General features: G+C 47.4%; 2 protein-coding genes across 2 annotated transcripts; one reads left to right on the forward strand and one right to left on the reverse strand.

The window, feature by feature from the left end:
• Positions 1 to 212: 212 nt before the first annotated feature.
• On the forward strand, positions 213 to 35,731 carry APMAP (adipocyte plasma membrane associated protein). The gene is made up of 9 exons (XM_004616170.2): positions 213 to 366; positions 6,248 to 6,364; positions 11,084 to 11,199; positions 22,613 to 22,705; positions 24,819 to 24,935; positions 26,125 to 26,299; positions 27,024 to 27,158; positions 27,449 to 27,641; positions 34,757 to 35,731. The coding sequence occupies exons 1-9, from the start codon at positions 275 to 277 to the stop codon at positions 34,964 to 34,966; spliced, it is 1,248 nt and encodes a 415-aa protein (XP_004616227.2). The 5' UTR covers positions 213 to 274; the 3' UTR covers positions 34,967 to 35,731.
• Positions 35,732 to 39,900: 4,169 nt separating this feature from the next.
• On the reverse strand, positions 39,901 to 48,407 carry CST7 (cystatin F). Its single transcript, XM_055129167.1, has 4 exons — positions 48,191 to 48,407; positions 42,515 to 42,687; positions 41,207 to 41,323; positions 39,901 to 40,466 (listed from the first exon to the last, which is right to left on the reverse strand). Exons 1-4 carry the CDS (start codon positions 48,255 to 48,257, stop codon positions 40,359 to 40,361), a joined length of 465 nt encoding a protein of 154 aa, XP_054985142.1. The 5' UTR covers positions 48,258 to 48,407; the 3' UTR covers positions 39,901 to 40,358.
• Between the last annotated feature and the right edge of the window lie 8,464 nt (positions 48,408 to 56,871).

The raw sequence follows: 56,871 nt of genomic DNA on the forward strand, positions 1-56,871 counted from the left end.
CTCACGCCACGAGCTAGGGCGAAAGGAAAGTGCCTGACGTCACTTTCGCACGCCACCGAGAAGGAGGCGGGGCTGTGCTTCCCGCGGCTTCCCGGAGCGCAGGCTCCGCCCACTCCTGGAAAAAATAGGCTACGTCACTTCTGTGCGCGGACAAAGCTGCGCGTGCTCCTCCCACTCTCCCCAGGAGCAGGGCCGGAAGGAATGGGTCTGACGTCACTTATGCGCGCGGCCGAGGAGGGGGCGGGGCCGCGCGGGTTCTGTGCACACTCGCGCCATGAGCGAGGCGGACGGGCTGCGGCAGCGCCGGCCTCTGCGGCCGCAGGTGGTCACGGACGATGGGCCAGCCCCGGAGACTGAGGAGGGCAGGTAGGCCGGCGTCTGGCCTCGCCTCCGGCCGCGGCTCGGCGGAGAGGCGAGCGCAGGCGGCCGTGCGCGGCCCGGCCCGCCGAGGGGACTGGGCACTCAGGGACCGTGAGAGGCACTGTCCGGGGCTGGCCTGGGAGTCTCTAACACACGCTGAAGCGTCATTTTCCTGACGCCATGAGTACATGTCATAAAGTATATCGAGATTGGAGGAGATGTTTGCTTTTGAGCTATGCAATATAAAGATAAAGCGTGAGGCTGGAGCGACCGCGTGGCGGGTAGGCTTTGCCTTGAACGGCGGGCGACCCGGGTTCGATTCCCAGCATCCCATAAGGTCCCCCGAGCACCACCAAGGGTAGTTCCTGAGTGCATGAGCCAGGAGTAACCCCAGAGCATCGCTGGGTGTGACCCAAAAAGAAAGAAAATTAAAAGGAAAAAGCGTTCTGGCGCCCTAACGATAGAACAGCACCCAGGACAGGGCGTTTGCCTTGCACCCACCCACCCAGGACCAATCCCCAGCACCACCTCCAGGCCTCACCAGGCGATGCCTGCTTGCAGAGCCGGGAGTACACGCCCAGCACGGATGGGGGTGCTGGAGAAATGGTCCCGGGGTTCAAGCACTAGGGTCCATCCTGGCACTCCTGGGAGCGGACAGCATCGCCAAAATAAGAACCAGCACCACCCAGCTCTGTAAATCCAGTGTCCTTAGTGACGCCACAGTGAGATCTGAATGGCCCTGGGCAAGAAGGACAGAGTCAGTTTGCATTATTTTTAGTTTCTCTGGGAAGAATTTTTGAATGTTCCAAAATCCTTTATTGTGGCTGGTCTCTTCATTTTGCCTTTCACATTGTGACTGGCATTAAATATATTTTTCTGACTTCCCTGTTGTTGAACTCTGTTCTGATATTCCCACTTGCCCTTTTTTCCTCTTGATTCCTTTTTTTAATATCTCTACTGGCCTCTTCAGAATGAGTTTTTGTGACCCAAATGCATGTCTTCTTACAGAGTTCTTAATCTGTAGTTCTTATTTTTCTCATTTGATCCACCTAAATTGTCTTCTTCACGATCTTTGAGTATTATCTTTTGGAGGGGAGACTTGGGGCCACACCTAGTGGTGCTGGGATACCAGCAGTCAAGCATGAGCCCTGGCCACAGCCTCATGTTAAGCAAGTACCTGAGCCTTGGCACTATCTCTGGCCTCAGATACTGTCTTCTTGATTGTTGTTTTACGGTCTGGTCTTTAATTGAGTTTTCACTCCAAGGAGAGAGAGGATGATCGAGGTTAAACATGGAATCTTGAAGAAAGTTGAAGTGACAACTCTAGAGTAAATTGTAGATGTGCTAAGCAAAATAAAGCCTTGAAAGGTAGTTGTTAGACCAGAATTTGTACAGTGAATTTGAAGGAAAGGGACTCCAGCAGATATTGGGATGGTCTCCTGACTCAGTTTGCAAGGCATTGTTCCCATTGGAAGGTTATTATTGAGTTCTCTGAGTGGTTTCAAGTTACAGGGAAATAGGATGAACATGAGGAATAAAACTGGGAATGTTGGAAACAACGCCAGTGACTGAGAATAGATGACTGGATAAAGAATGCTAAGGTACATCTACACAGTGCAATACTACGAAGCTGTTAGAAAGAATGGGGTCATGAAATTTACTTATAAAAGAATGGATGTGAAGAGTATCATGCTGAGTGAAAGGAGGCTGAAGGAGAGGGGCAGGTATAGAAGGACTGCACTCAGATATATATATATATGTGTGTGTGCATATATATATGTATATATATATTATATATATATGGGACTAATATCCAAGACCAGAATAAACAGGGACTAGGAGGACTGGGCAATAGTTGGAAGCTTGCCGCAAAAGTGTGTGTGGGGTGAAAGGCAGTTAGGATTGAGAAGGGGTCAGCGTGACAATACTAGTTGAAAATGATAATTTTGGACAGGAACTGAGTGTAGTAAGTAGGTAAAGGGATATACCTGATAACCTTTCTGTATCTGTATTGCAAACCATAAGGCCCAAAAGGTGAGAGAGAGAGAATGTGTGCTGAAATCCAGTCATGAACAACTTTGTAAATGTATTATCACTGTCATTCAATTTTTTAAAAGAAACTGGGAATATAGTGATTAAGAAGAAAAATTTGGAAATAAGATTTCAGCCAAACCTCTTAGATATCTCTGAGCTGTAACAGAAAATTTGGTTGTTAAATTCTTTTATTTGTTGTGAGCATCGATGAGCTAAGCACTTCATTGTACCAGTACAGGCTTATTATTATTTGGTATCAATTTCCCGAGATGAAAATGTATTAATAGAATTATTGTGGTATTGAAACTATTTCTCCTCTTTGAGAACAGCATACTTATGTCTGGGAAGAGAGAGAAATTGAATTCCTGGGGCAGTTCCCAGTTTTTTGAGAAGATCCATGTTGTTGGTCCAGTGGGCAGGGTATTTGCCTCGCATACAGCCAGCCTGGGTTTTGGCCCTCAGCACTGCAGTAGTTGCCCAGCCCTGCCAGGAGTGATCCCTGAGCACAAAGCCAGGAGTAAGCACTAAGCACATCTGTGTGGTCCCCAAACCAAAGGAAATAATAATAAGTGAGTGGGAACTGACTGTAATTTAAAATTCATTTCCTGCTGCATAAGGAGTTTGGGGGTCAGGGTATTGCATTTAAGAGCTTTATTGGGAAACGATCAGGGTTGCGTGTGGAAGAATTTCATGACGGGAGAGGGGAAAGGTGGGCAGGCTCTTGCTTTCCGTGGTGAGTTGGGTCAGCTTCGGACAGCAGTGCTGAGCACATGGCCCATCTTCCAGTGGGTAAGGGCTGTCTGGTGAGGTTCCATAGAGTGTGCAAATCAGCCCCTGAGGCTCTGAAAATACACTTGCTAGCAAAAAACAATGCTAGTTATTTTTTGAGCCATCTTTACTCCTGGTGGTACTCATCTCACTCCTGGCTCTGTGCTTAGGGATCACTCCAGGCAGCATGCAGGGGACTATATGCAATTGTGGCAGTTGAACTGGGTTTGCAAGGATAGTGAACATAACATTCCATACATCCCACTGTCTTTCCCTTGTTTGTGCTATTTTAAAAAATAATTGCATATAGGGGCCAGAGCTGTGTTACAGCGGGTAGGGCACTTCCCTTGCACATGACTGACCTGATTTATCCTCAGCACCTCATATGGTTTCCTGAATACTGCCAGGAGTAATCCCTGAGTGCAGAACCAGGAGTAAATCCTGACCAGAGCTAGTGTGGCCCCAACCTTCCCCCCCCACCACCAAAAAAAAAAAATTGACATTGGTGAGCTTCCTGAGTTAAGGAGTCTTACTCAACCTGCAGTGAAGAAATAAGGGCCATTATTGAGAAACCATCCCTGGTTCATTTATATAACACTTCCTTTTAAGCACTCAGCAGTCTTTAGATCATTGCAATAAAGTCTATTGAACTGTACTGCTTAAGGAGTTTGTTTAAGCCACTATTTCTATATTTGGGCGGGTGGGGGGGATGTCACACGCGACGATGCATAGGGATCATTCCTGCACTCAGGAATCATCCCTGGCAGTGCTCAGGGGACCATATGGGATGCCGGGAATGGAACCCAGGTCAGCTGCGTGCAAGGCAAACGCCCTACCCACTGTGCTGTCACTCCAGCCCCAAGCCACTGTTTCTAAAACATGACCTCAGAATGAAACAGGAGAGGCTGAATGATTAGCACCCTGGGGTGTATTGATGGGCTTCTTTTGTGGTGTCCAGCTGCATGTCAGGAGCACCTGGGGGCATGGAGGAAGGGCTTTCCAGGTCCACTCTGTGCATATCAGAACCTACAGGTCTTGTTTAAAGCAAGAAATTCTAGGCTGTGGTTGCCTTTGTGAGTTCTACACTTGGCTCACACCAACCCTTCTCTCACTTTGGGTGGCTGGTGACTGTAAGACACGTTAGCCAGTCATTCAGTAGGAATGTGGAGCTCAGGTTGTCTTCCCTTCCAAACCTAGCAGGAAGCATTGTTGCTTTTGATTCTGGCTGGACCTTTGTTTTGGAAATCATTGAGCCTTTGACCAGTATATCAAGGTGCAGCTATGATGCCATAAACTCTGAGTAAGCTTTCTAAATCATGATTTCAAAAATGTTGAGCAAGGGCTAAGGACAGCCTCTCCTTGCAGGAAGCCCAGGTTTGATTCCCGGCACAACTGGGAATGCCTCTGAACAACAGAACTTGGAGTAGCTCCAGCTGCTCCAGCCCACTACCGAAAGTATTCTACAGTGAAGGAGCTCCTAGTTTCCTTTTTAATTGAGATACACAGTTACTTGGGCTTCCCGGGGCACAGAGGGTTACATAGTTACACACGGCAGAGCCTGACAGGCTACCCTTGGTGTATTCTATATGCCAAAAACAGTAACAAGTCTCAAAAGTAGAGACGTTACTGGTGCCAGCTAGAGCAAATTGATGAGCAACGGAATGACAGTGACAGTGACACAGTTACAAAGTTGTTCATGATTGGGTTTCAGTACTACAGTATTCCCACAGTTCCAAGCTCGTCCCTTCACCGCCCCTTCACCTGTATGTATTTCCCAGCACCAGTGTCCCCAGTTTCCCTCCTGCACCCCTTTCCTCCACCTGATACCTGATCCTATGGCAAACACTTATCTCTCTCTGTCTCTGTCTGTCTGTCTCTCTCTGTCTGTCTGTCTGTCTGTCTGTCTGTCTGTCTGTCTCTCTCTCTCTCTCTCTCTCTCTCTCTCTCTCTCTCTCTCTCTCTCTCTCTCTCTCTCTCCCTTTTGGGCATTAAGGGTTTTTTGTTTTGCAATATAGGTAATAAAAAGGTTTTCCTGTGTATCCCTTTACCTCCTATCAGCGCTCAGCTCTTGTGCAGAGTGACCCATTCCAGCTCTCATTGTCACTCCGTGTCCTAACAGAGGGGCTCCTATTCTGGAGAGTGATATGGGGGCTTGTTAGGCAGAAGTAAAGTCCAGGATCTTGTAGCTATTCCAAAGTAGAGCCAGAGTCATATCTGATATCTAGCTCAGTCTTTCACTTTGTCATTTTAAAATACCCAGATGTGGGGCACTTAATGGGTTCTAACAGATGAGTCTGACCCATTGAGGTTTGTTTCATAGAGAATCTTGCTAGTTGTGGAGAGGGTGAAAGGCATATGGGCTGGCAAGCTTGTGTGTCCACACCCTTGCAGAAGATTGCACAATGCAGTTTCCCCTAGGCACCTCTCCTCTCCCCTGGTGGGGAGAGTGGTTGCATCAGCCTGTTGAGGACAGGCACTTAACCCCTCTGGACCGTGTGGAGGATCAGTGTGATGTGCTTTCTGCTGCACCAGTCCCAGCCACGCGTCTCCCTCAGGGCTTGCCCTTGTCTGTGAGATTTGCTTTTCGAAGAACCGAAGACTTAAAGTCTTCTCCCTTACAGTGCTGGACAGTCACTTGTTTATTTTCCATGTTGAAAGACTTCAGGCCACTTAAAGACAATTAACTCAAGTTAAGGAGCCTCTGGAATGGCATTTATGTGCAACATTTTCATTTAAAACATCTCATTGTTAGTTGGGAGCGTGGGGCGGGGGGCACATCCAGAAGTGCTCAGGACTTATTCCTGGCTCTGTGCTCGGGGAGAACTAGTAAATGCTGAGTGAACACCACTGACCCCTCCAGAGGTAAAGTACGGTCTGATCCCATTTTCGGGAACTGCCACACACAGCAGGGTGATGAGGAGGGCAGAGCTAAGGCATGTTTGCTGACTTTAGCAACAGAATCAGTTGAATCACAGGCTACAAAAGTTGGCTTTCTAGAGGGTGTGGGAACCCTGCGTGTGCAAACGGGCTTCAAGACCAGCCATCTGAGCCTCCTGACCACTGTGATGTCTTTGGGTTTTGGCAGCTCTTTTAGTGGCCGAGTTTTCCGAGTGACCTTCTTGATGTTGGCGGCTTCTCTCACGGTTCCTGTGCTCGGAGCCATGGTACTGCTGGACTCTCCCATAGACCCACAACCTCTCAGGTGAGCTGCCCGGCAATCTGTTTGTGTACCCGGGGCAGGGGTGGGGGGCATTGCCTGCAAGATGGAAGAACCCAACTTGCCTAATCTAAAAGGAGCCAGAGAGATAGTATCGTAGGCTAAGGCTCTTGCCTTGCATGCGGATGACCTGGGTTTGATCCCTGAGCACCTCTGAGAGTGATTCTTGATTGTAGAACCTGGAGTCTGTCTTGCATTATGGGGGGTGGCCCCCAAACCAAGTAAATATATATGTGGTAACTTCTTATAAGAACTAGAAATCATCTTTCTTTGGTGCCTGCATTTTATGTTGAATTAACTGACATAGAATGTATCCATGATACTGTTTGTTGTTTTTTCAAACACAAAACTCTACTGAAAAACAAAAAAACTTTTGAATAACACAAATGAGGAAAGCATAGGTATCAGAAGTACAGAAGCAAGTGAATTCATTTGAGGTAGCAAAAGTATAGTCATCCAATTTCCCAAGCTGTGCAATTAAGTTTTTTTTTTTATGTGGGGCCTTTTTTCTTTCCGATAAGTGCTTGCATTGCTTTTGCTGTGTCTGGCAATTCTGGTAGGTAATATCTGCATTCTCATTTTTTTCTAGGCATTGTTTGAGTTCTTGTATGATTTCCTCTGCAACCCACTGGTTGTTCAGTCCTGAGCTGTCTAATTTTAAGCTGTTTGATTTAAATTCTCCATTTCTGTTTGTGATTAACTACTATTTTCAGTGCATTGTGGTCCTAGAAGATAGTTAATAACAATTGTTTTTTTTTTCCCTCTGTGTGATTCCATTCAGAGATTTTTCTTTTTTAATTGCAATTTGAGTTCTGGGTTTTCATGGGAAAGGGAGAGAGATGATCAGCTCAGCTTGCTTGGAGAGCGAAGGGTGTTGTAGCCAATTACAGTGTCTATACTCTTGATTTTTATGGAGATATGTTTTATGACTCAGCATGTGGTCTGTCTTGGGACATTTGTCTCATGTTCACTGGGGAAGAATGTGTATTTGGCTTTGGGAAAATGGAAAGCAGAAGCTCTTGTCTGATTTCACCCCTTTCAACACATAGAAGGAGTGACTCAGCTACCCAACTAGCAACTGCCATTGATCTTTCTAGATGAGCTGTTTGCCAAAACAGGAGCATGAATTGTGTCCACAGCTGGTGATAAAAACCTAGGCTTGAAACATTCTGAGAGAGGAGGGAACCAGACAGCTGATGACAAAGGAGTTTCTGAACTAGAAAGGGAGGGATAGAGTTTCAGTGATTAAAGATGTCAGTAAAAGTGAACTTGTGTACAGAAAGAGAGGTGAAGAGTATCACTACCTCGGCTCATTGTGTGTACTTCTGACCAAAAACTAAAGGAAGTGGTGCAAGAAGATTCTGAAGTTGTACAGAGAAGTCCTGGGTTTGGGAGCAGATGAACCAGATGTGAAAAGTAGAGAGGAGAAAGCCAGTGGGCTGTGCTGGACAAAGACTTTGCTTTGCCTATTCCTGACACCTTGCTGAGGTCTAGCCTGGAATGTCAGAACTGAGTGAGCATCAAGTAGGGAAGTTTTCCTCCCCACAAATCTCCATAAACTTACTTGAATTTTAATTGTGTACTTCCGTTTGCACTTAAGTCCTTGAGCACCCATAGTGGGTTGTCCTTATTTTTATATATTATGTTTGAGTTTTACAGTTTACCCTGGTAGTAAAATAAATAATTCTTTAGATGGCATGGGAACAGCTTTCAGCTACTGGAAGAATTTCTTTTTGTTTTTGTTTTTGTTTTCCGTTTTGTGTGTGTGTGTGTCACACCCAGTAGTATACAGAGTTTGCTCCTGGCACTTCACTCAGGGATCACTCCTGGCATGGCTTGGGGACCATATGGAATGCTCCAAATTGAACCTGGTTGGCTGCATGCAAGGCAGGTGCTTTGTCTGCTGTACTGTCTGTCTCTCAGGCCCATGGAACAATTCTTATTTCTGTTGGTCTTTAAAACAAAAGCAATAAACCCTCTTCCCAAGAACACTATTGTTTTCTTTTATTTTAAAATTTGTTAATATGGACATAATTTCTTTAAAGAATGATTAGAAACATCCCTATTCTATGAGCAATAATTTTATTTAGTTTCTTTGTTGTTTTGAGCCCTACCTGGCAAACATTCAGGGGTTATTCCTGGCTTTCTGCTCAGGAGTTAGCCCTGAATAAGCAAGGGGAACCCTGTATGGTGCCAAGTATCAAAACGGGAGAAGTTGGCCACGTGCAAGGCAAGGGATTGACACCTGTGTGGTCTCTGGCCTATGAAGAATAATATTTTTGTACTTTTATGGGTGGAGACCAGGTTTACAGAGAGAGTGGGGTATGGATTAAAAGATGCTGGTGTGTCTTGACCCCATGTCCTAGTGCCAGACATGATGGCACATTTACAGCCAAAATCCACAAAGTGCGCAAAGGCAGTTCTAGTTGTCAGTGCCAGGGATTGAACCCTGATGCACACACTTTTTCAGTGAGCCACATTCCTGGCAACACGAATATATGTCAGCATATCAAGGTGACTTGGGAAGGAAGCTTGCAGTGGTCCTGAGCTGGGAGCACGCCCCTGATTGTGGGGGGAGATAGGATACAGCCAGCAGCTGACCTTAAGCAGGAGTTGGCAGCAGTAAGAGCAGCTCCCTGCCTTCTCACGTGTCCCCAGGTCAGACCAGCCATCCGGTGCTGAGTCAGTTCCCGGGACTGCTCTGTGGAAGCCTGTTGCCTTGCTGATGTGGTGGGTTCCTGGCCCATTTTGCCCATCCTTTTTGTTTGCCTGTTTGGGTTTTCTTCTTGTTTTCCTGTTGAGATTATAATTCAGGTGTTTTGTGAGCAGGGACACCACTATGGATGAGGTGGATTTTAAGAGTATTTCCAGAGGCTTCTTGGGGGTTGGAAATAGAGCCTTTCTGTGGACCTGGAGGAGGGGTGATTAAAAATCACACATGACCTCTTGTCTCTTGGGTGAGTGTCAGTATGCACCTACCACAGGAGGCATGAACTTCCAAGACCAGAATGGGAACCAGGTTTGTCCAGCATATTATTCCGGGTTATTTTCTCCAAGAACGTGCTGTCTTGTTCTACAGCCTTGGAAATAAAACTCCTTTCAGAAATATCAAGAGACAGAGTCTCATTGTCCTTCTCTCCCAGAAGGGAGCATACATGATGCATGCCATAACCATGTCACCCAACTCCACATCAGGCTCTTCCAATTGGGGTGCCCCCTGGAGGTGGAGAGTGAGACCCCCTCCCTGCCCCAAGGGTCCCAGCCAGGCAACTGAAACCCTCCAGAACTCCAACACTGCCATGTTCACAGCTGCTTTCCACATGCTTAGGCTGAGCCTTAGCTATCTATGAGTGAACCTATTCCTGGACCACACAACATCTCAGACCTCACACCACCCATACTCCAGTAGTACTGCACCACATTTGATGGGGCTTAAAGTAGAAAGCAACCAGTCTTAGAGGGAAGTATATTTTTTAACAGATACAAATATGTGTGTGTGTGTGTGTGTGTGTGTGTGTGTATATGCACACAAGGCTCAACCTTTAACAACATGTTAGTCATCTCTTATAGAAGGGCTTAATGGCCTCCGGGTGAAATACAACAAACAATCTTCACACTGTTTTCTCTAAGGAAACTTTTTTGAAGCATTTTCAGTGGTTTTTCATAACAAACAATACAAAATAAATTATTTTGGTTCTGCTTTGGGGCAGGGGTTGGGGTTTGGGATGGAAACATCCAAAATATGGTGGTGGCAAGGTGTAATGTTGGTGGGATTAGTGTTCGAATATTAAATGTAATCAAATATTATGAAATACTTCATAAAATTTTTTTAAAAAATTAAAAACCAAAAAATACCAAGAGTATTTTTATTTATTTATTTATTTATTTAGGGGTCACACCTGGTGGTGCACAGGGGTTACTTCTGGCTCATGCACTCAGGAATTACTCCTGGCCGTGCTCAGGGGACCATATGGGATGCTGGGAATCGAACCCGGGTCGACCGCATGCAAGGCAAATGCCTTACCTGCTGTACTATCACTCCAACCCCCCAAGAGTATTTTTTTCTTTTATTTATTTATTTATTTATTTTGCTTTTTGGGTCACACCCAGAGATGCTCAGGGGTTACTCCTGGCTCTGCACTCAGGAATTACTCCTGGCAGTGCTTGGGGGACCATATGGGATGCCGGGGATTGAACCCGGGTCGGCCGTGTGCAAGGCAGACGCCCTACCCTCTGTGCTATTGCTCCGGCCCCAAGAGTATTTTTTTCTAAAGCAGATGGAAAGCTCTAATTAGGAGGTGAAGGAGGGGAGTCTAACTCCTGGAACGTGGTGCCATGTCCTATAAGTAGGTGCCAGCGTAGAGCAGTGCCAAGTAGGATAGAGGGGAAGTGCTCTAGTGGCTGGAATCGTCTCTGCTCTCCACCACCCTCTGCTTTGGTCCTTCCACATGACACACTAAGAAACTAGTGGAAGACAAGGGGGGGAGAGAATTGGCGAGATACTTATTTTCAGTTGTACTTTGTCCTATTACTTCTTGGTAGCCTAGAATAGTTTTTTCCATGACGTTTGTTACTGGTAACAACGGACACAATAAGAACTTGCCTTTTTTTAATCCAAGTTGGAGGAATAACGCATGTGCTAGGTCCTTTGTAAACACGGTATTCAAATATTTTTAGAGACAAATCTCTCTAATTATTTTACAGCTTCAAAGAGCCCCCTCCCTTGGTTGGTGTACTGCAGCCAAATACAAAGTTACGACAGGCGGAAAGGCTATTTGAAAATCAACTTGTTGGACCAGAATCTATAGCAAATATTGGGGGTAAGTAAGTCTCTGGAACTGCAGGGTCTGAGTGGATGGCCTTCGGGGCTAGAGGGAGGTCATCTAAGGAAGCCGTACTGAGACTTCACGCCTCTGGCTTGGGAGGCCCTGGCCTCTGGGCCTCAGTATGCTTGTCCGGTAGACACCACTCACTTAGTGTCCCTGGCCAAGTCTCATCTCTTTACTCTGCTCTGAGTGTTGGATCCATTAAATGGGAGGAAAATGTCATTCGTTTTTCAGACTTAGGTATATAGGGCTTGATTGGGTCTTGTGTCTGAGCTCTGATTAGATTTGGTGTTTAAAATGAATATTAGAACTCTCAGTATTTCCACTGACTTGGTTTTTAATTCACTTTGGTGGATCTAAAACCACCTGCCTCGACTTGATAAAAACATAAGCAAGAAAACCAGTTTCTGTTCCTTGAGCCCTAGAGGTCTGGAGCACGGTGTTTCCTGTGACTGGGAAGGAATGTAGCCTTGGGAGCCAGAAGACGCAGTGAGTGTGTGTGACTCTGAGTGGCTGGCTTGACCTGCGTATGTTGTTCTCATGCCTGGTGCCTGTTCCCCGAGTGGGAGGCCCACGTGTGCCGGGTGTGCTCTTGGCCTCCATGCAGCGCCCCAGCTCAGTCCCCACCTCTGCTTTGGACCTGGCTTTTGACAGCAGGCTCAGCTCTTAGAGCCATCACTTTGACTTGCCAAGTCAGAGCTGTTTCAGAGAGGTGCTTCATGGGTTTGTTTGTTTTTTTTTCAGAGAGATATTGGGGTCTGCTTTGTGTTCCTGGTGAAAAATATTGCATCCAAATTGGAAAAACAAGGCAGTAAAGTGAACTTTGGGAATGTCTCAGGAGGAATGATTTTCTTGTCACTTTCCTCTCCACCTAGATGTCTTAGGCTGAAAGGATGTGGCTTTTCTCTTGTGGACAGCTCTGATTAGGCAGAGTGATTTGGTTTGTTGGTTTGATTTTGTTAGCTTTAAACTTTTTTATAATCTTATTTACCTCCTTACCTTCTTTCTTTTTAGATAGACTTGGTTCTATTATATTTAGTCATTTATCTGTTTTGTCTATTTATCTATTCGGTATCTTTATATACGTGGATAAAATGATCTAATGCTTAACTTTTTTCCTTCTGACTTGATTTTGATTCATTTTGTTCATTTTTGTTGATAAGGACTTTTTTTTTGCTTTTGCTTTGTCTTTGGGCCCCACTTGGCTGCTTCAGTCTTGGTACTCAGGAAATGCTCCTGAAAGAGCTTAGGGAAGCATATGTTGTGCTACCCAGCACAGCACGGCACCATCTTTCTGATTCCTTTAGGATATTTTATACAATAGTATTCCATTGGATAAGAAACCTTATTTTGTTTGCTTAATCAAATGGTAACTCAGTCTTTATGGGGGTAGGGGTGGGGAGGTAGGGTCACATCTGACTGTGCTCAGGACATATCTGTAGCTCTGTGCTCAGAGGTAATTCCTGGAGGTGGTTGGCGGACCATCTGAGGTGCTGGGGATTGAACCTATTGGCTGCATGCAAGACAAGTGCCTTAGCCACTGCACCTCTTTCCAGCTCTGTCTTAAGCTTAAGGAAGCTCCATAGTATTTTCCAGAAAAGATATACTGTGGACTTTCCCCACCACCAGTTCACGTGAGTTTCTTTTTTTCTGCACCCTCTCCTGCACTTGTTCTGGCTGTTCTTACCATTCTCATAGGAGTCAGATTGGTGTTTAACATGATGGCCTTAATTTGTATTGTTTTGATGTTCAGTTAAGATGAACATTTTCTAATATGCCTATTATATTTATGTGTGTGTATCTTATACACATAAATATAATATTTATGTTCTTCTCCCTCTTGAAGAACCTGGCAAGCTACCAAGAGTTTCCTGCTCGCACAGGAGAGAGCCTGGCAAGCTCCCTGTGGCGTATTCATATGCCAAAAGCAGTAACAATGATGGGTCTCATTCCCCTGACCCTGAAGAGCTTCTTATGCAGCACCATTGGGAAGGACGAGTAAAGAGAGGCTGCTAAAATCACAGGGCTGGGACGAATTGAGATGTTACTGGACCCACTCAAGCAGATCGACAATCAATGGGATGACAGTGATACAGTGATATAATCTGCCCTTCTGAAAGTGTTCAGATATTAGATCCCCATTTTTGAAAACATTTTGTTGTTGTCAAGTTGTAAGTAAAAAATAAAAATGCATATAATGTATTTTTTCCTCTACAAAAGCTTTTGTATGTAATGTGGTTTCGGTTATTTACCTTTACTTTTTTTTTAATGTTATTGAATCACCGTGAGATAGTTATAAGCTTTCATGTTTGGGTTACAATCACACAATGATCAAACACCCATCCCTCCACCAGTGCACATTCCCCACCACCACCCCGGTATATCCCCCTTTCCCACCCTCCCCCTGCCTCCATGGCAGACAATATTCCCCATACTCTCTCTCTACTTTTGCATTATGGCTTGCAACACAGACACTGAGAGGTCATCATGTTTGGTCCATTATCTACTTTCGGCACGCATCTCGCATCCGGACTTATTCCTCCAGCCATTATTTTCTTAGTGATCCCTTCTCTATTTCATCTGCCTTCTCCCCTCCGCTCATGAAGCAGGCTTCCAGCTATGGGGCAGTCCTCCTGGCCCTTGCATCTACTGTCCTTGGATGTCAGCCTCATGTGATGTTATTCTATACTCCACAAATGAGTGCAGTCCCTCTATGTCTGTCCCTCTCTTTCTGACTCATTTCACTTAGCATGCCTATCCATTTATAAGCAAATTTCATGACTTCATCTCTAACAGCTGCGTAGTATTCCATTGTGTAGATGTACCAGTTTCTTTAACCAGTCATCTGTTCTAGGGCACTCGGGTTGTTTTTATATTTTGGCTATTGTGAACAGTGCTGCAATGAACATATAGTATTTACCTTTACTTTCATTTCCCCTTGCTATTGGGGTCAAGTCCCCAAAGATACCACTAATGTTAATGTCATGAAGCATTTCATCTTCGTTATCCTTTATGTAATTTATGGTTTTTCGTTTTATGTAAAGTTTTTTATTTTGAATTAATTTTTTAACGTTTTTTTATTTTTTATTGAATCACCATGTGGAAAGTTACTAAGCATTCAGGCTTAAGTCTCAGTTATACAATGGTCGAACATCCATCACTTCACCAGTGCACATATTCCACCACCAAGAACCCCGGTATACCTCTCCTCCCACCCACCCTCCCGCTGATAATTTTCACTTTGCTTTCTCTTTACTTTGATTACATTTAATATTTCCACAAAAACCCTCACTATTGTTGTTGTTTGGAATGTTCCCCCCCCAAAAAAAATCAGACCTGCTGAAAGGAAGCATTTGATAATTTGTTTTCCATTGCTGAGAATGAAGAGATATGAGGTTTTGGATTTCTGTATTTTAGTAACTAAGTCCAGGGAGATTTCTGCCAGAAAGTGCATCATTGCAAGCTCATACCTCTCTTTAGTGGTCCTTATAAGATGTCGGTCGCCACGCCTTTCCACCCCCCCCTGCCCCCCCCCCCGCCCCCAGGAAGGAAAAAGCGGAGAGAGAAAAACCTTTTCCCTCCTGGGGCGGCATAGACCATGGCTTAGTTCACAGTCTAGAGACATTTCTGCAAGAAGCTGCTGGTACCAAAGGTAGTTTAGCTGGCCTCTAGAATCATGGTCATCCAGCAACGGAGAGGCCGCACATGTGCGGCCACCCGGGTCACATCTCAGTGGAGAGCTTAAATTAATTTTTTTTTTTTTTTTTTGCTTTTTGGGTCACACCCAGCGATGCTCAGGGGTTACTCCTGGCTTTGCACTCAGGAATTACTCCTGGCAGTGCTTGGGGGACCATATGGGATGCCGGGGATCGAACCCGGGTCAGCCGCGTGCAAGGCAAACGCCCTACCCGCTGTGCTATCGCTCCGGCCCCAACTTAAATTAATTTTTAATGTGGTGTTCTTTAGGAGTCCAGCTTCATTATTTTGCTGTGTCTCTCCAGCTTTCGTCAGTGTATTTGTGGAGGATTCTCTTTCTCTATTGTACGTCTAAGATCTCTTCCCATTGAAAGCCATGAAGCAGTTTTTTTGTCCTGGCCTTTGCATTGTGTTTCACTATTTTTATTCTACATTAAACCATATTTTTCTAATCGAGACGAATCAGTTCTAATCACTGTTACTTTGCATTATAGTTTGGAGTCGGATAATATAGTTCCTCCATTGTTCATTTCCTTTTCAGGGTTGCTGTAGCTGTTTGAGGCTCCATCTAAGCTTTAATACCTGTTTTCTTTTTCCTTAATAAAGTTGAAATTTGATTGGGATTGCATTGAATCTGCTTACTGCTTTTGTTTAAATGGATATTCTGGTCATATTCATTACCTCTGTTCATGTACGCAGTTCTATCTCTCTGAATCTCTTTTTAGATAGAAAAATGTCCACCGTTTCTTTGTTGCTGTCATGATCAGGGGTTGCAAACACTTGGCTGCAGTGCTTATACACCTTACTTGGGAGCTCAGTTGCAGCTGGGTTTGGTGCAGGGGAGAACGCTTTGTGGTAGTACACCTGGCAGTGCCATGGGGCCACATTTGAGATGTGGGGCCGTGCCAGGCTGGGTCCTGCAGAGCAGCCTTCTCTCTTAAAGTCGCAGAGTTACCGGGGCTGGAGTGATAGCACAGCAGGTAGGGCGTTTGCCTTGCATACGGCCAACCCAGGTTTAAATCCCAGCATTCCATATGCTCCCCTGAGCACCGCCAGGAGTAATTCCTGAGTGTAGAACCAGGAGTAACCCCTGTGCATCGCCGGATGTGACCCAAAAAGAAAAAAAAAATTGCAGAGTTACCATCTAAGTCTTTCACCATCTCTGGGTAATCTATCCCTAGGTATTCAGTTGTTTTGGATGAAATATAAATGGGTTTTCATCCCTAATTCCCTTTTCTTACTCATTATTTGAAAATAGAACACAAATTTTTGCATATTGAATTTGTAACTAGCTACTTTTGTGCTACTGTTTTTCTATTACCTTTTTTTTAAGGCTAAAGTTTATTGCACAGGTAAAGTAGATGCGTCTGAGTCCCGCCACGGATTTCTAGACCTCTCCTTTACCCGTGAATAATGTCACTGGTCCTGTCCCTTGAACGACCTCCCTGCTTCATCTCATGCCTTCCATTGATGGCACCAGATCCTGTCCCTGGTCACTCTCTCTGTCCCCATGTATACTTTCGTCAGTCTCCAGCCATAGACTCTGTGTGTGTGTGTGTGTGTGTGTGTGTGTGTGTGTGTGTGTGTGTGTGTGTGTGTGTGTTATATCCCACAAATGCAAGCAGTCAGTAGTCATTCTTTATCTGACCCTTTCCTTCTGACTCATTTCACTCAGCATGATGCTCTCCATGTTCATCCATTTATAGGCAAATTTCATGACTTCATTTTCCCTAGCAGCCGTATAGTATTCCATTGTGTAGATACACCTTAGTTTCTTTATCCAGTCATCTATTCTCAGGCACTCGGTTGTTTACATAATCTAGCTATTGTGAATAGTGCTGCAATGAACATAGAAATATAGATGGCAATTCTGCTGGGTTTTTTTTTTGTGCCCCCAGCATATATTCCCAGAAGTGGTATTGCTTGGTCAAATGGGAGCTCGATTTCTAGTAATTTGATTAAATTTTTTCCATTTTTTGCATGTAGTTATCAAGTTTTCCCAGCACCACTTGTTAAAGAGGATTTCCGTGCTCCACTTCACATATCTTGCTCCATTATCAAAGAGTCAGTGGCCATATTTGAGAGTCTGTGTCAGGGTATTCAACTCTGTTCCATTGGTCTGCCATCTGTCTTTTTTCCACTACAGTGCTGTTTTAATTACTGCCACTTTGTAGTACAGTTTGAAGTAAGGGAAGGTGATAACCTCCCATCTTCTTTTTTCCAAGAATTACTTTAGCTATTCATGGGAGTTTATTTTTCCATATGAATTTCAAGAGTGTTTCATCTATTTCTTTGAAAAATGTGATGGATATCCTTATAGGAACCGCATTTACTCTGTATAATGCTTTGGGGAGTATTGCCATTTTGACAATGTTAATCCTCCCAGTCCATGAGCAGGGGATGTGTCTCCATTTCCTTGTGAACTCTTTTATTTCTTGATGTAGTGTTTTGAAGTTTTCTTTGTATAGGTTCTTCACCTCTTTAGTAAAGCTGATTCTGAGATACTTTATTTTCTGAGGCAGTATGGTGAATGGGATTTTTAAAAATATCTCTTTTTTATTTTTCATTATTTGTACATAGGAAAGCCATAGACTTTGGGGCATTGATTTTGTAGTCTGCCACTATACAAACTATTGTTTCTAGGAGCATTTTAATAGTTGTAGAGGTCTCTGAGTATGGTATCCTTCTGTCCCTGGAATGAGTCTTACTTGGTCATGATGTATGATCTTTTTGATGAGTTTTTGTATTCTTTTTACTAGTATTTTGTTGAGGACTTTTGGATCTGTGCTCATCAGGGATATCGGCCTATAATTCTCTCCCTTTTTGGTGATGTCTGCCTGCTTTGGGTATCAGGGTGATGTGTGTCTCATCAAAACTGTTTGGAAGTGTTTCTGTTACTTCAGTTTTCTGGAAAGCTGGAAAAGGATTGGGAGTAGTTCCTCTTTAAAGGTAGGGAAGAATTCTCTAGTGAGCCCGTCTGGGCCAGGGCTTTTATTTTAGAGGAATTTTTTTTTTCATAATGCAAATTTATTTTATTTTTTTGTTATTTATTTTATTGAATCACCATGTGGAAAGGTACAAAGTTCTCAGGCTTATGTCTCAGTTATACAATACTCAAACACCCATCCCTTCACCAGTGCCCATATTCCACCACCAAAAACTCCAGTATACCTCCCACCCCCTGCCCCCCTACCCCCACCTGCGTAACTGATAAGTTTCACTTCATTTTCTCTTTACCTTGATTACATTCCATATTTCAACACAAAACTCACTATTGTTGTTGGAGTTTCTCCCACAAAAAAGACAGCCCTACTGCCAAGGAAGCATTTGATAATTAGTTTCCATTGCTGGGAATGAAGAGATACGAAGTCCCACTGTTCCAAGTACATAACTTTTCTTTTCTCCTTCCCGCGCCCCCAAGTTTGTGCCTGCTTAATAGTCCTCGTAATATGGCGGACGCCACACCGCTTCTCCCTGAAAAGGGAAAAAAAATAAGAAGGATATTTCCCCTCCTTGGCCAGCGTGGGGCTATGGCTTAGTTCACAGTCTAGAGACATGGCTGCAAGCAGTTTCTGGGACCAAAAGTAGTCTAGTTGGCCTCTGGATCCCGGTCGATCAGCAGCAAAGTGGCCACACAAAAGTGTGGCCACCCGGGTCGAATCTCTGTGGAGCACGCTCCGGTATCAGCCCCGGCCCGAGACTGCCCAAGTGTCCCGCTGTTCCAAGTACATAATTTTTTTTTCCTTTTTTTTCTTCTTCTCGCGCCACCAAATTCGTACCTGCTTAGTAGACCTCATAATATGGTGGACGCCACGCTGCTTCTTCCCGGAAAGGGAAAAAAACCGAGAAAGAAGGATATTTCTTCTCCTCAGCCAGCGTGGGGCTATGGCTTAGTTCACAGTCTAGAGACATGGCTGCTGCTTTGATTACCTTCAATATTTCAACAAAAAATCTATTATTGTTTGGAGCTTCCCCTCAAAGTCAGACCTACTCAAAAGGAACCATTTCACATTGCTGACAATTAAGAGATATTGAGTCTGTCTCTATTAAGAGATATTAAGGCTGTCAGGGCTGCGCGGTTTTGGATTTCTGTATAAAGTCCAGGGAAAATTCTGCCAGAAGTTGCATCACTGCAAGCTTTTACTTCCCTTTTGTGGTGCTCATAAGATGGAAAAGCCTGGAGAGAGAAACCCTTCTCCCCTGGTGCTACATGGGGCAGTGGCTCAGTTCACAGTCTAGAGGCATTTCTGGGAGCTGCTGGTGTCCACAGTAGTTCAGTTGGCCTCCGGGATCGTGCTCGTGCAGCAGTGGAAAGGCCACACACATGTGGCCGCTGTGCTTAATTCTCGGCGGAGGGTGGGGCCAGTACACCCCGGCCCCCGGGATCTCATGTGTGTCCCGCAGTAGTCGGCTGGTACCTCCATTTTGTGCTCAAAAGCGGTGATCGCCATGCTGTGCCCGGAAAGGAAGGGTTGAGAGAGAGAAACCCTCCCCCCCTGGCGCCGCATGGGGCAGTGGCTCAGTTCACAGTCTGGAGGCATTTCTGCGAGCTGCTCATGTCCAAAGTAGTTCAGTTGGCCTTGGAGGAGATTTTTGATTGCCGTTTCAGTTTCCTCACTAGTGATAGGTTTGTTCATGTATTCCATATTTTTTTTCCCCCTTTTGAAACTGTCATTTTTTAAATTTTTTTATTTATATATTTTTATTAATTAGTGAGTCACCATGAGGGTACAGTAACAGATTTACACATTTTCATACTTGTGTTTCCCTCATACAATGTTTGAGCACCCCTTCCTCTACCAGTGTCCATTCTCCACCACCAGTGAACCCAGTATCCTTCCCACCTCCCAATCCCACCCCCCCTCCCCCACCCCGCCTCTGTGGCAAGGCATTTCCTTTTGTTCTCTCTCTCTCTCTTTTGGGTGTTGTGGTCCGCAATAGGGGTATTGAGTGGCCATCGTGTTCAATCTATATAGTCTACTTTCAGCACGCATCTCCCCTCCCGAGCGGGTTCTCCAACCAGAGCTTACTTGATGTTCCCCTTCTCTATCTGAACTGCCTTTTCCCCCAGCATGTGAGGCCAGTTTCCAAGCCATGGAGCCAACCTCCTGTTACTTATTTCTACTGTTCTTGGGTGTTTGTCTCCTACTCTGTTATTTTATATTCCACAGATGAGCGCAATCTTTCTATGTCTATCTCTTTTTGACTCATTTCGCTTAGCATGATACTTTCCATGTTGATCCAGTTATATGCAGAATTCATGACTTCATCTTTTCTAACAGCTGCATAGTATTCCATTGTATAGATGTACCAAAGTTTCTTTAACCAGTCATCTGTTCTCGGGCACTCTGGTTTTTTCCAGGTTCTGGCTATTGTAAACAGTGCTGCGATGAAAATATAGGTGCAAATGTCATTTTGACTATACTTTTTTGCTTCTCCGGGATATATTCCCAGAAGTGGTATTGCTGGGTCGAAAGGAGCTCAATTTCTAATTTTTTGAGAAGCGTCCATATTGTTTTCCAGAAGGGCTGAATCAGTCGGCATTCCCACCAACAGTGTAGAAGGGTCCCTTTCTCCCCACATCCCCTCCAACAGCCATTGCTTTTTTTCTTTTGAGTGTGTGCCATTCTCTGTGGTGTGAGGTGGTATCTCATAGTTGTTTGGATCTGCATCTCCCTGATGATTAGTGATGCAGAGCACTTTTTCATGTGCCTTTTGGCCATTTGTATCTCTTCTTTGGAAAAGTTTCTGTTCATTTCTTCACCCCATTTTCTGATTGGGTTGGATGTTTTCTTCTTGTAGAGTTCAAGCAGTGCTTTTTATACCCTTGATATCAGCCCCTTATCGGAGGAGTATTGGGTGGAATATCCTTTCCCATTCTGTAGATTGTTTTTGTATTCTGGTCACTGTATCTTTTGCGGTGCAGAAGCTTCTTAGTTTAGTATAGTCCCATTTGTTTATCTGTTTCCATTTGGTTGATCGGTTGTGTGTCATCTTTGAAGATACTGCTAGCTTTAATATCGTGGAGGGTTTTGCCGGCCTTGTCTTCAATGTACCTTATGGTTTGTGGTCTGATGTTGAGGTCTTTAATCCATTTTGATCTGACTTTTGTGCATGGTGTCAGGTCGAGGTCTAAGCCCATTCTTTTGCATGTGGTTGCCCAGTTGTGCCAGCACCATTTGTTAAAGAGGCTTTCCTTGCTCCAGTTCACATTTCTTGCTCCCTTATCAAAGATTAGATGATCATACATTTGGGGTTGTGTGTAGGGATATTTCACCTTCTTTCATCGGTCTGCAGCTCTACCTTTATTCCAGTACCATGCTGTTTTAATTGTTACCGCTTTGTAGTAAAGTTTAAGGTTGGGGAGGGTCCAAATTTTCTTGGTTCAGCCTTGGGAGGTTTTAGGAATCTAGGAATTTATCCATTTCTTCGAGTTTCTCTTGTTCTGTGACATACAGTTTCTCAAAGTAATCAAGTAATCTCTGAGGATCCTTCGAATTCTGTGGTTTCTGTGTGATGTTCCTCCTTTGATTTCTGATTCAATTTATTAGGGTTTTCTCTCTGTGTCTGTCTCTCTACTCTCTCTCTCTCTCTCTCTCTCTCTCTCTCAGTCTGGGGTTTGAGGGATGCTACTCACCAGAGTTCTCAGACCGAACACTAGGTACCTGATCTTATCCACAGATTGGCATCTCTGCGGAGAATATTCATGAAGCAGGAGAGTTGAGCCGTCAGTGTGCTGCAGTGGTCTTCACTGTCTTTGAGTCAGTGCTATGGTGACAGTTCTTCATGTATCCCTTTGTAAATGTCTTTCAGAGATTTCTGTCATTGTTCAGACAGCACAGAGTATGATCACACAACTGAGAGGGTACTGCTGCTGTGTGGCTTGGCTTTTATAACCATTGTTGTGTATGCAGCTCATTGTTGATCTAAGATCAAGCCACATTTGTGTGTGTGTTTACTGGATAGCTGGGTTCCTTGGTGAAACCTAGTTGAATCTCCTTTATTGGTTATTGTGTCATTCTGTCTTTCACTGGTTTAACTAGACTATTGATGTTAAGATGATTGCTGATATATTTGTATAGGCACCATCTTTGCTACTGTTCTTTTATTTGTTGCCTTGGTTTTATTCTAATTTTTGTGTGCCACATTCTGCCTTTTGTCATTTTCCTTGAGTATTTCATGATCCTATTTTTCTCTCTCCTTAACTTTTTAGTTGCACATTTAAAAACCACCCTTTCAGTGGCTGCCCTAGAATTTGCATTGTCTATTTTAAAACTACAGATTGTTCCACCTGGTCTGTGTGCCACCTTTGCAAAGGGCAGTGCGACCCTCCCTATTGCTCCAGTTGTGGTATGTCTGCTGTCACAGGAGCATATGGCATGCTTTAAATCTATCCCAGATGTAAGCAGCAGCAGACGCAGATGTGAGGCAGGCGTGGCTAGGAGCCCCTGATTGCACTTGGCAAGGGGAAAAGTTGGGTTTTTATTTCTGGCAGGGTCCCCCACACTCTGTGCCTAGGGTCATGTCCAGGTTGTGTCAGGCCTCTCTGTGCTCAGACATCATCGCTCCCACCTTCACAGCTGAGTGTGGTCACTGTCCTCAGGCTGACCTGTTAATTCTTATTTTTTTCTCTTTCCTCTTTCCCTCACCCCTTTTCCTTTTCTCTTCCCCTCCCCTCCCTTACCTTTTCTTTTCTCCTCTCCTCTTTCAGATGTGATGTTCACCGGGACTGCGGATGGCCGGATCCTCAAGCTGGACAACAGTGAAGTAGAAGTCATAGCTCAGCTTGGCTCGGGCCCCTGCAGTAAGTCGGCAGTGGTCCCTCTGACGCCTCCCCCCCCCCCCACCCCCAGCCCTCGCATCCAAAGCTGTTTCCCTGGCTGTGAGGAAAGGAATACTGCCCACTCCCCCACCCCCACCCCCACCCGCTGCAGAGGGCTTGGTTGGGGTGTCCTAGCAGGGCCTTCTGGCTCCTGCCCTTTCCGAAGCAGAGACCCTCATTTGCTCTGGAGGTGCCTTGGGTGAGATTAGGTGCTGTCTAGAGTTGGCTTGCTTCTTGCTAAATGTTTGAATGCAATTCCTGTCTTCACTTGAAGTGACTTTCAGGTGAGAACACTCTTCATTCACTTAGGCTTAAGGAGACTAGAGGTGTATCATTATTTAAAGCTGGTAGTCCATGGGTTTCTCATAAGTTACTTTTTAACAACTAGAATGTTTTTACATTAAAATGATGCCTTTTTATTGTGCGTCACACAAGGGGACAGATAAGAAAGTACAAATGGGGCTGGAGAGCTAATACAGCTTGCCTTGCACATGCATCTCATGGTCTCCTGAGTCCTCCGGGAGTGATTCCTGAGTACAGAGCCGGGAGGCAGGCCCTGAGATTCGTCAGATGTGGCCCAAAATCAAAAAAAGAAAGAAAGCACAAATCTTCTCAGGTGTGAATATTCTCAGGTGTGACTGTAACTAACATTTAGCAAATGACTTTCCAGGTATTTTTTTCTCTGTGGAGATTCACAGCCATGCTTGGTTGGTTTTTATATAAGGACCCCTGCCTTAGTGATGGGGGAGCACCAGGGCTTATTCTGGCCACTGCCCAATAGTTCAGTGCTCATGCCTGGGGCCTCAGGCTCCCCAGCATTGCCAGGGTGGGACTTGGGGCTGCCTGCTCGCAAGGTGTGCTCTCAGACCTTTTCACTGTCTTCCTGGCTCTGTCACACAGTTTCATGTGATGGAATCATAGTATTTTCTTTTTTACCTGCCTTTTTTTACTCCATAGTTTGGACGAAAGTGTCCCTATCGTTAGAACCCTACAGTAAACACCATGTAGTGATGCCCTGAGAGCCCCTCAGTAAGGACCCTGCAGTGAACACTGCCGTCAGCACATGGTAGCAGACATGATATGAGCACCTTGGAGTGAGGACTCTGCAGTAAGTAACCTGGAGAAAGCACTATGGAGTAAGTACCCAGAAGGGAACACACTGTAGTAAGCACCCTGCAGTGAGTAATAGGTGTTCTAGAGGGAGCAGTCTGCAGTAAGTGCCCTAGAATGAACCTTGTGCAGTAAGAACCATGGAGTGAGTACTCTGTCGTGAGCACCAGAAGTGGACATTCTCTGGCATGCTGTCGGCACTGAGCCCCCAGAAGGGAAACCCTGGTGAGCGTTTTGAGTCAGCACTGAGTGAGCATCTGCAGTGAGAATCCCTGAGTGCCTGCCCTATGTGAATATGTATCGCCTCAGCTGAGACAGAATGTCAGTTGTGGAGTAGAGTAATGTGTCCAAGAAGTGAAGTAGTAGTTTGTCCTTCGGATCAAGCATATGACCTGACATCCCAAGCCCTGAGGTTTGGGGGGTTTCTGGACTCAGGGCCTTGGTCCTGATGAACTGTTCTGGTTTGGGGATGCCATTGTGGGCTTTATTCTTCAATATTAATTACTATGTATATTTCTAGGTTCTCAGCTCTGGCACTCTGCTTTTTATTTCCTTTGGTGTGGGGGGGGCAACAAACAGTGCCAGGGACGACTCCTCTTCTTCCTCAGCCTGGTGTTTCAATGCCTGGGTCTGGCAGAACCACAGTGCTCTCGTCCAGTGGTGCTGGGGCCACTAGTACTCCCAGTGGTACTTAGGGGACTGTGCTTGCTGGGGATGGCTCTCGGGACTGGTGCATGGACAGTGGGCTTTAGCCCTTGGCGCTGTCTCGGCTGCCCGCCCTCATCTCCCCACCCCACCCAGCAGTTGTAAATCCAGGGGCTAAGAGCACCGGGCTTGAGGGGGAGATGGATCTGTCTCTAACCACACACTGTTTTTGTTCTGTGACCATCACAGATGTTCAGAAGGTGATGGTGAAGTGCTTGGGCACCGGGATGCACAGTGGAATCCAGACAAGTCACTGATCTCCTTCCACTCCTTTCCCTAGAATCCCCTAATGACGAGCCTGCTTGTGGGAGACCGCTGGGTATCCGGGCAGGGCCCAATGGGACCCTGTTTGTGGCTGATGCCTACAAGGGACTATTTGAAGTGAATCCCTGGACACGTATGTGATGATATCTTGTTTCCTTTGGGGATGGTACGAAATCTTTTTAATGAGTGGTCTAATAAATGGCCTGACTGAATTCATGAAGTATCTTCTGCCAGACACCACAGTTGACTCTTTGCTTATCTATTGGAGGGCGCTGACAGCGTGGACTGAAAGAACAGTTAGTGGTAGCAAACATATGACTCCTTACACACGAGCACATGCAGTCAGTGCTTTGCTTTCAGCCTTGGGATCTCCAGAGGCCCATTTGCTTATCTCTGACTTCTCATTTTCTTTGTCAATCCCGAGTGGTTGCTGATAGCAGCTGTAACCGTGCTTGCTCCCGGAGGGGAGGGTGCTGGTGAGCTCGGCACAGCAGCTCGTTCACCCAGGTGTCGAGAGTGACTGCGAGTCCTGGGCCTCTCTGAGCCTGCCCTCCTCGTCCCTGACAGAGATAACAGTGCTGCCTGTGTGGCCATTGTGAGATTTTGTGTAGAGTTCATAAACGGAATCGTGGACAGGAAGACTCTTGGCACTCATTAAATGCTCATTCTGTTACTTCAAAAGTTTTGCTACCATCGCTGTATCTACAGCGATATATTTTATATTTCACACCAAAAAAAAAAAAAGGAAGCATATTGCCTTTTATCCAAGACTTAGAGATTCTTCGAGTTCTGTTGGTCTCGACCAAAGAAGCCATTGAGGGTGAAGAAACCGCTTCCCTGGCTGGCGTGTGGCTTTGCACATTGGACCCTCACTGTCGCCGCCAGCATTTCTAGGGCAACACCAGGCCCAGCAGCAGCTCCTGAGCCACTGCCAGGGGTGACCCAGAAACCAACAAATAGGAGTAAAGACTAGCTAATCGTTAGAGAGATAATTCTACCTCTGTTAAATAAGGATAAATAAATTAGTCTCTTAAGAGATCAAAGAAAAGGAAACATTTTTTGTTTACTATAAGAATGAATAAATCTTCTGACATGACATGGAGAATCTCAGTTTTTTTATGATGATGTCTCAATTTTTTTATCTCATGATTTGAAATAATATTTATATTGATGTTTCAGACTAAAAATGCTACTGTATCATACCTGCCACCATCCTGCCAGTATTTGCTTCATTAGTAGGCTGATCAGTAATTTGGAATCAGGTGCTGGAGTGGAAGCAAGTGCTTTTTCCCCTTCCTTGACTTCTTCATCCCTCCCCCCAGGTGAGGTGACTCTCTTGCTGTCCTCAGAGACCCCTGTTGAGGGGAGGAAGATGTCCTTCGTGAATGACCTCACAGTAACTAGGGATGGGAGGAAGATTTATTTCACAGATTCTAGCAGCAAATGGCAAAGACGAGATTTTCTACTCCTGATTATGGAAGGCACCAATGATGGGCGGTGAGTATTTGTTCTCTTTTGACTCTGTAGGCTACCAGGTAGGCGGGAATGGATTGCTTCCATGTCATTGCAGTTTGTCCTTGTTACAATACTTGAGCTTATAGGATAGGACCTTGGCAGCTTACAGGGCAAGGCGAAGGATCCAGCACAGTGGAGCAAACATTCTCCCTTGCTCCTTGAAGGAAGATTCTGATAGTGAACCGGGGGGGTTCAGGCCTCTAAAAGAGGCACGTGGCGTGTGGAGCCCCCCTGGCGTCTCCACTCGGAGAGAGCTGGCTGTGAATTCCAGACTCTGCCGTGACAGGGTATCGGGGAGTCAGTCAGACCCACACTCCAACAGGCTCGAGCAGGGGGCTGTTGTCGGATTTACAAAGGAGCAAGAAGTTGAGCCAGGAGAGAGCTGTGGGTGCTTAGGGAGGACTTGGCTGGCAGGGGCCTCCCCCTGCTCTGGCGCCCCGCGGGTGCTTTGGACAGACCAGTATTTCATTCAGGCACGTTGTGCTTTGAGGTGGGATGAGGCTGTGGCATGGGAGTGAGTGGGACAGAGCACGGGGACTTGCTGGGTGTGTCTAGGTGGCTGCTTCCCTTGCAGAGGAATCTTATTTTTCCAGACTGACCCTCCCTCTCCATTCCGGGCAGAGAGAGCCTGTCGCTCTTAGGGGAGGCTTGTGGGCCCTGCAGGGTCTCAGCCTCCCCACTGACTCTGTGCTCTGCTGCATTGTAGCCTGCTGGAGTACGACACGAAGACCAAAGAAGTCAAGGTCTTGCTGGACCAATTGCGGTTCCCTAATGGGGTGCAGCTCTCTCCTGCTGAGGACTATGTCCTGGTGTCAGAGACGACAATGGCAAGGATTCAGAGGTGTGTGTCATGTCCACTGAGCTGGCAGTCATTGTCCAGTGACAGTCCGAATGCAGTGGTGGTGCCCCGTGGGTGAGAGCAGAGGCAGGGGTGTGTCCGGCTCTAGAGAACGCCTGCCCAGACCTCCTCCCCCTGCCCGGGACCCACCCAGCCCTCATTTTGGCTACTGAGCCTTTGTTCATGAAAGACATTTCTGAAAATTTACCCAGACCAAAATAGTTGGGTGCCTGGCTAACAGTTTTCCTGAAATTGGGGCTTGATGTTCACTGCCTGTTGGATAAATTTTTCAGATACTACATCTCTGGCTTGATGAAAGGAGGGGTGGATCTGTTTGTGGACAACCTTCCCGGATTTCCAGACAACATCCGGCCCAGTGGCTCCGGAGGGTACTGGGTCAGCATGGCCACCATCCGCCCCAGCCCCGGCTTCTCCATGTTGGATTTCTTGTCCAAGAGACCCTTTATAAAAAGAGTGATTTTTAAGGTAATTATGAAAGTTCTGAGTTTAGAAAACAAAATGAAAATTAATCTGATGACTTTAGCTCTAAAGTTTCTGATACTTTTTATAATATGTAGTTTATATTACATATTTATGCTAACATCTTATAATATGTCTTATACGACTTATGTTCTATGTCAGTGTTGTATGCTCCAAGACTGGAGCCATAGCATAGCGGGTGGGGCATTTGCCTTGCATGCGGCCAACCCAAGTTCGATTCCTCCTTCCCTCTCAGAGAGTCCTGCAAGCTACTGAGAGTATCTGGCCCACACGGCAGAGCCTGGCAAGCTCCCCAAGGCGTATTCGATATGCCAAAAACAGTAACAATAAGTCTCACAATGGAGACATTACTGGTTCCCGCTCAAGCAAATTGATGAACAACGGCACAATAGTGCTACTTATTGGGTTTTGTGGTCACACCCAGTGATACTCAGGGACTACTCCTGGCTCTGTGCTCTGGGAGAGCATATGCGGTGCCAAGGATTCCAGCAGGGGTCAACGGGATGGAAGGCTGACCCTGGCTTAGTCCTAACCTTCACCTCTTTGCTATCCCCCTAACCTCAGGAGTGTATGTTTAGAGTAATTTCTTGAAATAATTTTATCTTTAGACTGAAATGGTAATTTTAAGCATTTAACCCCTTTGACTTCTGGTTTTCTTGTCTACGTTTTTAATCCTGACCCTTTGAGGTGGGGGGCTTCTCCCCTGCCTGTCAGTCTTGCTTTCTCCTGTCTGTGATGATTGTCTCAGACCTTCCCTCTTAAGACCAGGCGGCACTGGTTCGATCTCTATCCTGCTAGCCCCTCCTGCCTCCCAGCCTTCCTTTTCCAAAGGAGTCTGCCTCTTGACACCTCACTATATCAAATTCTTTTCCATTAAAAAATAACAGAACGCCCACACTGACCGGCCAGCTTCAGACCCGTCGCCTTATTAGCTCATCTTGCTAGCATTTTCCCAATTTCTTCTGTGGGACAGTCTGCAAATCAGACTGGTTTGACAGGTTGGGTGAGAAATTCACTGGTAGAGGTGCTTCTTTATGCAAAGACCTTTTCACCATGTTCCATTACACAGGCTGCATACATATATGAGACTAGTATCGAGTGAAGAGAGGCTGAGCGTCTGTGGTGCAAGACTGGAATGAGCACAGTGCCTCATAGAGGTTGGGGCTCCCATAGGGCTTCTCTCCTGCCTGGGTGCGTGAGTCAGAGTAGTTCCGGGTTCTGCCTCCCGCAGCAGGCCTGGAAGTAAAAGCAGTGCTCTGTGAGGCCCGCACTTGCCCTGACCTCCTGCTTCCATAGGAAGGCCAGGCTTCACTGCCGGGAGCTCACTTGTCTCCGTTCTTAATTGATGCGGGGAAGTGCTAAGTGTCTGAGCCCTGTGCTGGCACAGACCTGTCCTACTGACGAGCAGTGCGTGGAGGACACAAACCAGGCTTTCTGTGGGAGAGTGGTGAGGGTGGGAACGGCAAGGGGCTGGCGTATAGAGGAGTCAGGGTCCCCTGTGGATGTGATCATGTCATCTGCAGAAAGCGACAATTTGATACCTATTTCTGAAACTTGACATCTATTTCTGAGATGATCCCTTTATCTTTAATGTTTTTCCTGGCTGCTGCCACTAGGAGTTTCAGTGTCACTGCATAAAAGCTGGGAAGTGGCAGCCTTGCTTTGTGCCTGGTCTCAGAAGGGAGGCTTTTAGCTTTTTAGTGTTAAAGTCCCACTGACTTTAACATTATTGTGGGTTTGTTCTCCCTGTCTTGCTAGTGGGAAGGGTTCCTGTTTCTTTAATATTGTTTTGTGTGTCTTGTGCCAGGGCCATGCTAATCTTTGTATTGTTCCAATTTTAGCATATGTAAGTAAGCATTAATATTTTTTAAATCTTCTTTCGGTATCATAGTTTACAAAGTTGTTCATAATACTGTTTCAGGCATTCAGGATTCCAACACCAGTTGCACTGCCAGTGTGACCCTCCCTCCACCAATCTCCCCAGTTTCCTAGTCACCCTCCAATTCTACCCCCTTGGCAGGCACAAAATCATTTATGTTATATTGCTTGTTGCAATTAAAATTACTAGTTTCATAATTCCAGTTACCAATAAAACAGCAAGCGAAGTTATAAAAAAAATAGTTCAGTAAATGGAAGTTTGTGAAATTGTTATATCTCACCATGGGGTTATTAAAGTTATTGCATTAAGAATTAACTGAGGGGACTGGAATGATAGCACATTGGGTAGGGCATTTGCCTTGCATGCAGCTGACTCAGGTTTGATTCCCAGCATCCCATATGGTCCCCCAACCACCACCAGGAGTATTTCCTGAGTGCAAAGCCAGGAGTAACCCCTGAGCATCGCCGGGTATGACCCAAAAAGCCAAAAAAAAAAAAAAAAGGAAAAAATTACTGAGCTGTTTTTTGCTAGTTGAGCCTTCTGCTTTGCTTCTTGTGCATAGTTGGCCTCTATGCTGCTTTCCCGTGTAAGCTGTTCTGCTTTTACTGGGATGTCAGCATGGTGGAACTTGGAGGTGTCACAGCTGCGGGTGCCACAACACACTCAAGGGGCTCCATGGTCTCTCACAGTGGGACAGTCCGCAGCTGCCTCCCTCCTGGGCAATTTGCAGACTGAAGGTCAGTGTGCCAGTGCGTTCCCTTGATTCAGCCGAGCATCTCTCCCCAGAGGAGCTACAGAGTAGGATATGATGAGTCTGCTCTGGCTCCCAGCGGCATGATGCCTGCCCCCACTCCAAGAAGACCCCAGAGTTTTCAGGCCCCAAACCAGTATCCCTTTCATTGGTGTGGTGTCTCTTCAAACACCAACTTGTGACGCTGTGAAGTTGGGCCACAGCAGTTCTGGCATATGGCTGCCGGTATTAGGGCTGAGCAGAGACTCATCCTGCCCCCTTCTGAGCGGGGCCCAGATTTTTTAGCCCCAAAACCAGCGTACCCAGTCTCATCAGCTTGGCATCTCTTCCGAGATGAGTGGCGCAGCTGTGAGGCTGGGCCATTTATATGGTAGTGCCTGCATTCCTTTAAGAATTTGAAAGAGCTGAGTCGGGCCCGTGCTCGGCTCCGGCCGGCCGGGTTTTCGGCCCGGGCGCCCATGCCCCTGCAGAGCCGGTGGATGTGGAACAAGCGGGAACCAGAGACAGCTTTAGGAATTGGGGTTCCAGCAAGTGCCTGCACCCATGGATGGAGACTGTGAATTAAGCCTTTGCCCCACGCCGGCTAACGGAGGAAATATGTAATTTCTGGCAGAATTTTCCCAGGACTTTATACAGAAATCCAAAACCGCGCGGACGCTGCCGCGTCCACGCGACTTAACATTTATAATTGTCATCAATGTGAAAGGGTTCCATTTGAACAGGTCAGACTTGGGGGGGAAACTCCAAATAATAACAGTAAGTTTTTGTTGAAATATTGAAGGTTCTTAATGTAACAGCCACCTCTGGACTATGAGCTAAGCAAAAGCCCCACGCTGGCCAACGTGGCATGGAGTACACCATACTATGAGGCGCAGGAAGGGGGATGAGGGGGAAAAATTAAAAAAAAAAAATGGAAAAGGAAAAAGAGAAAAAAAAGAGAGAGAGTTAGGTCAACTATAGTGAGTTTTGTGTTGAATTATGGAATGTAATCAAGGTAAAGAAAAAATGAAGTGAAATTCATTAGTTATACAGTAGGGGGTAGGGGGTGGGGGCGGGGGGTAAACTGGGGTTTCTGGTGGTGGAATTTGGGCACTGGTGAAGGGATGGGTGTTTGAATATTGTATAACTGACATATAAACCTGAGAACTTTGTAACTTTCCACATGGTGATTTAATAAAAATTTAAAAAAAAAAAAAGAATTTGAAAGAGCTTAAGGAATATACACTCTTCTATACAGTTTTGCTAGTTTTGCGGATAAACCCTGTCTGGACAAGGTTTGGTTCTTGGGGAGACTTTTTAAATTAGTTTCAATTTACTTTTGCTTACATTTGGTCTGTTTGGGTTTTCTACTTTCTCTTTGTTAGTTTTGGGAGCTTATGTGCTTTAGGAACTCATCCATTTCTAGGTTCTCTAGATTAACAGCCTAGCATTCATAATAACCTCTTACAATCTTGTATTTCTGAGGAGCCTGTTGGAATTACTCCTATTTTATCATGAATCTGATTTATTTGGGGCTTTAATGCTTTTTCTCTGGGAGTCTCGCTGCTGAGGGTTTGTGTATTCCATAGAGTCAGCTCCTTGTTTCATCTGACCCTTTGTATTGTTTTCGTGATATCTATATCATTGATTTCTGCTCTAGTTTTTACTAGTTCCTTCCTTCTACTAGTTTTGAAATTAATTTGTTTCTACTTTTCTAGGTTCTGCAGATGAATGTTTAAGATCCTGGTCTGAGCTTTTTCTTTTTTGTCCTAAAGGCTGATACCACCATGAGCTTCTGGGCACCCACCCAGTGCTCCTCATGTGCTCACCCCCAGCAGTACAGAGTGACTGTCCCCATCTGTTATTGCTTTGTTTGGTCTGCACACTGTTGGGTCTGGTAAAAAGCAGACCAACCCAACGCTCATATGTTATAATTATATAAATGGTTTCCATCCTTTCACTCTGAGCCTATGTTTTTCTCACAAATTCAAGTGTTTCCTGTGGATGACAGAAGATTCAGTTGTTTTGTATTTTCTTGATCTGTCTGGCCGCTCTATGCATTTTGATAGGTGAATTTAGTACATCAGCATACAGAGAGATTACTGATATAAAGGGACTCTTGCCATTTTTCTGCCATTTTTTTAATTAGAATATTTTATTGACTGTAGGTGAACTCAGAATAATGACCTACGTTTGACCTACGTTAAGTGTTAAGATTATTTCACCTTGTTGGAAAAAAAGAGAAGTGTTCTTGTGTTTGCTGCTCTGGGTTTGGGGTTTGGTGGTTTTTGCAGTTGGTTGTTTGCTTTTCATAGTGTTGCTGAATGCTCTGGTGAGAGATGGAGGCATGGGGTTTTCTCAGGAAGAGCACTATTAAGTGTGGTAACACAGTGTTGGAGGATTCTTTTCTGGAGTCCAAGGTGTAAGTACACAAGGTTACTTGCTTCAGTCCCTCCAGGCATGGTTACAGAAGCAGGAAGCAGGGTTATGCTAGATAAGGACATTCCTCTCCCACTGCCTGCTTGGTGCCACCCTTACCCAGAAGACTGGTAAGTATCCAGTTCCTGGAAGAACCACATCACCCTCCCTCTCACCACAGTATCTCACAGTCTTTCTGTTCATTCTTGCCACATTAGACAGCCTTAAAGTGACTCTTGCAGGGTTAGTTTAGGTGTTGCACGTGTCACCAGCTCTTCTCTGAGAATGGCTTTATTCCTTCCTCAGATCTCAGCAATGACTCTACAGGGTAGCTTAAAGGGGGGAGGAAGCTGCTTTCAAAACAGACACTTCTGACTACAGAGGTGACTCAGTGGCTAGGAGAAGGCATGGCACCTCTCCAACCAATGACAGAACTGTGAGGTGCTGCCCCACGACGGGGGCTGCCACCAGGGGCCTCTCCTCAGAGCAGGAGTCTTGTGTGTGGGCTCTGACAACTGCTGAAAAGGCCAGCTGGACAAGGGCCCCAGTCTGTGAAGAACAATTATTGGGAAATGCTTTATAAAATTATAGAAATGATGTACTACTTTATATAGAAGTCTGTGAACTAGATGCGTGACGTGTGCCTCAGGAGTGGGGGTGCAGAGCAGAGGGGAGATCTGCAGGTGCCGCAGAAACTCCTGGCTGATGGGGTGGCCTGGACACCGCAGAGAGGGCAGGCTTTCGGCTGAAGGGGGTGGCCTTCTAGAAGAACCTGAAGGCCTGGGGGGCATGTGGGCTGGCCCTGCAGTGAGCAGCCATGTGGCAGCACAGTGTGGGAGAGGTTAGCCGAAGAACCTCCACCCCGCAGTCTGCTCATCCGTCTGCCTCAGCTTTGCTAGCTGGACGTGTCGGTTCTTGGGCACTGTGCATTGCTGGACTGTGTTTCTTGCATTAAAGAAGGAAATGTGCGTATTCTCCACGCATGGGTGCTGTGCCGTACTGTACTTTATTGTCATTTTCCACCGGTGTCCTCTTCTGTGTAAGGTCCAGGAGGTTCCTCCTGTCCCAGCCAGGCCAAAGCACTGAGGAGGCTGCACGTGGACCACAGGCCACTCCCCTCGTCCACACGCCTGTCACTGTGTTCTTTATATGGGTGTTCCTTCACTGAACTCTCCCTGGCTTCTCATTTCTCATAAGAAGTCCCTGAGTTGCCTCTTTGATATCGTAGACTTATCAGAGGACCATGTAGGTTTGACTTGGAATTCAGAGGTGGGGCCATTCTTGACCATGACCTCTTCCTTGGACATGCTTGGTCCGTGGAGGTGTACATTGTGGAACTGGCAGACCCCGCCACCTTGCAGTGCCAGGACTGTTTTAGCTGCTGACGTGTTCCTTAGGGCGCCATGACAGGAAGCAGAAGCCTGATGTGCATGGAGTGAGGGTGTCCAGAGGCAGCTGCTGTGTGTGGGCCTGTCTGAGAGCATGTCACTGTCTCTGGCTCTGCCCTATGTGCGTTTCTGTCAACTTGGAAGAGCTGAGTTAAATGGTGAGGGAACATAGAGTCTGAGGAAAAACAAAATTCAGGGTCAAAGAGATAGTTCCAGAGGTTAAGGCACAGGCATTGCATGCCATCACCTTGGCACCACATAATGCCCCCTGAACACTGCCACGAGCAATCCCTGACCACAGAGCCAATAGTGACCCCAAAGGCCTCTCAAACAAACAAAATCAACTGCAAGAGATTCGAAAATCAGGCAGCCAATAGTTGGCATATAGAAAGATGCTCCGAAGAACTACACAGGGTGAGAGATTCTGCTGAAGCAAAGGGCAGTGGTGGGAAAGACGTTTGTCACTGGGAGGGTGTTAGGGAGGGGAGAGCAGGTGGGGCCTCTCTGGTGTGGTCAAGATGGTTGAATGGTTAGATCCTATCTCTGAGAGGACCTTGGTCACATGTTCTCTGTTTGCTCACTAGGGGATTACCAGCCTGTGGATCCATCCAGAGCTTGTCTTGCACTTGGCTCACAGTATTATTCTCAGTCATAGTATAACAGTCACTTTCTCTTTCCTTTCCAGCTCTTCAGTCAGGAGACTTTGATGAAGTTGGTGCCGCGGTACAGCCTTGTCCTAGAGCTCAGCGACAGTGGAACCTTCCAGAGAAGCTTGCATGACCCTGATGGCCAGGTGGTCACCTATGTCAGTGAGGCACATGAGCACAACGGACACCTGTACCTGGGCTCCTTCAGGGCCCCATTCCTCTGCAGACTCAACCTCCAGTCCCTGTAGCTGCCAGGCTGTGGCTCTGGGCATCAGAGTCCTGTTCCATGGACGTAGCCCTCTTCCCATGTGTCACAGCCCTGGCCCGGCTTTGTGTTGAGCAGGAAGGTCCATCTGTCACATGGAATGGATGAGTGTTTCCTCTGGATAGAACTTTTTCAAGTCTGGAGCACTCGGGAGCCCCTAGATGGAGGGCCTGGGGTCCAGTAGATTGAGTGTCACACGAGCTGTTGGGAGGTTGTCCCACCATTTTCCATCTGTGCTATAAAGCGGGGTGATCTTTTTCTTGGGAGGGCAGCGTGGGAGAGGTGGGGAGAATGTGCAAAGGTGTGGTGAGGCGGGGCTGCGTGCTCAGGTGTCAGGACTGCATGTTCCTGGCCACAGATCCAGCCCTGGTTCTTGGGTGTCCCCCTCTCGCTCTGCTCTGCTGACCGACCTCTGTCCTGGAGGCTGCCCAACACCTCTGTGTCTGCGTGGGTGCCCAGGAGAAGCATGTGGATTCTGGTGCACTGAGAGGACCCACCCTGAACTACTGGCTGGTGAATTGCAGGACTGGGAGCTCAGACTCATGGGGGGCACCAGGGACAGGCTTGTGGCCACCATTGTGCCTCACATCTACAGGTTCCAGGAGAGCATGTGGCCACCTCCCATTTGTCTGAGGGCCAAGCCCTGAGTGCTGTGAGCCTTGACAGATATGTATGTACACCCCTGGGTCCTCATTTGGAAGAGCCACTCGATCATTAAATGACTATTAAATGACTATTTTACTGATAACCTCTTTTGGATGGTGTTGCCTAAAAGTCTCTCTTTGTACTTGGAGTACAGTGATTTTCCTGGTGGCTGGTCTCATTCCCTTGGATGTCGATATGGCATTGATTTGACCCAGATTCTGTCTTAGGAGTGAGCCGGTCATCGGGCCTGGACAGACCCTCCAGCACAGCCACGTTTCCGTGTAGTAGCTCCCTTGGGCATGTACTCCTCTGGGGGCAAATTGAAAAGATACCGTAGTCCTGTTTTCCAGCTTGCAAGGTGGAGTGAATATCCATCCTACCCTTGCTCAGTTACTGGTGAGACTGCTTAAGAGACTATGTGTCTGGGTGCCGGAGAGAGAGTAGAGTGGGTAAAACACATGCCTTGCACACGCCAAACCCAGGTTTGATCTCCAGCACTCCATGTGGTCTCCTGGCCCCTCGGCACAGCCAGGTGTGGCCCCAAAATGAGAAGGGGTTGGTGAGAGGGAGAGAGAGGATGTGTCAATAATTATCTTTAATAGCCCAACAGTCATTGTTTAGTTAAGAATGATGATAGAATTAAAGAATGTGGAGAAGCTCTGTCAGCGGGCCTGGGTCTCTCCCAGCACTCCCCAGCCTACTTCTCTCTCTCCTCCCTGGCAGCTGACCCTCAGCACTGGTCTTGCCTTTTATGGGAGGAAGAATCAGGAGCCCCTGGCCATCCTCTTCAGGATAATCTCTCACAGCAGCTAGAGTCGAGGGAGAGTTCCAAAGTATTGCAATAGATAAACAGCTTCATATTTTCCATATAAGTTTATAGGAGACAAAACCAGTGATTTTAAAGTACTTTTTCGCATTATATCTCATATCTCTACACAGGAATAATAAGGCAAGCCTGATCCTTCTGTCAGCAATAAGTTGAAACATGTTGGGCCCATGGAAATGCCTGATTAAAAATAGAGGACTTTGCTTAATTTTTATTGATGAGAGAAACTGATAAATTTCACAGCTTTTAGTCAGGAAGTCTTGCTTCTGACTCAGGGGTTGGTTTTCTATCTGAAGGTGTCATTTCCTTTGTTTATCTGGTCTGTTGGCAAGGTGAGGTACAAAGTGCAGTTCTGTCAGGTTTGTGGGTGCACCTACCCATTCCTGAACTGGATTGGTACTGAGTTGCGCAGACCTGTTAAATTCAACTGGTGACTCATTCTGTATGAACCATTTCCAAGTGTTCTCGGAATGCAGTGATGGGTTCCGAGGTATTCTCACAAGCATGCTTGCACAGTGGTTCCTACTTCTGAATATGTTTGTATGCATCAACTCTTTCGACCACACAGGGGCTGTGGAGCTGAGTCCTCTCAGGAGAGAGTGACTTGCCCACAGTTACAGCTGCACGTATCTGAGCTGTCACTCGTGCCAGGGAAGCTGGGAGAGGGACAGAGGGATGGAGTGGCATTCTGGCTACACAGTGGCTATGCCCAGCTTGGGCGTGAGACGGGCACATCAGAATTCTCCAGATTGCCCAGCCTTAGGCGTGGCCCTGGTGTGGGTCACACCCATGGTTAACAGCTTCGGGTGGCCCCATGGGCAGGCTGGACAGATGTCTGGGCCAGGGACTGTGCTGTACACTGCCGACATGTTGTGAGGCATTGCAGAGTGGAAGGGTTTCTCAGGAATCGGGTGGGGAGGGTAATTTTGACTGGCTTGGTTGAGTGAATATCACTTCTCTGGGTCCTGATTCTGTTCTGTCCTGGGTGTTCCACATCAGAACGGCAAAGGTGGAGTCTTCCTCTAAGTCTAGCATTTAGGTTGTTGTTTTTTTTTTTTTTTAATTTATTTTATTGAATCACCATGTGGAAAGTTACAAAGTTCTCAGGCTTATGTCTCAGTTATACAATGCTCAAACACCCGTCCTTTCACCAGTGCCCATATTCCACCACCAAAAAAAAAAAAAACCAATATACCTCCCACCAACCCACCCCCTAACCCCCCCACCCCCACCTGCATAACTGATAAATTTCACTTCATTTTCTCTTTACCTTGATTACATTCCATATTTCAACACAAAACTCACTATTGTTGGAGTTTCAACACAGAACTCACTATTCTTGTTGGAGTTTATCCCTCAAAATTACGGCCCTATTGACAAGGAAACATTTGATAATTAATTTTCCACTGATGAGAATGAAGAGATACAGGATCTAGGTTTAGGATTTCAGTAATATAGCTGGGTCTGGATCCTAGTCGTTCAGCAGCAAAGCGGCCATGCAAAATCATGGCCACCCAGGTCGAATCTCAGCGGAGCGCGAGCCGGTATTGGCCCCAGCCCGAGACTGCCCAAGTGTCCTGCTGTTTCAAATTCAAAACACTTTTTTTTTCCCCCGCGCCACAAGTTCATACCTGTTTAAAAGTCCCATAATATGGCAGACGCCACACCGCTTCCTCCCAGAGGGAAGAAAAACCAAGGAAGAAGGATATTTCCCCCCTTAGCCGGCGTGGGGCAAAAGCTTAGTTCACAGTCTGGAGACATGGCTGCAAGCACTTGCTGGGACCAGAAGTAATATAGCTGGCTCTGGATCCTGGTCGTTCAGCAGCAAAGCGGCCGTGCAAACGCATGGCCACCCGGGTCGATACTTGGCCCCAGCATTTAGGTTTTAAAGGAAAAAATCAAGAGAGGTCAGTGACACAGAACCTTAGACCTTTCCTGGTTAGCACCCACTCCCTCCACCTGGTTATTTTGGTTCATTGGTTTGACTCAGTACAGACTCTGGTGCTTCCTTCTCAGGCGGGCCTCCTGGGAGCTGTGTTGGGGTGAAGTTTTCACCGTGGTCAGTGATGGAGAGGAAGCAGGAGAATGTGGCTTGCTGCCTCAGCTATTGCAGAGAGCTACAGCGGCCTTGATGGTGGCGTGGAGTATGGCGTGTGTGTGACCCTGAGCGTGAGGCAGATGGGGCGGAGTAAAGGAGGGGTGATTATACAGTTGAGCCTCCAGGGTGACTGAGGAGGAACATCGCTCCTTGGTGCCTGGAGCGTCGGCCCAGACCACCCTAGAGAAAGAAGGTTTGAGGTCGGTGGCCTTAATGGCCTACTAGCCCTAGTGGCTTGCCACCCTAACTACATGTGAAACGCCTAGTACAAGTGCTGTTAACTCTGTGTTTGAACCTGATGATTTAAAAAGAAGAATCTGCAGCATGAGGGATCACCGAAGTGCCTCCTAACTGGTCGGCATGGCGGGGCTGCTGAGCAGGGAAGGGAAACTTCTCTGCAGGGACAGTAGCTCCAGCCTGCAGTCTGACTAATTCAGAGGTGTCTCGGAGGGTGTGGGCGCCAGTGTGCCTTTGGGGTCCAGTCTCTGGGCAGCTGGCCCTGTTCCTAGAGCCAGGCCTTCAGGAGCTGCACTGCCCCGGGAAATGTGAAGGGGGGAAGGGGGGCCTCCTGGGTGAGTTGTCCCCTCCAGCCCTACCCCAGTGTTTCTGACACCCGCTTCCAGCCATCTGACTGAGGTGTCGCACCCAAATCCTGGGTGGTGGATTTACTTTTATGGGGGAGTCACAGAATTAGTGGCATGTCTTGTGACTATCCCCGCCCCCGAAGAAAAATGGAACCTCTGTCCCTGAAAATAAGAACCAAGAGGCAGGTCCGGACAGCAGGACAAACATGGACTTGGAGTCACCACAACCTTCCTCGTGGGAGAAGGCCAGAGGGGATTCCTTGGAATTGCTCGCACCAATCCAAGTGGGTGATGTGGTGTGCTGTCCTCATGACCTCTGGATTTCTCTTGTTCCTGGCAGTGTGGTCTGTCCTTGATGCTGCCCCAGGTTCCATAAAGTCTCACAGTCCAAAGAAGGCCAGAGAGGAGCAAGGTCCAGGCTGACCAGAGAGGCTGCGGGGTCATCAGGACACACGGGGGCAGAGCTGCCCTGTTGCTGGACGGGGGTGTGGGGGAGAGCTCACAGCTGACTCTCCCTCCCCCACACCTGACCCCGGGCTCAGCCTCCCCCGGGAAAGGCTGTAGACGGTGCCCCACTCCCTTCCGTGTGGGCTCAGTGAAAGCAGAGCAGGTGGCCAGGCAAGACACTTGTGCAGCTGGGCCTAGAGCCCCAGGGCTGCCAGTTCCAGAGCGCCCGAGGCACTGCTGCACTTCTGGAAGCTGTTATCCCCAAGGAATTGAGACTTGGAAGGCCACTCCGCCCTCCTTAAGATACCACACTTCTCTGACTCCCTCTTTAGTAGGTGAAGGGACCGTCATGATTTTGAGTCAGCCAGTCTCGAGAGACATGAATGCATGTTTTATTTATCTGCAAAGGCTTTGAAATTCTCTGTAGCCAGCCGAGTCTGCCCTTTGTCCTCCCCCCAGGCCCCACGCAGTCATCATCATCACGGGAACACGGTGTCTGGGGCTTTCAGGGAAACCTGGGACTGCCAGCCAGGTAACACGGCAAGAGAAAGCACCCATCTCCTTTGCCAGGGCACCTGAGTCCCACAAGGAGACTCAGTCCTGGGTGCTCAGCCCCCAGTTGTAGCAGTAGAGCAGGACAGACGGGGAAGAAAATGCATCAGGTTTCACTGGGCCATGGGGCAGGTGGTTTTCTGTGCTCTGGGCTGCACCCACGGACACCACCATGTGAGATGCTGCATCACAAGAGCCAGGGCATGATGATAGAACACACCTGTCATGGGGTTGTTGGAGCACCAGGCGGAAGTTGGTGACAGTGGAGAACAGTTACTTGGGACTTGTGGAGCCAGGGGATGGTCCAGATTTCTGAGTAGCAGGAGAGAGTCTGAAAGAAAGAGTCATCCCTGTTCCAGGTGTCACTTGCACCTGCAGGGCTGGTCCCCATCATGGAGCATGCGCACACTGGGTGTCCTTGTGTCCGCTTGCATGTGTGTGTCCGTGCACATGCATCTGTGCATGTATGTCCACAGGCATTGTGCTTGTGTATGTCTGCATTTGTGTACATGCATGTTTGTGTAAACATTTGTGTGTGTGCATATGTTTGTGCGTGTGCATGCAAGTTTTCTTTACCAAGTTCTCCCCTACTTTGGGTTTTTATTTTGAAAAAAAAAATTTTTTTTTTATAAAACTTTTTTTTTTTTTGCTTTTTGGGTCACACCCGGTGATGCACAGGGGTCACTCCTGACTCTGCACTCAGGAATTACCCCTAGGGTGCTCAGGGGACCATATGGGATGCTGGGAATTGAACCTGGGTCGACCGCATGCAAGGCAAATGCCCTACCCACTGTTATCTCTCCAGCCCCTATTTTGAAAAATTTTAAATCTGTGAAAAAATATAATTATGAAAACACACACATTCCCCCCTATATTTTCAAATTCTTACATTTCCCACTCATTTGCTCTCCATGCATTTGTGCCTAATTTCTGAATTAATTTGAAGCTCCTTCGTTTTCTAACACCCTCAGCCTTGGTTTCCTGCCTTCTGATGTTCTGGGTTAGATAGAGGGTTATTCCTAAAGCCAGCAGAGATGGGGTTGGGAAGGTGAGCGTCCCCCCGACTCCCACCTGCACTAAGGTGTGGTTGGTCTGGAAGTTGCAGCTGTCCAGGTGCGGCCGCTGGGTTTTCTTGCAGGTGGTCCTGCCGATGAGCATGCCAAGCATGTACTTCAGGCCCTTCACTACCTGCAAAGAACAAAGGAGTCGGCTTGCTTCACCCCAGGCAGGCTCGGGGACTGGGCCGTTGCTTGGGCCTGCAGGTGATCTGGAGGCAGGAAAGGTTCCAGCTGTGCCCGCTGGCCCAGGAATGAGGTCATCGGAGGCCCGGCGGGGGCATCTGCAGGGCACTCGGACACCAGGCCCCTGCCTGGGCCTTTTCTGCACTTGCTCATCCTGTTGCTGCCCTGAGCTCTGCACCACAGGGTGCATGTGGGTCCGTTCCCTGTCTGAACACTGTGCCAGCCCCCCATGTGACAGTGCCCTGTGTGGCTGTGGCTCCCAATCTGTCCATGGCACCCACCCGTTTCCCTTTGTGGTCTCATGGGCCCAGAAGAAAGCATCCCCTGTGTTCAGGCTCAGCCCCCCAAAATGGAGTGACATGTCTCCGTGTCCCCCATGGACAGATTTCCCGCCCTCCCATCCCCCCGGGCTACTGGGCACTGCCCGTACCTGAGCCCCTTTGCGGGAGGCAGGTTCCGGCGCATCAGCCCCTCCAAGTCAGACCTCCATGTGCCACTCCCGCCCCCCAGGCCTCTCGTCTCGGACACCCGATTTCCATCGCAGAGAGGAGCCTCTGAAACTTGCGATCGCCCAAACCGAATAGCGGTGATGACGGTCGCCCGTGGTCCACCCGGGCTCATGTGCCTCAGGGATGCTCTGCAGACCTGGCTTTGGGCGTCATCATACTGGCCCTGCCTAGGGGTGGCGGGGCCCCAGGGCGTGGGGCTGAGTCCTTCCGCTTTATCACGCTCTGTTCTGAGCAGAGAACTGGTGGGTTCTCCTGGGAAGGCCTGATTCTGCCCAGAGTGAAGAGCTGGAGGTGGAGGCACCAGGTGCCAGGGTCAGCCATCGGGCAACACGAGTGGGAGTAAGCAGGAAGCCTTTGGGGCCACTGTGCAGGTGAAACATGGGGCCCGGGCACAAGGGCCACCTGGAAGGAAGCCCCAGGCCCACCCCTGGAGAGGGGCCCCCTAGCTGCTGGCCCCTTCCCACTCCGCACGCCTGATGCTCCCCCGGGACAGATGAGGTTCCCTGAGAGATGCCCCACTCTGGGTGACATTGATCTGTGGTCCAGTTTAGGACCCTGGGTGAGTCTGTCCCTGAAGGGGCCCGGCCTCCAAGTCACCCCCGAGATGCTGGCGAGGACCCAGACTTCACCTGGACCAGGGCGCTCTCGATGTGGGATTCCTTGAACAAGAAGACGTCATTGGTGCAGTTGTTGAACCTTTCCACACTGAGTCTGGCTGCTTGGAGCACTTTAGGGTCATTGGTCTTTATGACCATGGGAAATCCCGGCTTCACACCAGAGTCGAAGATCTGCTGACAAAAGTCTGGAGAGAAAGAGAACAAGCACTTCATGGCACCCTGGGCTGGATCCCTTAGCCTAGCTCACACTGTCTACACTCCTCTCCACGGTAAGCTCAGCCCGTGGCGTGTTGTCTTGCAGCCCCACCCTTGGCCGTTTGCCCACAGTGATCTGTGGTTACACTCAGTGGCAGGTCATGCTTAAAGCTGTTCTTAGCAGGGCCGGGGAAGGCACAGGGATGGGTAAGATGGAGGCCCCGGTCCCCAGCCCTGCCCATAAGGCCGGATCAGAACCCACGACCTCTTCTGACACATCTGATGAAACCTCCCGCCCTAGGCTCACCAAGGCTGTCATACTGCCTCCTTGTCTGGGGACTGTGCCCACCCACATTAGTCAGGGCATCAGTCAGGGCTGTGCAAGGGACTCGGGGCTCATGCTCAGGCTCCACTCCCCTCATGTCACCTCCTGTGTGATCCAAGGCACTGGCTCTCCTGGGTGATGGGCTCAGAGTGGGCCAGCATGGTGGACTCCATCACATGGGCAGTACCACGGAGCTGATGCCCGCAGGGGCAGGGAAGGTGACTCGCACCATCTGCAAGCTTCCTGCGCTCAACTTGGACCAAAGGAAGAGCCTCTTGGACGGAACTAGGGCCTGACGCCCCGCCTTCATCCCCTCTATCCCCTGAGCCTCTTCCTGCAGGCTCAGGTTGTAGGAGCTCTGCTTGCGGGAGCACATATCCCGCAGAGAGATAGGCACAAAAAATGCCAGAGGGCCAGAGAGATGGCACAGCGTGGCAGGTGCTGGCCTCACACAGCTGACCACAGTTTGTAAAAAACTAAAGCACTCCGCGGGGCGTGTGCACTCGCAGGCTCTCCGAGCAGCTCTGTCTCACTGCCCACGTTCAGTGCCCTGGAACCTCTGTGTGTGCTGTTGGTCAAGGGCAGGCGACGGAAGGAAGAAGGCCAAACTGGTTGCTCGATCAGTTTATTTCATTCTCTCTCTCTGCTTCTCTCCCGGCTCTGGATCTCTCTCTGGATCTCTGGATCTCACCCCCCAACCCACTCTTACAGCCCAGTTAAATCCCCCCAGCATGAGGGGGCTGGGGCATACACATAGGTGTGGTCACAATCAATACAATAAGGTTCCTTTCCCTCAGGGGATGCTTCTCCTAGGACTGATTCTCTTTCAGCAGGAGGATCCACCCAAGGGCGGAGTCCCATGAGTGTGTTTCTCCTCTCCTCAGCCAGCAAACATAAGAATTCATTAATCATTTTGTATGGACACAGTAAGAAATGCATTAAAGCTTATAGAATTGCTCTCCTGGGGCCATCTCGATCTCATTACAGTGCTCAGGCCAAATCAGTCTTTCCTATCCCTAGCAGGGTCCTAGTCTCATCATTACTTTTGGATCATGACAGCATTTGTCTATGATCAAGCTCTTAACTTATAGTTAAGAATTAGGCACTTTGGCCAGGCCCATCTCGATGCCAGGGTAGCACATAACTCACCACTTGCCCTGGATCCATCCCATCCCTCGTCGGGACCCTGCTTTTGGGGTGCTAGGAACTGAGGGCAACTGAGGCTTAAGTGGAGAAAGCAGATGCCCGAGAATGAATACTATTCGAAGCCAATTAAGTCCCAAGTTACAAAAGCATAATATTGTCTTTTTGTGTCTATACAAAAAGGACATTACTTTAAAGTAAATTATTCAAAAGGCATAAAGAGAGGAGAAAGGCAATATTATAATATTCAGTGTCCTAGGAAGGTCTTACAAATTAGCAGAGTCAGATTAAGGGAAAGCAGATTAACTGTTTTGGGGAAGAGGTCATAGAGAAGTGATTACAGTTAAACAAAGGGATGGGAGTGACTCCGGAACACCTTGATGGGTGTGACTGGGGTAAGCCTAAACTCGGGGAAAACCGAGATGAGGTCCTTGAGGCAAGGGGGGAAAGGACAAAGTAATGTCATCCTACAGCAGTTCGTTTGTTTTTTCTTTTTTTGGTTTATTTTTTGCCTTTTTTTAAATTTTATTGAATCATCGTGAGATAGTTACAAGCTTTCATGTTTGGGTTACAACCTCACAATGATCAAACACCCATCCCTCCACCAGTGCACATTCCCCACCACCAATATCCCAGGTATACCCCCCCTTTCCCACCCTCCCCCTGCCTCCATGGCAGACTGTTTTCCCCATACTTTCTCTCTACTTTGGGGCATCATGGATTTCAATACAGACACTGAGAGGTCATCATGTTTGGTCCATTATCTACTTTCGCACACATCTTGCATCCTGACTGATTCCTCCAGCCATCATCTTCCTAGTGATCCCTTCTCTATTTCATCTGCCTTCTCCCCTGTGCTCATGAAGCAGTCTTCCAGCTATGGGGCAATCCTCCTGACCCTTGCATCTACTGTCCTTGGATGTCAGCCTCATGTGATGTTATTCTATACTCCACAAATGAGTGCAGTCCTTTATGTCCCTCTCTTTATCACTCATTTCACTTAGCATGATACTCTCCATGTCTATCCTTTTATAAGTAAATTTCATGACTTCATCTCTCCTAACAGCTGCATAGTATTCCATTGTGTCAATGTACCAAAGTTTCTTTAACCAGTCATCTGTTCTAGGACACTTGAATTGTTTCCAGATTTTGGCTATTGTGAACAGTGCTGCAATGAACATACAGGTACAGATGTCATTTCGACTGTGCTTTTTTGCATACTCGGGTTATATTCCTAGAAGTAGCTGACCACAGTTTGACCACAGCTGACCCTGAACCCTGCCAGGAGTCATTCTTGAGCATAGTCAGGAGTAAAGTCATGAGCACTGCCAGATGTGATCCAGGAGCACCATCAGGTGTGACCAGTCCCCCAGTATCAGAGCCTCTGAGGGCAAGGCGGGTGCTGTGCCAAGGTCTATACAGTGGCGAGGGCAAATCAGGTGCCCCCTCTGCAGGAACCTACATGGGGAGAAGAATGAACAGAGGGCTGAGGGCTCAGTGAGGAAGCGAGGGCACCTCGGGTCAGTACCTAGATTCAGCACTCAGCTGATAAATTCTGGGTTTGGGCAGATAGTGTCACATCTGAGTTCTGCACTCAATGAAATCTACTGAAGCCAAATAGGAGAGGTGAACTAGAAGCTGCAGTCACCCTCCCCATACACCGAGCCTTGAACCCTTGACAAATGACTCAAAGACTACAATCATTTATATCCTAAAACTACATTCCAGTGTGCCAGGAGCATGCAAGATTAGCTGCCGTCTGTGTTCATGCAAAGCATCGTCCACATCCTGAGGAGATGAGGGGAACATGACGTGGTTCCGTGGTTAGGGTCAGAGACTTCCCCACAACTTCCTGGGGAGCCGGTCCAAATATTTGCTGACTCAGTCCAGGAGCTTGCAGGGGTTAGCGTGAGCACAGGCGGGTGCCCATGGATCTCAGGGACTAACTTTCAACCCTTACTTGGCCCAGCTGTATGTGGCTGAAGGTTGCTTTCCCAGCTCATTATCACTGCAGTATCTAACAGCTTGGGGGTTAATGATGGCAATCTTGTTCAAGGGAGACTTGGCTTTAACAATCTCTTTCTAAGGCAGGCATGGACGACTAGGCCATTAAATACAGAAAAGTTTATGATTGGGATATATAATTAAACTGCAGGGTGAGGTGAGAGGGGGAAGAGGGTTTTTAGTTGGACTGCCTCTTTACAAAGTATGGCCCCCAGATTTCCACGAAATGCTGGTGTGCCAGAGATGCAGGAAACAGCTGCCCCGGGTAGGCCCATGGTGCCCAACTCTGCCTCTCTCTTGCCTGGCTCGCCGTGGGCCCAACTTCCTGGATGCTCTGTTTCGCCATCCGGGTGTGGGGCAGTGAGAATACAGACTTTCTGGGCAGTCCGAGCACACAATAGGCATGAAACTCGATGTTTGAGTGGTACGGAAGGAGGCGCAGACCCTTGTGTCCTCAAGCATGTACTGGCTGCAGCGGGCAGCTGGCAGGGCATACGGGCACCTCCAGGAGGCATGAGAAGTCACCACGTGTCAGAGAAGGGTAGTGAGGCCTGGCCCTCCCCGGCCTGTGGGGAGTCCAGTGGCTGTGGACTGACTGGGAGCAGCCGCCCGAGCAATCCTGTGACGAGACAGGTCCTGGTCAGCCCGGGGATGCAGGGAAGCACATCTACCTTTCCAGGGCCCAGACAGGTGGGGAAAGGAAGGTTTTTCCCACGTGCAATTTCCTAAGTGCCGAGGAGCCAGGTGAACTCAGTCCCCCTCAGGAGAATCCAGCTGCTGGGATGCTCCAGTTTTGGGGATCGCCCACCACACCTCACCCCACTTCACACAAGAGACTTCCGGAATCTGTTCTCAGAGGAGGCCAGGGCAGTTGGTGGGTGCTGAGTTTGGAGAGACAGAGAAGCAGAGGCAGTGCGTGACAGGCTCGTAAGAATCCAGAAGAAATTAGGCCTAGGTTTCAGTTACAGAATTCCTGGAATTGATTCATGATTTCCCCAAAGAGAGATAGCCATGGTGAGGTCAGCTAAGGGTGACCAATCAGTTGCAGGTAGGAAAGCCCCGGCTATGTAACCCTTAGGAATCCTTATTACCAGTCAGCTAAGTACAAGTACTGAAAAGCCCTTCAGACTGTAGTTATCTGAAAATGTCCCTGTTATATAATGCCATGGTGTAAAAGCCCCTCACTTTTGAGACTCGGGGCCACTCATTCTGAGAAGGCTGCCACTGTGTCAGTGAGCCGGACGAGGGCCCTTTGCTTATTGCATTGCAGTTTGTCTTTGTGTGATTTGTCTGGGGAGATCTCAGCCCAGTTTAACAAGGTCATCACTGGGGCCCCCCCACATCTCCACTTGTGACCAGCCATGGGAGGCCTTCCCTAAGGCTCTGTCATTTCCTTGCTCATTCCCAGAGGTCCCCCAAATCCTAAAGGGGTGCTGAGACACCCTGCAGCTGAGACCCCTTGCTCTACCTCTCCTGTCCTGAGCACTGCAGTGAGCAAGGCCGCCATCCTCATGGTAAGAGTGGTGGACCCTCATGCTTCCCAGGCTCTCTCCAAGGTTTTCAGGAGTGTCCATGTCTGGGGGCAGAGAGAGGGGTCTAGAGAGACGGCTCCCCTGCCCCTAACCCTAGCAGTGTCACCTTCTGGCCACCCCTGGAGGCCTGAGCATAATCTGCACAGACCAGGAGACTTTCCAATGTCACCGTCCTACCTAAATACCTTCCTGGTGGTCGAGCAGCAGACATCAGGCGGAGACCATGTCCCCATGGCCCCTGGAAAGCCCTGGAGGTCGGGTGTGAGCCGGAGCCAGAGAAGGTAGGTGGACTGCTGGGCGGCGGGGGAGGGGAGTAAGCACCAGGTAGAGTCGCCCAGTCTGACCCCTGAACCCTTCTCCTGCTTCCAGCAAAGTTCATTGCCACCCACAACTCACCCAGTGAGTGCTCAAGAGGACTTGGGGAAGAGCCCCTGGCACACCAAGAATAGCCACTGCCCCCGTAGCATGGAAGGAGGCCGCTTGTCTTACCTGGGGAAGGGCACCCTAAGGTGCCCAGGGCGAGGCAGCAGGCGAGCAGCTCACAGGACCGAAGCATGGTGGTGCCAGGAGGAGGGGGCAGGTGGGCAGTCCGGGGACTCCCCGGTAGGGGCAGAGGGTGCAGAGGCAGGTACAGGGCACACCCCAAAGCGTGAACCTGCTGGGGGGTCCCGGGGGCAGCCTGAGTGGGGCAGGGGTGCAGCCAGAGACGCGGGGTTCCTTTTCAAGTGGTCTGAGCAGTTCTGTGTCTGTAGGGCTCTGAAAAACCACCAGCTTCCGTGAGGAGAGTTTCCGGGGCCGGCTCTGCAGGGGAGGGGAAGAGGCGAGCCTGGGCCACAGCTGAAGTCTCTTGCTGTCAGCACATGAGAGTGACTGGCTTGATTCTGTCATTTTTTGTTTCAGTTTTGGGGCCACAGGCACCAGTGCTCAGGGCTCACTCCTGGCTTGGCGTCAGGGACCTTGTGCAGTGCTGGGAATCAAGCCCAGGCTGGCCGTGTGCAAGGAACGTTGTCTTTCCCTCGCACTAGCGCTCTGGCCCCAGCCTGGCCTCACCTCACACAAGGAACAGGCAGGTCCAGGCAAGCTGCTGACACTCTCCAACTCATTCGTGCATCTTACTCAGCCCAGGCACCCTCCTTCCAGGAGCTGGCAATACGGGACCCAACCCGGGAAGGACAGGGCAGAGCTGAGGTCCCTGTCATGGTCTCAGTGCTGGGACCCAGAGACCACAGGGAGGGAGTGGCGGCCCTTTTCTGCTCTTTGCCCTTCCCCCCCCCAAGCAGGGGCAAGACTGTCCTTGCACCGCCCTCTCCCAAGCTCTGGGATGCTGTCCCCTGGGCAGACCTGGAACCAGCAAGGTTCCTCCTCACGGCTATTTCCCCAGCTGTTGGGGGCTTGCTCGCTGCCAACACTCAGGGCTGTGAGGCATGTGCTGTGCCCCTCGAGACCAGGGCATCCAGGAAGGAAGAAGGAGGCAATGGGGTGACTCTGGCCCACGTGCACCCACAGCACACATGCACACCCCCCTTCCCCCAGTAATGAAGCTCTGCACAGGAGGGGTGGCCTGGCGGTCCAGGCTCAGCACTCGCCTGTCATACGGGGTGAGCAGCTCCTCGTGGGGTCTGGCTGGTGCTTGGAGGTTCCTGCCAGGTCTCGGCAGAGGAGGCTCCTCTGCAGGACTCAGTGGGCTGTGAGCAGTAGGAAGGGGGCACTTGGTGTGTGGGAATAAGCAGCATAAATCCCACCCATTTCCGGTCAGGGTGGGGTGGGAGGACATAGATCTATGTGGGTCTGAGGACCCCCAACCCCGTGTCCTCCAAGTCTGACAAATTATCGGAGACTGAAACCCTCAAGTCTTCCTCCTTGCCTTTATGGCATTGTTAGTGACTTTCAGTCTGGCAAGTACTTATGCTCTGTGAAGGTACTTATCCTCCCCCCAACTTTGGCATTAAACCTACACTGGGTGGTGGTGCTCCCGTCACTCTGTGTGGGGTATTATCACCTAGTGGTCAGAGGATCATAGGGTGGTACTCCAGAAGCTTCACTTGGTACCTTCCCACTGTGTTTGATAATAAAAATGATCAAAGTTTGTGACCCCTGAGGGATATGGCTCAATGGTAGAAAGTTTGCTCTATATGCATGAGTCTGTGATTTCTGACTCTACTATTAAAATTCTTCATGCCACAACTAAGTGTAATATAGCAACAGCAACAACATAAAGGCAGGACAATGGAGCAGGCAAAAGTCTGAGGAGGAGAGACCAGGGGGAAGGGGAGAAGACAAGGAAGGGGAGAGAATGGCAGAGGAGGTAAGGGGAAGGAAGAAATGGAGAAGGAAGGAGAGATGCAAGAAGGTCTGAGCTCAGCTCTACAGAATGGTCCCCACCAGGTCTAGGGGTTCGATTGAATAATGGTGGGGTAGGAGATGCTGGGCTTGGGATGGAGCCAGAGAAAGCACAGCTCAAAGGTTGAGCTCTGAGCACTGTCCTTCAGCTTAAGGCTTTGCCATGGGAAGTCCCAAGGGGCCCCAGGGGTCCACTTGAATTAGGGCTTTGAGAACAGCAGAGGCAGGGCTTGCCTAAGGAAAGTCAGCATGAAGGGGAAGAACAGCCTGTCCCTCAACTCACAGCTCGCCACAAGGTCCAGGGGCCCAACTGAATGGTGACTGGGACTACAGGAGGGTGGTGGCCACACTTGGGATGCTCCTGGGGAAAGCGTGGTGCAAAACCAGAGCATTCTGCAACTCACCAGGAGGAATTACACAGGTCAGGGGGACAGGTGGATGTTGGTGAGCTGGGAGCAGGGGGTGACGAGAGAGGCAAGAAGGCGGAGTACTCTGTTCTGTCCCTTAGCTCAGTGACCACCAGAGGAAGGCCTGTGGTTTCTAGGATTTGGGTTGGAGGATACAGGGGTTAGGGGAAGAGAGGGATTGGGACACAGGGAAATCAAGGCATGAAGGTAGCTCTGACCTGCTCCTCAGCTCAGCGCTCACGAGGGGAGGTTGCACCTGGTCCAGGTGAGAGGAAAGATGGGGCTTGGGAACCTACTAGAGAAATCAGGAGGGGAAGGCTGGGCTTGGGGTGCTCTCCTTCAGCTCAGCGTTCTGCACTGGGCGGGGGGGAAGGGTCCCACAGGATACAGTTGTCCAGTTAAAATTTGGTGCACGGAAGGGGAGTGGGGCTTGGGACAAACCTAGGGTGTTGAGTTCCTGCTGGCAAAGCTCTGAAACCAACTGAACCCAGAACTGCAAGAACACTCCCAGGACCCAAACAGAGTGTCGCCAGCGGGGGCTGACACTTCCCAGAGATTAGTGTGATAATTGGCAATTTCTGGTGGCCGGGTTTGGAATGTGGGATGTTGACATCTATGGAATCTAAACGAACAACTCACTGGCAATATTGGAATGTGGAATGTTAACACCTATAGAATCTAGACAAATGACTTTGTTTCTGCTTATACCAATCTCCCCCATGTAACCATTAATCTAATCTTTCACCTCCCACTTATCACCTGCTCTTGTCCCATACGGGTTGCATTTTGTTTGCCCCAATAGAATCACTGTTCATTCTAAATAAAACAGTCTATAGTGCCATCAGCCTGTAGTGCACATTTGTGGTGGCTACCTTGCTGAGGATATATATAGTTTTAAAACTATGAGAGACTCTCCCCTTCTGACTCTAAAGGCTGAGAAACAAGATCACCTAAATTGAAATCTATTAGATAAAATACCTTCCTAGAAAAGCTTTTTTCTCAGAGTTTTGCATCCTGAAATTTTCTAGGAGACAGACTATCCAAGTTTTACCACAACAGACTTAAACACACTTAAACCTTCCAGCAAAGTTTACTTACATTTCAATTGACATCTATTAGAAAATGCACTTTGCTAAAATAACTTGGTTTAGAACTTTTTAAAAATTAAAGAACCATGATTTACAGTTGATACTTGGGTTTTAGGTATATAATATTTCATCACCAATCCCACCACCAGTGTCTACTTCCCCCACCAGATTTTCCAAGATCTCTTTCCCATCCCCCCACCTGACACCTTGACAGAAACATTTCATATTTCAATGGTTGCAGCTTAGATTTCATGTTTTCACTCCTGTTGAGTCTGCTTTTGTTATATAGCATCATATATATGTATATATATGTATATACATACATATATATATACCTCGTGTCCCTGGTTTAATAGGAGCTCTGATACCTGTTCCCCCACTACTACTCTTTCTTATATTTCTCCCCCTTGATTTTTTTCTTTCTCTGTACTTCTTTTTTCACCTATACTGTGGGGTCAAGACTGATAGAGGCATCTGATTTAACTACGTTACATTTACTTATTCAGTTATTCCATAGACCACAGATAAGTGATTACCTGTGACTGTCCTTCTAACTTACTTCACTCAACATGATAACTTTCAGTTCCACCCAGATTGCAGCAAATTACATGATTTCATCATTCCTTCAAGCTACATAGTATTTTGTTGTATTAGTGTATTATTATTATTGTTATTATTTTTGTTACTATTTATTATTGTATTATTATTATTGTATTATTGCATAGTATTTCATTGTGTATATATACCATTTTTACATAATCCACTCATCTGTCATTGGACACTTAGGGTAATTCCATATCTTAGCCATTATTCTTAGTGCTGCAATGAATAGCGCTGTACATTTGTCCTTTTGAATGAATATTTATCTGTTCTGGGGGTAGATGCCCAACAGTAGAATTTCTGGGTCATATGGCAGCAAATAATAAGTTTACTGAGAACACTTCATACTGTTTTCCACAGAGTTTGAATGAGACGACATTCCCACCAGGAGTGGATAAAAGGTCCTTTTTTCTCCACATCCCTGTCAACCCAGATTTTTCTCACTATCTTTGATATTTTCCATTTTCACTGTTATGAAATGATATCTCATTACTTCTTGATCTGGATTTCTCTTATGATAAGTGATGTTGAGCATTTCCCACCACCTATATTCCTAGTTTCCCTTCCGCTACCCCCCTGCACTCCTGACAACCTTTATGAAAGGCACTTGCATTCTTTATCTCTCTCTTTTTTTTTTTTTTGAGTATTTTTATCAATGTTCATCACGGAAATTGTTCTGCAGTTCTCTCTTTTGGAAATGTCCTTGTCTGCTTTCTGTATCGGTATAATGTTAGCTTCATAGAGGGTATTAGGAAGCATTTCAGTTTCTTCAATATTTTGGAAGACCTTAAGGATCAACAGCAATAAGTCTTTTCTGAAGGTTTGCTAAAACTCACCAGTACGTGTGTTGGGGCATCAACTCATCAGGAGCATGACTTTTGTTTTGGGGGAGATTCTTAATTACTGTTTCAATTCCCTATCTTGTGATTGGGCTGTTCAAGCTTTCTACTTCCTCCTAGTTCAGTTTTGGGAGATTACATGATATGTCCATTTCTTCTAGGTTCTCCAGCTTAACAGAGTAAAGTTGTTCTTAGTCCATTTTCATGATAGTTTGGACTTCTGATGGTGCTGATGTAATTTCTCCCCTTTTGTTTCTGATCCTATTTATTTGAGTACTTTCTCTTTTTTATTCATAAGTCTAGCCAAAGTTTGTCTATCTTACTTATTCTTTTTGAAAAACTAGCTTCTAGTTTCATTGATATTTTGTATTGCTTTCCTGGTTTCTATATTGTTGATTTCTTTTCTAGATTTTATTATTCTCTTCCTTCTGCTGATCTTTGGAGTCATTTGTTTTTCGTTTTCCCAGTGTTTGAGCTGTGCATTTAGATTGTTGATTTGATCTTTTTCTTCTCTCCTAATGTAGGCCTGTATTGCTGAGTTTCTGATTATGACTGTGCTCCACGGATTTTGAAAACTTGATTGTCTGTGATAAACTCTGATAATCTGTGTTCCACAGATTTTGATAACTTGTTTCTTTATTATCATTAGTATCAAGAAAGTTTTTAGGCCACCGAGATGTGATCCTGGGGTCCACACGTGTGCAGCCTCTCCGCAGCTGCACGAGCATGACTCCAGAGGCCAGCTAAACTACTTTTGGTATGGGCAGCTCCTTGCAGAATGTCTCCAGACTGAGAATTAAGCCGTGGCCCCATGCCTGCCCAGGAGGGGAAAGGTATTTCTCTCTCTCGCCTTTTTCCTTGCCGGGGATGAAGGGCGTAGCAACAGCCATATTATGAGGACCACAGATGAGAGTTACAAGCTTGCAATGATCCAATATCTGGAAGAATTTTCCCTGGACTTAGTTGCTAAAATACAGAAATCCAAAACCGCGCGGCCGCGATAGCAGCCACATGACCTCATATCTCTTCACAACAGGTTTGACTCTAGTGGGGAACTCCTAGCAATAATAGTGAGAGTTTTGTTGAAATATTGAATGTAACCAAAGTAAAGAGAAAGTAAAGTGAAATTTATCAGTTTTGGGGGGGGGAGTGGCGGCAGGATGGGAGTTATACTGGGTTTTTGGTGTTTTTTTTTTGGTGGTGGAATATGGGCACTGTTGAAGGGATACTTATTTCAGCATTGTATAACTGAGACTCAAACCTGAAAGCACTGTAATTTTCCACATGGTGATTCAATAAAATAAAAAAATTTTAAAAAAGAAAAAGAAAATGGGGGATCTGGGTGGAAGAGGCCCAGTCTTGATCCGAGCAGCCTTGGAGATCTCGGCCCTGGGTTCCACACACCTGGGTTCCTCTGCTGGCTCCCACATACGTGAAGCTCATCCAAAGTGTGGAGAGTGGCCTGAGCATGGCTGTGGCTGGGTTCTGGAGGTCCTCAACCTCCGATAGATAAAATAATACTTGGTAGACTGGAAGCCCCCTGATCTTATCTTTTTTGTGAGGTATTAAACTATAATTTTAATTTCTTTACTGATTTACAGGATTATTCAGACTATTTTCTTTTTTTTATTTCCTGGTTTTTATTTCACACCCACTGATGCTCAGAGGCTTCTCATAGCTCTGTACTTAGGGACCCCTTTGGTTCCAGAACTGAACATCGCCTCCTGTATCTAAGGCATTCAGCCCACTGAGCACTTCCTCTTGTCCTTCTGTTCCTTTTTTAAATAAACTTGATACTTTGTGTAAAAATTTGGCCCATTTCCTTTCAGTTCTCCTATCTTTTTAATGCCTGAAATATGTAGTCTTATCTTCTCTTTAGTTTCTGATCTGGGTAAATTGTGTTAGCTCTCATTATTCCTTAATCTGACTAGATGTTTATCCGCTTTACTGATCTTTTCAAGGAACTTGTTGGTTCTACTGGCTCTTCTTTTTGTTGCTTTTTCTGTTTTGTATTTGATTGACTTCTGCTCTTTTTCTCCTTGCTTCTGTTTGCTTTGAGTTAATGTGTTCTACCTTTTCTACTTTGGTAAGGTGAATGCTTCAACTACTCAGGTGAGATTTGTCTTCTGGATAAAAGAATGTCCTGTCCTGAAAGTCTCTTACAGCACTACTCTGAGTGTGCCCCACAATTTTTGATATGCTGTGGGAGAAAATCACTTGCCTTTGTAATAAAATATTTTGCAGGAAAGAGGCAAAGATGCGAATTGGAAACTAAAAGGCTCCAACACAACAGAGACTCGAATGTTTCTCGGAGCCCGACCCTGGTGGCCTGGGAGTGCTGGGAAAGACCTGCAGAGTGAAGGGGCTGGGACGAAGCTTGGCTGTAGGGCGCTTGCCTTGTCTGTGTGTGGGTTCCATCCCTGGCATTGCTAGCCTTGCAGAATGAAGGGACTGGATCAGGTTTGGCAGATGCCATGATAGAGGCTGGCACTTGCTGACATCCACCCCTGCTTCTTCCTTAACAGCCTGTCCTGAGCAGATTGTTCATTTAAAAAATAACATTTCCCAGGACCACGGAGGCAGTTTGAAGGGCTGGAGTGCTTGCCTTGCATGCAGGAGCTCTAGGTTCAATTCCTGGCACCATGTGGCCTCTGACCACTGCTGGAAGTGATCCCTGAATACAAAGGCAGAAGTAGCCCTAAGCAGTCCCAGGTTTCCCCCCACCCCCAAAGAAGATAACACACACACACACACACACACACACACACACACACACACACATACACCCTCTGAAAAAGAAGACTCCTGATTCTGCAAATTACTCCTGGTGGTCTGGGGGGAACCATATGGGATGCCAGGGTTTGAACCCAGGCTGGCTGAGTGCAAGGCTGACATCCTCTCCACGGTATTGTCAATCTAGCCCCAAGAAAGGAGTCTTAAGGCAGCCCTTCACCCTTCCTCCTGCCTTACTGTTCTGGGTCCCTGAAAGCAAAATGTTCTTTGCAAGAATCTATGGCCAGTGAAAGTAGGTAACGGACCAAACATGATGACATCTCAGTGTCTGTGTTGCAAGCTCTCAGTGTCTGTGTTGCAAGCCATAATGCCCCAAAGTAGAGAGAAACTATGGGGAATATTGTCTGCCATGGAGGCAGGGGGAGGGTGGGAAAGGGGAGTATACCAGGGATATTGGTGGTGGGGAATGTGCACTGGTGGAGGGATGGGTCTGATCATTGTGTGATTGTAACCCAAACATGAAAGCTTGTAGCTATCTCATGGTGATTCAATAAAATTTAAAAAAAAGAAAAAAAGAAAGTTTTTAAATTTTCCCCTTTTCTTTTAGATCTATCTATTACTTAGTAAAATGTTGTTCAGTCTCCAGAGTTGTTGTTGTTGTTGTTGTTGTTGTTGTTGTTGTTGTTGTTCTTCTTCTTCTTCTTCTTCTTCTTCTTCTTCTTCTTCTTCTTCTTCTTCTTCTTCTTCTTCTTCTTCTTCTTCTTCTTCTTCTCCTTCTCCTTCTCCTTCTCCTCCTCCTCCTCCTCCTTCTTTTCTTCTTCTTCTTCTTCTTCTTCTTCTTCTTCTTCTTCTTCTTCTTCTTCTTCTTCTTCTTCTTCTTCTTCTTCTTCTTCTTCTTCTTCTTCTTCTTCTTCTTCTTCTTCTCCTCCTTCTTCTCCTTCTCCTCCTTCTCCTTCTCCTCCTCCTCCTCCTCCTTCTTCTTCTTTCTTCTTCTTCTAAGTAAAACAGATTTTTTTTTGCTTTTTGGGTCACACCCAGCGATGCTCAGGGGTTACTCCTGGCTTTTGCACTCAGGAATTGCTCCTGGCAGTGCTTGGGGGACCATATGGGATGCCGGGGATCGAACCCAGGTCGGCCGCGTGCAAGGCAAACGCCCTACCCGC

This window comes from Sorex araneus, chromosome 2, assembly GCF_027595985.1.
Source record: "Sorex araneus isolate mSorAra2 chromosome 2, mSorAra2.pri, whole genome shotgun sequence".
Taxonomy (NCBI): Eukaryota; Metazoa; Chordata; class Mammalia; order Eulipotyphla; family Soricidae; genus Sorex; species Sorex araneus.

Coding starts and splice junctions, on each gene's coding strand:
- CST7 (XM_055129167.1), bottom strand. CDS start 48,257: ATGCTTCGGTCCTGTGAGCTGCTCGCCTGCTGCCTCGCCCTGGGCACC. Junction 42,688..48,190: donor CTTAGGGTGCCCTTCCCCAG/GTAAGACAAGCG, acceptor CTTTCTCTCCAG/ACTTTTGTCAGCAGATCTTC. Junction 41,324..42,514: donor TCGAGAGCGCCCTGGTCCAG/GTGAAGTCTGGG, acceptor TGTTCTTTGCAG/GTAGTGAAGGGCCTGAAGTA.
- APMAP (XM_004616170.2), top strand. CDS start 275: ATGAGCGAGGCGGACGGGCTGCGGCAGCGCCGGCCTCTGCGGCCGCAG. Junction 26,300..27,023: donor GAAGGCACCAATGATGGGCG/GTGAGTATTTGT, acceptor GCTGCATTGTAG/CCTGCTGGAGTACGACACGA. Junction 27,642..34,756: donor TAAAAAGAGTGATTTTTAAG/GTAATTATGAAA, acceptor TTTCCTTTCCAG/CTCTTCAGTCAGGAGACTTT.